Raw genomic sequence first — 72089 nt, 5'->3', positions numbered from 1 at the left:
GGAGATGCATGCTGAAAGTAGACTATAGACCGAACATGATTGCCACCCAATGCCTCTTCTGCAAACCACAGCACCCAAAAGGAGAGAGAGAACAAAAGGGAGTGCCCTGCCACAGAGGCAGGGTGGGATGAGGGATGGGGGGTGGGTGGGAGGGATACTGGGATTGGTGGGGGTGGAGAATGGGCACTGGTGGTGGGATGGGTACTTGATCATTGTATAACTGAAACCCAAGCACAAAAACTTGTAAGTCTACAACTGTACCTCAGGGTGTTTCACTAATAATAAAAAAAAAGGGAAAAAAAAGTTCTTTTTACAAAAAGTAAAAAGATTAGGAGTAGAATTTTGTGGAAGGAGGTTATGTTTATATAAGTGAAGAGAATGAACACAAGAGTTAAGATGTGAGGATACAAAAAAAGAGAGCATTAAGTTTTTGTGAGGAACAACAACAATAACAGAACAAGTCCAAGACTTTGAATGATGGGTAAGGAGTCGAGAAGGGGACTCTCAATGAGAGGGGGAAAAACAGAGAAGTATCACTCCTTAGCCACTAGTCAAGCATAATATAACAGGATGGAAAGGAAAAACTTTACCTGTCCAAGCAATGCTCCATATCACAGCCATGAAATGGGATTATTCTGGACAGGGGCTGCTAACCATGAAAAAATGGTAGCCAGGTTCTGTCTCCTGAGAAAGAAAAGTGGAAGTCACTTCTCAGAAGGGATCTATGGGGAACCAAAGAGAGGAGTTACTTGTAAGGAATAGACACATATAAAGGATATAATAGGAAGTGTTTCTCAAAAAGAATGAGAATGAGGGGGTATGGTGCCACCATTAGGTCAACCTGTACCTGAGAGGTGAGTGCATCAGCATCCTGATGGTGCCTTCAGGCTTTCTGATACATCAAAATTGCTGCTGTGCCTTTGGCCAGACCCCAATAACTTGGGACCAAATTTACCAAGAAAGTAAATGGTCAAAAGCTAGGTATATGGGAGCCACACCCACACCCACAGGCTCAGCTATACAAGCTCATTTCTTGGCCTTATTTCAGAGACCCATAGATAAATCTCAAAAGAGATCAAAAACCACAGTTAATCTCAGATCCAAGCATGGCTGAACAGACGGGTAAATTGGAGGGGGGTGGGTTGGCCTGGTGGCCTGCCCGAGCAGAGCCCCTTAGCAGACACTTGCTTCCACAATCCAAAATCGCCGCCATACCCCCAGCCTGACTCCAGTTCTTTCTCAGGACGGACCTCACCAAGATATAATCTGCTAAAAATTCTGGTATGCGGGTTTTGCGACTGAAATCTCCAGGCTTTCTCAGAGTTGAGGTGGGCTACCTTCCCCCACTTCCCAATACACATGGAAACACTGGAAGTCACCCCCATGAACCTACTCCAGTGCCACCCTGTAATCTGCTGAAATTTTTGTAGTATGGCTCTTAGCACACCAACAGCTCTGGGCCAGAGACACAGCAGCGAGTCCCAGAAGACATCACAGCGCAGGAGATCTCTCCAGGCCCCATACCGAACCAGTTTCACCATGGCATCCTAGATGGAGCAGGCGCAGTCTCCCTGTCTGCTCCAGATGGAGTCCCAGTGACCAAGAGCTTCCACAAGCAAGGCCCAGGTATGCGGACTCCAGGACTGTTTGCCTCTGGGAGCCATCTTAGCACACCAACAGCCCTGACCCATAGACACAGCAGCAAGTCCCTGAAGACACCACAGTGCTGGAGATCTCTCCGGGCCCCGTCACTGTGTCACTGTCATCTTGTTGGTCTTCGGATTACTCAAGCGGGCGCGAGTAACGTCTCTATTCCTCCCAGTCCTGAGATTTTAAAGCCTCTTCTTACTCGTCTTTTCCCAATAATTGGAGGCTCTTTCAGGGTCAGGGGAATGAGAACTATTGTCGTTACTGTATTTGGCATATCAGATACACCATGTGGAGCTTGCTAGGTTCTGCCCATGTGGGAGGGATACTCTCGGTAGCTTGTCGGGCTCTCTGAGAGGTGTAAATGGGTAGGAAGTGTCTTATAATGTGTCACACAGCCACAAAGCAGCTGTGAGGTCCGGAAAGTGGCCTGGAGCATGGTGGTGGTTGGGCAGTGGAGATCGGCTGCTGGGGCTGGGTGCCTTGGGGTGGGGAGGGCTCTCACCCATCCCACAGACTGGCGCGGAGTCCGGTGACATGGTTGTGGGAGCCTCCTTTTATACTCCCATCTGGGAGGAGCAATTGTGAGTTCTGGAGGGTGGCTGATGAGGAGATTGTCTGGTGCTGGCAGAGTGTGGCTTATGGGTGTGATCCCTGAGTCACCCATATTGAGCTAATTTCACCAGGGCACCCCATATGGAGCAGGTGCATTGTCCCTGCCTACCCCAGATGAAATCCCGGTGACCAAGAGCTTCCACAAGCAAGGTCCCTGGTATGTGGGTTCCAGGACTAAATCTTCAGGCTGCATGGTGGCAGAGGACCCGAGATGTCCCTCCCCAGGTCCATGCCCACTCAGCACACTGGCTGTCATGCCCACAATTTGCCTCCAGGTACCATCTTAGCACACCAATAGCCCTGGCTCAGAGACTCCCAAATGAATCCCAAAATGAATTAATGCCATACAGAGATGTCTCTGGAACCCAACCATTTACAATTTAGAAATTTACATTTACAATCCTGGCCTCGCAAGGTCTCATGATATTCAAAATGAGCAATGGAAAATAAATTATCTAGCATCTGCTCCTGGCATGTAGGCTTAAATGGTGGTGGGAAAATTTGAGCAAAACATAATTCCCAAAATTAGACAGAGCATATTGAGTGCACAACGGATAGCTTGCCAGGCTCTGCTATGCGAGCGGAATACTCTCGGTAGCTTGCCAGTCTTTCCGAGAGGGATAGAGGCTTTGGGGGCGACCTCTAATCGCCCTGGTAGGTGTTACCATATTTGAACCCTATCAAATATGGTACGGCAATCCCGGAAGATGGGTATTTAGTGTCTTATGATGTGTCGCGTGGCTGCTTTGCGGCCGCATGGGTCCAGAAAGTGTCCTGGAGTGTGGCGGCAGCTGGGTAGTGGAGGTAGTGTTGGTAGTGGAGGTCTGCCAGTGGAGTATTTATCTGGTCCCAGTAGGGGTAGGGTGGGTCTTCTGTAATGTGGTTTAGCTCATGCCTCAGGCAACTGCAAGCTAACGTCCGAGCTCGCAAAGCAGTGCAGAGATGCGATCAAGGAAGACCTCAAAGAGAGAAGAGCAGAAGTACTGGTAGAAGCGGCAGAAGCAGGGAAAAGTATTCGTAATGCCTGCCTGTCCTTCGCCAACTACAAGACCAAGATGACTGCCCTCCGACGTCCTGATGGATCTATCACGTCCTCCAGAATGACAATGGAGAAGATTATCCATGACTTCTACTCAAATCTCTTCAATAGCCATGTCCACTTGCCAACATACCAAATTCCACAGGATGGATATGTCGTTCCCAACGTTGTCCCTTCCGAAATCCGACACACCATTTCATCAGTAAAGAAACGAACATCACCCGGCCCAGACAAGGTCAGACCTGAACACCTGAAGAACCTGCCGTCAGTACTCATCAGTACACTGGCTCGGCTCTTCACTCGCTACCTGTCTGAATGCAAGGTTCCGTCCCAATGGAAAACCAGCAGGACCGTACTACTGTTCAAGAAGGGAGACATCCATGACATTGGCAACTATCGCCCAATCTGCCTATTGTCTGTCATCTACAAGTTGTTCACTCGAGTCATCCTAAATAGGATTGGCAGAACACTAGATGAAGGACAACCATGCGAGCAAGCTGGGTTTTGCAAAGGATTCAGCACCATCGACCATATCCACACGATAACCAAGCTCGTTGAGGTTTCTCGGGAGTTCAAGTTGCTGCTCTGTATAACGTTCATTGATTTAAAGAAGGCCTTTGATTCTGTTGAGACGGAAGCGGTCATTGAAGCCCTAGCCAATCAGGGCATTCAAGCCCAATACATCAAGATCCTCCGTGAGCTGTATTGTGGATTCACTACCAGGATCTCACCATTCTACAAAGAAGTAACCCTTGATGTCAAGAGAGGGGTTCGGCAGGGTGATACCATTTCACCAAAACTCTTCAGTGCCTCCCTTGAGAACATCATGCGACGACTGGAATGGGAAGGAATGGGAGTGAAGATAGATGGTCGGCAACTACACCACCTCCGCTTTGCTGATGACATTGTTTTAATAACACCAAACATCAGCCAAGCGGCACAAATGCTGGCCAACTTTGACCGTGAGTGTGGAAAGGTAGGACTACAGCTGAATCTTACGAAAACAATGTTTATGAGAAACAGCCTCGTTGCTGATGCCCCATTCGCTCTCAACGGAACGACCATCTCCGAATGCAACAGCTATGTGTACCTAGGTCGAGAAGTCAACATGACAAATGACCTGGCACCCGAGCTGCGCAGGAGGAAGAGAGCAGCTTGGAACGCCTTCAAGAACGTCGAAGAAATAGCTAAGAGGACGAAGAACCTCTGGCTCCAGGCACATCTCTTTGATTCCACTGTTCTTCCTGCATTAACATATGCCTCAGAGACCTGGGCCCTATGCAAACAGGATGAGAATGCTATTCAGATCTCCCAAAGAAGAATTGAAAGAGCTATGCTTGGAATATCACGTTTCACTCAAATGAGAGAAAGAATCCGGAGTTCCAACATCTGTCGACGATCAAGAATAAGGAATGCTGTCTCGTTTGCCAAGGTGTCAAAAATCAGATGGGCTGGTCACGTAATGAGATTTAAAGACGACCGCTGAACTAGAGCTGTTACTGACTGGATTCCACGGGATGTCAAAAGACTGCGTGGCCGCCCACCTACCAGATGGTCAGACTTCTTCATCAAGATCATGAACGATCGGTTTGAGGCTCTTCATGTTCCTAGAGCGAACAGACGCCATTGGGCTACAGTAGCACGTGACAGGGACAAATGGAGACATTACTGGTGCCCGCTCGAGCAAATCAACGATTAACGGGAAGTTAAGTGATTAAGTGAAGACAGAGCATATTGGGGAAATTGTCTTTCATAGAGGAAGGGGGATGATTGGGTGTCAGGGGAGGTGAGGATATTGGTGGTGGAAAACATGCACTGGTGAAGGGATGGGTGTTCCATTGTTATATGGCTGAGTCTCAAACATGGAAGCTTTGTAACTTTATCTCATGGTGTTAAATTTTTTTTTAAAAGTAATGTGGAGTTCATGCCCAATTCAATTAGCTTAATCAATGGCTAAACTAATAGTATTACTCCTATATTATTATTTAAAAAATAAGAATGAGAATTAAAATAAAGATGAGGAAGTCTTTGATTCCTTAGACCTTGTCTGAATGTCATGGGATTTTAGGAGGGATTGTAATAGCCTTGTATCCAGGTATATCATGGGACTGGATATGTGGCTCTGGAAAATCAATGGCCATTTATTAAGAAATAAAATTCTATGGGACCATTTATATGGCTCTAGGAGAGGAACTTCCATTACACCTTATCTTAGAGCTGTTATCCTCTCTTGACTGGCTTGCAACAAAGATGTTGCAGCAGTTCTGGCTAGTTTCAGGTTCTTTTGAATAGTAAGATTGACATGTGGCCACTGGATGTTTTCAGTGTTACTGCTCCTTATTTACCATATATAAGTACATTCTCAAATGGAACCAATTGCAGCAGTTTCAGTAGCAGTCCCCTCAACAGCAACAACCGCAATAGCTCCCTCTCCACAGTGACCTGAGCTTATCTGTATTATTGCATTCCTGCCCCTTAACTGTTCTATTGTATGACTGACGACAACCTATATAAATAAAAATTTGTGGGACTGACCAATTGAAAAAAGTATCTGATCTCTCCCTCCTCAACATCTGCCTAACAGTTATCCATCAGCTGTTGCACCAGCTGGGTTTGGTCCTTAAGTGGAGGAATGTCTCTCAGTCTCTGGAAGGCTGGGTGTTTTGTTCATGTATGTGCAGGTAACTGGCAGTGATAAAAGAAAGACTGTGGAAGCCCAGGAGTGACCCTCACTGGCAACTCTTAACATCAAGTGGTCGGCACTTTTCAGAATGTGGCTACCACCCCAAGTGAAGCTGAATAGAACACCATATTTGGAGTGTGGTAGACTTACAGCTCCATGAATATACTTCTAACAGGTTGCTTTATCTGACTAACTCCAGTGTCAGACTGGAGATATTCCTTTTTAACTCCTAGAAAGAATAAGCACCTTAGAATCAGTTTAGCCACATGGAACAAGCCTTTTAATGTCTTTCTAACCACTCAGTCTGCTGTCATCCTGAAGGAATAAAACCATGGGAAAACCATATGAAAATCAGGATTTAAGTCCAGGATTTCTTTCTGGACAAACACTCCCCTAACTCACTCCCTCTTCCAAAATATACTATGAACCTCTGTAAAATTTGAACTTGATGTTTTGGAAATCACTATCAATCACTATCACTATCACTATTGGTCATCTACTTGTTCCCTACCCTTTTTCTGATTCCCTCCTTTAGTGATTTTTTTTGGGTGTGGGGGTAGGTGTTTGGGACATACCTAGTTGTGCACAGAGACTATTCCTGCCTCTGGGCTCTGGAGTGAACCCTGGTGATTCTCAGGGGTCCATAAGTAGTACCAAGGATTTTAACTGGGCAAATACAAGAAGGCAAGTACTTTACGATCTGTACTATTTCTTGGCCCAAGGGAAATGTCTTTTCACAATGGGCACAGACTAAAAATAGGTTACTTGCTGAATTTATGCCTTAATGCCTTTACCCAGTATTTAAATTATTTCTTGATGGATTTTCCCCTTTCCAGGTACAAGATGGATTGGTGCAAGAATGGGGATGTAGCTCAGAAGTGGAACACTTACCTTGCATGCCTTGTATGTGTGAGGTCTTGGGTTTGATCCCCAACACCAAAAAATTAAACCAAACAAAAACAGAAAACCTGGTGCTGCAAGAAAATTTAAGTCATTTTAGAAAGCTTACTCAAGAAAGTTGTCAGGTACATCTGTAATTTTAATCAAATTCTCCAAGATAGCCACTATATATATTTCTCATTATTTCCAGTCTTACCAGTATTATAGCTATAACTTTTGCTAGACCTCCCCATATAAAAACATACAGAGGCCATTCCTGGTGAGGTATGGCCTACTGGAATAGACCGCATAGTTTAGCACTTGAGCCTGATGGTACTTAGGGGCCACAGGGCCACCTTAGTGTTGCTCAGGGAAGGCACGTATTGCTGGAGATCGAACTTGGCATTGTACATGCTAGACATGTGCCTTACTACTCAAGCTATCTCCCCAGGTGATTTTAATAATAATAATGATAATGATAATATAATAATAAACTGCCACTGGGCCAGAGTGATAGTATAGCGGGTAGTGCACTTGCCTTCTACACAACTGACCTAGTTTTGCTCCCCTACACCCCATGTTCCCCTGAGTCCACCAGCAGTGATACCTGAGTGCAGAACCAGGAGTAATCCCTGAGCACAGCCAGTTGTGCCCTTCCAAACAAAATACAACAAAACAAAAGCAAAAAACCAAACCACCACATCTAGCAAGACCATAGTTACAAAGTATTATAGCATGATTTCATCTAACCCCCAAATGCCCTTTAGTGTTAGAGCAAAGAAATTATACTAAAGATACGCTCCCTAAGGTGGGTGTCAGGGAGTGCAGGACAGAGAAGGGACCACTATGACAATGATAGTTGAAAACAATCACTTGGAAAAGAACTGAAAGGAGACAAAGTGATATGCATGATAACCCTTCAGTAACAGTATTGTGCACACACAATGCCTAAAAGACTGAAAGGGGGAGAAACAGAGAGAGAGAGAGACAGAGAGACAGAGAGGGAAACACAGAGAGAGAGACAGAGGGAGAGGGAGAGATCTCCAGTCTAAATAATGAGAGAGCAAGAGAAAGAGACGGGGAGGGAGGGAGGGAGGGAGGGAGGGAAGAGAAATATCTGTTATAGAGGAAGGCTGGGGTGGGGGGGCAGTGGGAGGGAAACTGGGGATATTGGTGGCGGGAAATGTACACTGAAGAATGAATGGGTGTTGGAACATTTTATGACTGAAACTCAATCATGAACAACTTTGTAACTGTATCTCACAGTGATTAATTTAAAAAATAAGATTTTCTCCCCAGTAACATAAGGCACTTGATTACCATGAGAAAAATATAGCAGTGACCTTAAGGGTTACCAGTTGGTTTAGGTCTGTCTTCTATAAGCAGGTTTTTATTTGGTGGCCCTAACACAACACACTAGATTGGCATAATCAATCTATGGCCTTGGCTGCTTATTATTAGCAAGATGGTGAGGTAACTTCAGAGTGGGCTGGCTTTGCCTGGACTTAGGGCAGATATATCACTATACTTACTGATCCTACCAACTTTCTCATGTTTCTAGCCAGATGGGGCAGGTGTGTCTTCCAATGGTACAATTTGGGAGCCATTTTTGTTCCTAGAATATGTAATGCAGACATCATACTAATTTTTTAAAAAATTTGTAAGGAGATAAAGTGATATGCATGACAACCCTTCAGTAATAGTATTGTGCACACACAATGCCTAAAAGACTAAAGGGGGGAGAAACAGAGAGAGAGAGACAGAAAGACAAAAAGGAAAACACACAGAGAGAGACAGAGGGAGAGGGAGAGATCTTTATGATATAAAGGCTTTATGATAGAAAATGACAGGGCTTCTAGGACAGAAGATAGGAGCTATCATCAGTAAACAATAACATTATCTAGTGAGAGAAGTAGTTTTATAGAGATAAACATATCTTGACTTTCTTACTGCTGTCCAAGGGGAACTTACATCATTCTCAGAACTGATTGCAGGTAGGGCAATTTCTTTGCATGCGGCCAACCCAGGTTCGATCTCCAGAATCCCATGTGGTCCCCTGAGCACCACCAGGAGTAATTCCTGAGTGCAGAGCCAGGAGTCCCTGAGTGTAACCCAAAAAAACAAATTGAAAAAGAATTGATTGCCATGTCTATAATCCCATGACTCTCACAGAATTTCCTTACTAATTCAGGATCTGTCTTCTCATATCCCATCTAATGTATTATTCTTTTCTGATGTATTATCAGATGATTGGGACTATGGGGATCTTGATGAGAAAATTATTATATTCGGACATAATGTTCTCCAAATTCCTTATTGTTCTTATATTTAAACTTTTTATGATAATGGTAATTTTTATAGGGACCATATCTGACACTGCTGGAGATGAGATGAGTATGAAATGCTGGGAATTGAACCCAGGGATTTATATATGATGGGCATGTTCTCTACCATTTGATTCATATCTCTAGACTGTGCTTAGTCTCTTTTTTTCCAACCAGTAGACCTAAACAAATAAATAAATGGTTTATTAAAAAAACCACTCCTGGGGGCTGGAGAGATAATATAAAAGATAAGAAGCTTACTTTGCATTTAGTCAACCCCAGTTTGAATCCCTGGCACTATATATCGTCCGCAGAGCACTACCAGGGGTTGCTTCTGACCACAGAGCCGGGAGTGGCCCCTGAGATCCCCACCTCTCAAAATTAAAAACAAAACACCGCCCCCCCCAAAAAAACAACTGCCCTGAAACTTTCGACCTTTGATTAAAACAATTTTATTTCTCACTTTCCCCTATTTTCCCCATTTCCAGAAGAAAGTAAAGCCATCATCATCCTTAAATCTGAAGGTTGAGGAATGATAAAATAAATAAATAAATAAATAAATAAATAAATAAATAAATAACAATGGGAAGTTTTTTTGTTTCTTTTGGCCACATATGGTGCTTTTCAGGACTTACTTCTGTCTCTGTGCCTCAGGGGTCACTCCTGCTGAGGTGATAATGGAGGGTTGGTTGCAAGACAAGCACCCTGTACTCTCTCTCAGTAGTGGAGAGAGATTCTCCTAGTAGTGTAGAATTTTAAGGAAATCCCCCAATCTAAATGATGATAAAAAAAAAAACACCATCCTTTAGATTGTTAACTAACATTGGCCTTCTTAGGTCCAGGTCCAGTTGATATAACCTAGTTTTCTACCCTCTTTTCATAATTATAGTTTAACTTGGATCTTTTGCTGGCTGAAGAAATTATCAGTATAACATTATTTATGGGCTAGAGCGATAGGGGTTTGCCTTGCATGCAGCTGATCCAGCCAACCCGGGTTCAATTCCTCTGCCCCTCTTGGAGAGCCCAGCAAGCTACCAAGAGTATCTCGCCCGCATGGCAAAGCCTGGCAAGCTACCTGTGACATATTTGATATGCCAAGCACAGTAACAACAAATCTCACAGTGGAGATGTTACTGGGCCTGCTCGAGCAAATTGATGAGCAATGGGAGGACAGTGGACAATGGAAGATTATTTATAAGCCTGTTTTGCAGTAAAAGAAGTAATCATTTGACCATTGGATGAGGAATAAAGATAACCTTCAGTGATTCAAAGTCTGCTTAGAAGATTTTATCAAGCCTGGGAGATTCCAGGCTTTCCCCTTGAGTCCCCCTATTCTCTCTTTGCTTATATAAAGTAAAACCTCACTAGCTAGGAGGAAGATGGAATCATGATATAGTTGCCATCTTCCATAAGGCATCATCTGCATGGAATTAATTTTCTTACTTTGAGCCTTGATGTCTCAATGTTTGACTTCTTATAGTGTATGAATCAGATTTGAATTCATAACAAGATTAAAATGTGTTTCTGCAGAGAAAGGTAGGAAAAGTAAAGGAAAAGAATCATATTTACATTGTTTGGTGAGATCATTGGACAATTTATTTTTTATTTTTCCAGGCTTTATGTACCATTGTTACATTGTGTGTGTGTGTGTGAAACAAAAGAAATTAACAGATGAAAGTAACCAAAGTAATGGACCTGAGGCCATTTTCAGAATTAACAATTCTCTGTGACGTTCATCTCCACTCCCACGCAAACTGAGGCCTTTACCCAACTGTCTGGATGACCTCACATTGCTTAGCAACCACCTGCAGTTCCTACAGTTGCTAGGAAACCAAGGACAGTGCCTGAATCATATTGCTGCCAGTAGCTTAAATTTTTTCCCCAGTGGCTTGCTACCATCTATTCCTCCTTCTTTCCCTCTCCGTGTTTCCTACCTAGAGTAATCTACCAGCAGCATCTCTGGGTCTCCACCAACATAGAGTCCATCATAGCAGAGAAAATAACTGTTTCTTTCCCTGCATTACAGAATTAGTGTTTGCATCAGAGTATGTAAGTAGTTTAAAGCTGAAGTCCGTAGTTACTCTACACTTAGATTAAGTATTGCCTACAGCCCTTCTTCACTGATTCCTAGGCCTGATAACCCTTCTTTCAGTGGGGAGTGATTCTCTCAGGAAAGATATTGAAATCAGTCCAAAGTTCTCACTATCTCAACAGAGTACCTAACTCAACAGGACCATTAAATCCATGGCCCTTGAATGAATTCTGTAACAGGATATTACCATGTTCTCTGTTAAAAAATTAAAAAAAAAACCTTGGTCAGTCTTGGGACCACACCCAGTGGTGCTTGGGGAATACTTATGACTCTGTGTTATGGGGGTCTGCCTGTGGCACTTGGGGAGGGCATTCAGGGTCCTAGGATCAGTGCCATGTAAGACAAGCACCTTAACCTATGTTTCAACTGGTGGATGCCAGGGTGATAAAAAATTCCATTGTAGACTAGCCTTCTGAGCACACTACAATGTACCTGTAAATCTAAAGAAAGATTTCTAGGGGCTAGAGCAATAGCACAGCAGGTAGGGTGTTTGCTTTGCACGTGGTTGACCTTTGATTTCCAAAATCCCATATGATCCCCTGAGCACTGCCAGGGGTAATTCCCAAGTGCAGAGCCAGGAGTAACCCCTGTGCATTGCCAGGTGTGACCCCCCTCCAAAAAAAAGGTTTTCCAGGGCTGGAAAGATAAGTGAATGGACTTGAGTGCATGCATTGTATATAGGGGCCCGGGTCTATTTCTGGTATTCATAGTCCTCTGAGTCTTACTGGGAGCAATCCCTGAGCACTGACCCAGGAATAACTTTGAACACCATTGGGTAAAAGTTCAGCCAATATTTTATTTTCCTTTTATAGCAGAGGTACCCTCTGGCGTATTTGATATGCCCAAAACAGTAAATACAATGGGTCTCATTCCCCATGACCCTGAAAAGCCACCAATATGGCAGCGTTAAAAAGGTTAGAGGCTGATAAAACCTCAAGGCCGAACTAGACTTCCAAAACAAAGAAGGACAAAAATGACTGTGTATTTTCAATGCACATAGGCTGGCATCAGATGCATCCATCGAGGACCTGATGGCACAAGCATGAAAGATCAAGTATGACATAATTGGTCTGACCGAGACGAGAAGGCATCACTCACATCACGCAGTTTTCAACACCGGAGAAGAACTTTTCCTCAGAACTTGTGACAAAAGAGGCGTCAGTGGTGTCAGTGTTCTTGTCAATACAAACTTGGCCATAAACATTGATTCATTCAAATGCCTAACAACCCGAATTGGATGATTACACTTGAATAGATGTGACTCACTGCCAGCAGTTTCTATCTTCATCATCTACGCACCAACATCCAATTATGATGAAGGAGAAATTGAGAAGTTCTACATGGAGCTGGAGAAGTTCTATAAGGAAGACCACACCTTCTACAAGATCATTGTTGATGATTTTAATGCCAAGATAGAACTGAGAAGATCAGCCAAAGAACTCCACATCAGGACCCATGGCCTAGAATGGAACGAACAGGGTGAGAAACCCTCTAAGTTCATCTTAATTGACCAAGACCATCCATAGTAACTCACAATTCCTGAAGGCCGAATCTTAAACGTTGGACATGGGAGTCTCCCAGTAGACAGTTCCACAACGAAATTGACCACATTATATTCAATTGACGGTTTTGCCTAAAAACAACACAAATGTCGCTGTTGTCCCAAAATTCCAAATAGGATGGGACCACTGTCTCCTTCGTGCAAAATTCTACTTCACAGACTGGGGAGAAAGGGCCGCAAAGTTTAAGAAGAAGTTTAAGTTTAAGAGAACTCCTAGAATGACCACCAACTGGGAGCTCTTTGGGACTATTGTGGCAACATGGGAAGATGCCATCGTTGACAACATTGACGAGGAATACGGTTGACTGGTTCATCACCTCCATGATTGTGTGAGGAACACTGAGAGAGAGAGAGAGAGAGAGAGAGAGAGAGTGAGAGAGGAGAGAGAGATGGCCACAAAAAGATGCCTGTCTTCGAAAACTCTCGAGATCATTCACCAACGTGGCTTGGAGCAAGCCTCAGGCAACCACAAACGAACATCAAGCTTACAAAGCAGTGCAGAGAAGTGATAAAGGAAGACCTCAAAGAGAGAAGAGCAGCAGTGCTGACAGATGTGGCAGAAGCCAAGAAAAGCATTCCTAACACTGCCCGTCCTTCTCCAACTACAAGACCAAGATTACTGCCCTCCGACATCTCGATGGATCTATCACATCTTCCAGAAGGGCAATGGAGAAGATTATCCATGACTTCTACTCAGATCTCTTTGATAGCAATGTCCACCTGCCCACATACCAAATTCTGTAGGATGGATACGTCATTCGCAATGTTCTCCCTTCCAAAATCCAACATGCCATTTCGTTGGTAAAAAAGCAAACAGCACCCAGCCCAGACAAGGTCAGACCTGAATACCTGAAGAACCTGCCATCAGTACTCATCAATACACTGGCTTGGCTCTTCACACACTACCTGTCTGAATGCCAGGTTCCATCCCAATAGAAAACCAGCAGGACTGTACTACTGTACAAGAAGGGAGACATCCACAACATTGGCAACTATCGCCCAATCTGCCTATTGTCTGTCATCTACAAGCTGTTCACTTGAGTCATCCTGAATAGGATTGGCAGAACACTAGATGAAGGACAACCATGTGAGCAAGCCAGGTTCCAAAAAGGATTCAGCACCATCGACCTTATCCACACGATAACCAAGCTCACTGATGTTTCTCGGGAGTTCAAGATGCTGCTCTGTCTAATGTTCATTGATTTAAAGAAGGCCTTTGATTCTGTTGAGACAGAAGTGGTCATCGAAGCCCTAGCCAAACAGGGCATTCAAACTCAATACATCAGGATCCTCCGTGAGCTTTATTGCGGATTCACTACCAGGATCTCGCCATTCTATAAGGAAATGATCATTCATGTCAAGAGAGGGGTTCAGCAGGGTGAGACTATTTCACCAAAACTCTTCAGTGCCACCCTCAAGAACGTCATGCGATGACTGGAATGGGAAAGAATGGGAGCGAAGATAGATGGTCAGTAACTACATCACCTCCACTTTGCTGATGACATCATTCTAATAACACCAAAAATTAGCCAAGTGGCACAAATGCTGGCTGACTTCGACCATGAGTGTGGAAAGGTCAAACTACAGCTGAATCTCACGAAGACAATCACGATCACAATCACGACCATCTGTTGTTCGTCGATTGCCTCAGGCAGGCCCCAGTAACGTCTCCTTCATCCTAGCCCTGAGATTTTTTTAAAATGTGCCATATTCAAGGTTCTTTCAGGGTTAGGAGAATGAGACCCATCATTGTTACTGGTATTTGGCATATTGGGTACGCCACGGGGAGTTTGCCAGACTCTGCTGTGTGGGCAGGTTACATTTGGTAGCCTGCCAGTTTGTCCAAAGTAAGAAGGAGATAATAAGATGTTGCGCAAATGCGGCCGCGTTTCTGGGATCTGGGTTTTATAGTCTCTGGGTCTTGGCCGTTGATGGGATTACACGGCGCCAGGGGCCAAGTTGGTGGGTGTGACCCCTGCCTACTGGAATATGGAGGATCTGGGTGGAGGATGTTCAGCCCCGATCCAAGCAGGCTTGAAGATCTCAGCCCCGGAACCCGCATGCCTTTGTTCCTCTGCCGGTACCTTCATGCATGTGGAGAGTGTTTATGAGAAACGAAGACAATGTTTATGAGAAACAATCACATTCCTGACTTCCCATTCGCTCTCAAAGGAACAAACATCTTTGAATGCAACAGTTATGTGTGCCTAGGTCGAGAAGTCAACATGACGAATGTCCTGGCACCTGAGTTGTGAAGGAGGAAGAGAATGGCTTGGAACACCTTCAAGAGTGTTGAAGATATAGGTAAGAGGATGAAGAACCTCCAGATCCAGGCACATCTCTTCAATTCCACTGTTCTTCCTGCATTAACATACACTTCAGGGACCAGGGCCCTATGAAAACAAGATGAGAATGCTATTTGGGTCTCCCAAAGAGGAATCGAAAGAGCTACACTTGGAATATCACGCTTTACTCAAGAGAGAGAAGAATCCGGAGTTCCAACCTCCATTGATGGTCAAGAATCAGGGACACTGTCTCATTTGTCAAGGCATCAAAAGTCAGATGGGCTTGACACGTAATGAGATTTGGAGATGACTGCTGGACTAGAGTCATTACCAACTGGATTCCACGGATGTCAAAAATTGTGTAGCCACTCACCTATGAAGTGGTCAGACTTCTTCGTCAAGACCCTGAAAGATTGTTTTAAGGCTCTTTTTGTTCCTGGAACGAGCAGACGCCATTGGGCTACTCTAGCACAGGACAGGGACAAATGAAGATGTTACTGGTGCCCGCTCGAGCAAATCGATGAATAACGATGTCAAGTGATCAGATAAAGCAGACGTTTCCAATTTGCAACCTCTTTTTTAAAAATTATTTATTTTTGCTTTTTGGGGTCAGACCTGGTAATGATCAGGGCTTACTGCTGGCTCTGCATTCAGGAATTACTCCTGGTGGTACTCAGGAGACCATGTGGGATGCTGGGAATCAAACCCAGGTTGGCTGCATGCATGGCAAAAGCCCTACTCATTCTTTTGTTCTGGGCCTGCAACCTCTTTTTAAGAAAAGACTGAAAATGTGAGAGCCAAACTACAACAATCAAACTTTAAAAAATGTGTCTTTCAAGGAAGCAGGCTAAAAGGTCGGAGGGACACTGGTTGATACTCATGATAAGATTGGTATTGGAACATTGTAAGTCTGAAATTTGGCTATGATTAATTTTGCAAATCATGGTGCCTTAACAAAAAAATTTATAACAATTTAAAAATAATAAATACAGTTAAACTTAAAAAATAAAAAGGAGTGCACACAAAAAATAAATTTATATTTAAAACTTTACATGTCTTCATGGGTGGAGCAATAGCACAGCGGTAGGGCATTTGCCTTGAGCACAGCTGACCTCCCCGAGCCGGGATCGATTCCTCCACCCCTCTTGGAGAGCCCGGCAAGCTACCGAGAGCACCTCGCCTGCATGGCAGAGCCTGGCAAGCTACCGTTGGCATATTCGATATGCCAAACACAGTAACAAGTGTCACAGTGGAGATGTTACTGGGCCTGCTTGAGCAAATTGATGAACAACAGGATAGTGCTACAGTGCTACATGTCTTCATAAACCTAACAGCCAGAAATCTTTCTACTTCATTGATATCCAACAAATCAAAAACCCTTTTTTAAATTTTTCTAACACATACACAGTTCACTCACCATAAAACAAATAAAAGGAAAAAATCAAAACATTAATAGTTTTTTGCTAAGCCTTGGGTCTTGTAGAGTCAGAATGACAATCAAACCTGTATTTGCCCTTTTAACTTTCCTTCCTAGTAGCAGAAAAGACAGAATTTAAATCCTATAACACAGAGTTAAATGAGAAACATGAAAATAAAAACTTTTCCAAACTCAGATGCAGGCAAACCCCAAAATCATAGCATATAACATATAATCCAAACCACACACAACATATGAATAAAGCACCCAACTGGCCTCTCTAAAGGCACGAAGTCATGGAGTGTTTAAATTAATTTTGACTTTTCTAACAAAGGGACAATTATTTATATAAGGAATAACCAGAGTCAAGGATTAAGGAGGGAATTAATTAAGGAGGGAAACATTTTTGTCCTAAAGAAAAAAATGAAATGTTGGGCCTGATAGCACAAATGTCCAACTGAAATCCATCTTAGCCTGATAACACAAATGTCCAGCTGAAATCCATCTTAACCTTCTGCCTGCCTCTGTCTTGATATTAGGTTAGAGGGACAGAGAGACCTTGAGAATAAGAGACTGACTGCTTTTAGGCTTCATGAGAAGTTTTTTAAAAAAAGTGTTTCCCACTTCCCCAGTTAGAAAGGTAGCACTGTAGCACTGTCCTCCTGTTGTTCATTGATTTGCTCGAGAGGGCCCAGTAACGTCTCCATTTTGAGACTTGTTGTTACTGTGTTTGGCATATCGAATACATCATGGATAGCTTGCTAGGCTTTGCCGTGCAGGCGATATACTCTTGGTAGCTTGCTAGGCTCTCTGAGAGGGGCAGAGGAATCGAACTCAGCTCAGCCGGGCTGGCTGTGCTCAAGGCAAATGCCCTACCGCTGTGCTATCACTCCAGACAAGGTAATCATTCCCTCCTCTGGTATCCTATTCTGGTATCCCCTCCCATCTGGAAGCTTTCATTTCTTAATAAATATGCTTGGTGCTTTTTCCTCTTCACCCCCCAGGTTGCGCTGATCTTCTCCCAAACCCAGGTCAGTTCATCTGCTGGTACTGGAGCCCGGGACTTGGATTTCTCCCTGCAAGCCTCCCACGCATCCTCTCGGACAAGCTGTGCTGGTCTTCTCTCCTACCTCTCGGACAAGCTGTGCTGGTCTTCTCTCCTACCCAGTCTTTACTCCCCCCACGCACACCAGGTACCTGTGGGGCGTGGCCTTTTCAGAAGTGGGCGTGGATTCTGTAGAAGTGGGCGTGGCCTGCCAGTGCTCACGTGGCCGAAGGCAGTTAGGCATACCAAGGAACCTAGTCCCCAAACCTACATACCAACATGAAGAAACAACACAAATCCTCACCACATGGGGAGGACAATGAAAAGAATCCAGAAGCCTCTGTAGATACTGCTCAACTAAGGGACCTCTCTGACAAGGAATTCAGATATGAAGTCATGAAGATGTTCAATCAACTCAATGAACCAGTCAGACAGATACCTAGTAACATGACAAAAAATCGACCAATTACGGGAAGAAATGAGAGCAGAAATGTCACAAAAAAAGATGAAATGAAAAACTCAGTCTGTGCTCTTAACAGTAGAATGACTGCAGCTGAAGAGAGAATCAGTGATCTGGAAGATCAGCTGCACCAAGCCAACAGGCAACAACAAACAGTGGCAAGGCACCTCAAAATAGCTCAAGAGAGAATCAGAGTCCTAGGAGATGATTCCAAGAGGAACAACATTAGAATCACTGGAGTACCAGAAGCTCAGGGAAACAATCCCAATGAAAAAAACACGGTTAAAGAAATCATTGCTGAAAAATTCCCAGAGCTCAACAATGCAGCCATTCAGGTTCAAGGAGCCTGAAGGGTGCCAGCTAAAAGAGAACCTAACAAAAACACTCCAAGACATATCATAGTTAGAATGAGTGATGCTGCCGATAGAAATACAATACTGTAAGCAGCAAGGTCAAAGAAGGAAATCAAATACAAAGGAGCACCACTTAGATTCACAGCAGACCTATCAGAGGAAACCCTCCAAGACCGAAGGCAATGGCGGGATATAGGGAAAAAACTCACCGAAATGAATGCTTCACCAAGAATACTCTATCTGGTTAAACTCTCACTCAAAATCAAAGGAACGGTACACTATTTTCTATATAAACAGCAGCTCAGGAACTTCATAGATTCAAAACCCAATCTAAAACAAGGGATAAAGGGGCTACTATAAGACAAGACAAAACCTACAACCACAACAGACCCTTAGAGAAAGATGACACAAAACCCCATAACAATAATCTCTCTCAATTTCAACGGTCTAAATTCACCAAGTAAGAGACACAGAGTGGCAAAATGGATTCAGAGACAGAACCCAACATTCTGCTGCCTATAAAAAACTCATCTCAACAGTCGGAGCAAAAACAGACTCAAAGTGAAAGGATGGAAAACAATCCTGCAAGCAAACAGCTCCCTCAAAAAAGCTGGGGTGGCCATACTAGTATCTGACAACATTAACTTTAGGTTGAAAAAGATTAGAAGGGACAGTGAATACTATTTTCTCTTCCTCAAGGTATACGTACAACAAGAAGAAATCACACTCTTAAATGTAAAGTAAAAGTAAGTACTTTACTTTACTCTTAAATGTATATGCACCTAATGAAGGAACAACTAAATACTTAAAACAACTGCTAACATTTTAAGGAAGACATTGCTAGCAACACAATAGTAGCTGGAGATTTCAACATCGACTTATCACCTCTGGATAGATCAACAAGAACAAAACTCAGCAAGGAAACTTTGGCTGTGAAAGAAGAAATAGAAGAGAAAGGGCTTATAGACCTATACAGGGCTTTACACCCCCCCCGCCCCAAAAAGAATACACATTCTTCTCCAGTGTGCACGGAACATTTTCCAAAATAGACCATGTGCTAGGCCACAAAACATACCTCGATAGAATCAGGAAGATAGAAATAGTATCTACAATCTTTTCAGACCATGATGCACTGAGAATAGATGTGAATCACACAAAGACACAGAGAACCAATCAAACACCTGGAAATTAAACAACTCAATGCTGAACAACGAGTGGATCAGGAAGGAAGTCAAGGACAAAATCAAAAGATACTTGGAAACAAATGAGAATGAAGACACAAGCTACCAGAACTTATGGGATGCAGCTAAAGCCATATTAAGGGGAAAATTTATAGCTCTGCAAGCATATCTCAGGACGGAAGAAAGGATGTACATGAACAACTTGACTTCACAGCTCAAGATCTTAGAATAGGATCAACAAAAGGAGCCCAAATCAGGCAGAAGGAAAGAGATCATAAAACTTAGAGCAGAAATCAACATGGAAACCAAAGAAATAATCCGAAAGATCAATGAAACCAAGACCTGGCTCTTCGAGAAAATAAATAAGATAGATAAACCACTAGCAACACTTACAAAGAAACAGAGAGAGAGAACCCTAATAAACCGAAATAGAAATAAGATTGGGGATATCACAACAGAAACCAAAGAAATTCAAAAGATCATCAGAGACTACTTTGAAAGTCTGTATGCCACGAAACAAGAGCACCTAGATGAAATGGATAGATTCCTGGATTCCTATAATCTCCCAAAGCTGAATCAAGAAGATCTAGGGTACCTGAATAGACCTATTAACACCTGGTATTGGCAGAGGAACAAAGGCATGCGGGTCCCGGGGCTGAGATCTCCAAGCCAACTCGGATCAGTCCTGAGCCTCCTCCACCCAGATCCTCCAAATTCCAGTAGGCGGGGGTCACACCCACCAACTGGCCCCCTGGCGCCGTGTAATCCCATCAACGGACAAGACTCAGAGACTATAAAACCCAGCTCCCGGAAGAGAAGAGTGCAGAGTCTCCTGCCCCCGCGCCTGGCTGTCCTCGCTGGGGTCCTTTGGAGGGGAGCGGGTTGAGTTTTCCTCCCCGCCCCGACCAGGGCTCCGGCAGCTGAAGACCTCCAGAACCAGCCACCACCATGCTGAGACCACTCTCAGCACACATGAAGGTACTGGCAGAGGAACAAAGGCTTGTGGATCCCGGGGCTGAGATCTCCAAGCCTACTCGGATTGGGGCTGAGCATCCTCCACCCAGATCCTCCAAATTCCAGTAGGCGGGGTCACACCCACCAACTGGCCCCCGGGGCACTGTGTAATCCCATCAACGGCCAAGACCTAGAGACTATAAAACCCAGATCCTGGAGCCGCACTACATTTTATTATCTCATTCCTACTTTGGACAAACTGGCAGGCTACCGAATGTAACCTGCCCACACGGCAGAGTCTGGCAAACTCCCCGTGGCGTACCCAATATGCCAAATACCAGTGACAATGATGGGTCTCATTATCCTAAAGAGCCTTGAATATGGCACTTTCTTAAAAATCTCAGGGCTAGGACGAAGACTTTACTGGGGCCTGCTCGAAGCAATCGACGAATAACAGGATGGTCGTTATCGTGATCACGAATCAAAAGTCTTCCCAAAAACAAAAGCCCAGAATCGATGGATTCACTAACTAATTTTTCCAAACATTTAAAGAGGACCTATTGCCAATTCTTCTCAAGCTTTTCCAGGAAATTGAAGAAACAGAAACTCTGCCAAACAGTTTCTACGAAGCCCATATCTCTCTAATACCAAAAGGAAACAAAGACACCACAAGAAAAGAAAACTATAGCCTAATATCCCTAATGAACATGGACGTGAAGATTCTCAACAAAATACTAGTGAATAGAATTTAACAACTCATCAAAAAGATCATACACCATGACCAAGTGGGATTCATCCTGGGGATGCAAGGATGGTTTAACATTCGGAAATCAATCAACACAATCCATCATATCAACAAAAGAAAAGATAAAAATCATATGATAATATCAATAGAAGCAGAGAAAGCATTTGACAAGATCCAGCACCCGTTTATGATGAAAATGCTCACCAAAATGGGGATAGAGGGGACTTTCCTCAATATAGTTAAAGCCATCTACCACAAGCCTACAGCAAGCATCATCCTCAATGGGAAAAACTGAGAGCCTTTCCCCTAAGATCAGGGACGAGACAAGATTGCCCACTCTCTCCAACACTGTTCAATAAAGTACTGGAAGTACTTGCAATAGCGATCAGGCAAGAAAAAGATATTAAGGGCATCCAGGTAGGAAAGGAAGAAATCAAGCTCTCACTATTCGCAGATGATATGATACTATACTTAGAGAACCCTAAAACCTCTACCATAAAACTCCTAGAAACAATACACTTGTATAGTAAAGTGGCAGGCTATAAATCAATACCCAAAAGTCTATGGCTTTCCTATATGCAAATAGTGAAAGAGAAGAAAGTGACATGATGAATACAATCCCGTTCACAATTGTGCCCCAGAAAATCAAATACCTAGGAATCAGCTTAACTAAGGAAGTAAAGGACCTGTACAAAGAAAACTACAAAACGCTGCTTCAGGAAATAAAAGAGGACACGAGGAAATGGAAAAAATATCCCCCGTTCATGGAGTGGGAGAATTAACATTGTCAAAATGGCAATACTTCCCAAAGCACTGTACAAATTCAATGCGAACCCTATTACGATACCCATGACATTCTTCAAAGAAATGGAGCAAACACTCCTGAAATTTATATGAAACAATAAGCACCCACGAATAGCTAAAGAAATTCTTGGGAAAAAGATAATGGGAGGAATCAACCTCCCTAACTTCAAACTCTACTACAAAGCAGTAATAATTAAAACAGCATGGTACTGGAACAAAGGCAGAGCTGTATACCAGTGGAAAAGGGTTGAATATACTCACATCTTCCCCCAAGCATATGATCATCTAATCTTCAATAAGGGAGCCAGCAAAGTGAAGTGGAGCAAGGAAAACCTCTTTAACAAATTGTGCTGAAAAACTGGATGGCTACATGCAAAAAAGTGGGCTCAGATCTGTGCCTAATGCCATGTACAAAAGTAAGATCAAAATGGATTGAAGACCTCAACATCAGACTGGAATTCATAAAGTTCATTGAAGACAAAGTTGGCAAAACCCTCCATGACATTGAAGCTAATGGTATCTTCAAAGTTGTCACACCACTGGCCAAGCAAGTGAAAACAGAGATAGACAAATGGGACTATCTTAAACTAAGAAGCTTCTTCACCTCAAAAGAAACAGTGACCAAACTACAAAGACATTCTACAGAATGGGAAAGTATATTCACATCCGACAATGGGTTGATATCAAGGATGTACAAAGTGCTGGTTGAACTCCACAAGAAGAAAACATCCAACCCCATCAAAAAATTGGGCGATGAAATGAACAGAAACTTTCTCAAAGAAAAAATCCGAATGGCAATAAGGCATATGAGAAAATGCTCTACATCATTAATCATCAGGGAAATGCAGATCAAATCAACAATGAGATATCATTTCACACCACAGAGACTGGCCCACATCCAAAAGAACAAAAGCAACTGGTGCTCGCGCAGATGTGGCGGGAAAGGGACCCTCCTTCAATGCTGGTGGGAATGCTGACTGGTTCAGCCCTTTTGGAAAACAGTATGGACGATTCTCAAAAAGTTAGAAATTGAGCTCTCATTTGACCAGCAATACCATTCCTGGGAATATATCCCAGAGAGGCAAAAAAGTATAGTCGAAGTGACATCTGCACTTGTTTGTTCACTGCAGCACCCTTTACAATAGCCAGAATCTGGAAAAAACCTGAGTGCCTGAGAACAGATGACTGATTAAAGAAACTTTGGTACATTTACATAATGGAGTACTATGTAGCTGTTAGAAAAGATGAAGTCATGAAATTTACATACAAGTGGTACTACATGGAAAGTATCATGTTAAGTGAAATGAGTCATAAAAGAGGGATAGACATATAAATATTTCATTCATCTGGGGAACATAAGGTAACAAAATAGGAGACTAACACCCAAGAGTGGCCGAGATTAGTACCAGGAGGTTTGCTCCATGGCTTGGAGGCAAGCCACACATGCTAGGGTAAAACGGAGCTCAGATAGAGAAGGGAGCACCAAATAAAGGGTGTTGGGAGGATCCTCCCAGGATGGGAGAAGTATGCTGAAAGTAGACTATATACCAAACATGATAGCCACTCAATGCCTCTTTTGCAAACCACAACACCCAAAAGGAGAGAGAGAACATAAGGTAATGCCCTGCCACAGAGGCAGGGTGGGATGTGGGGAATGGGGGTGGGAGGGATACTGGGACCCGTGGTGGTGAAAAATGGGCACTGGTGGAGGGATGGGTACTTGATCATTGTATAACTGAGACCCAAGCACAAAAATTTGTAAGTCTACAACTGTACCTCATGTTGTTTCACTAATAAAATTTTTTTTAAAAGTAAGTACGCTTTGTTCACTATCAGTGTCCCCCTCTCACTGAGAGAGAAGATTCTGAATGAGCTCAGTTAATGGAGGTTCCCTTTTTACTCCTCAAGAATACTAATTTCCTCTTTGGTTCTCCTCTGTGACTTATGTGGGGCCTCTAGTGCAGCTTCAGCGGATGTGTTCTTTTACATTAGGCTCGTTCAGATTCTTTTGTTCACCATTATATTGTTGAGTTTGGGGAGTATTTTGATTGGAACAGTCAGTGAACTATAGGCCTAATGTGCTTGGGATAGCAAGGCCGTCCTCATAAGAATTAGGTAATGGAGGTTGAGATATGAATCCAAAGCACTGTGAAAGGGGAAACCGCCGCCCTAGAGGTTTCACCCCCTGCCACTGCTGTACCTGTGGGGGTGGCGTTTGGTTCCAGTCCTGTATTAGAGTTCCATTTCTGGTGCACTTCTAAAATTGCAGGAATCCCCTCTGGCCTAGGTGTTTATGTGAGCACCTTAGCTGAGGAGAGTTTCCAGTTCCCTGTGGCTGCTTGCTCAGCACCCAAAGGGTATTTACTTTTTTGTTGGGGAACTGTTATCTCCAAATGCCCAGGCTGTGGAGTTCATACCCAATTCAATCAGCTTAATCAATGGTTGAATAAATAGCAGTACTCACACATTAAATTTAAAAAATGACCAAACACGTTGCATACCAGGTTCGAGCAGAAACCTGTTTGTGGGGCAAATGATGGCAGGCACACAGAGAAACACCTCCGGGATCAATTCCAGTGATTATATCTCAACTTTATTGCCAAATACACACATTCTTATAGAGTGTTGGTTTATAGGAGGTTCAATCACATTAGAGATTAACACTATTGGGTTAACACTTTTATCTCTCTGCTTTTTCCCCGGTCCAATGCCCTTCAAGGATATATGTTGCAGTTAGAATGATTTACTTAATGTGTATGTAACGGTTTCTGTGTTTTAGGCATATGTGACTAGGTGGTCGAGTGAGGCTCAAAGCCGGACACAAGATGCAGGCACCCTGTTTTGCTAACTCTGTCTCTCCAGTTATTCCCCCTTGCAAGGTTTCACTTCAGGGCTATTTTGCAAAGTTGGGTTTTCCTGCTCCAGTGCCCATCACCGTGTGCCACTCTTTTCTTTTCTTTTCTTTTCTTTTCTTTTCTTTTCTTTTCTTTTCTTTTCTTTTCTTTTCTTTTCTTTTCTTTCTTCTGTCTTCTCCTTCCTTCCTTCCTTCCTTCCTTCCTTCCTTCCTTCCTTCCTTCCTTCCTTCCTTCCTTCCTTCCTTTCTTTGCCTTTTGGGTCACACCTGGAGATGCTCAGGGATTACTCCTGGCCCTACACTCAGGAATTACTCCTAAACGTATATGCACCTAATCAGGAACCAGCAAAATACTTAAATGACTGCTCATAGACTTGAAGAAAGACATTGATAGCAACACAATAATAGTTGGAGATTTTAACACCGCTTTATCACTTCTTGATAGATCAACCAGACTCAAGCTCAGCAAAGACATGCTTTATCTAAGGGAAGAAATGGAAGACATGGCCTTAGCGCATATATATATATATATATATATATATATATATATATATATATATATTTGTTGCACTGCACTGTCCTCCCATTGTTCATCAATTTGCTCAAGCAGGCACTAGTAATGTCTCCATTGTGAGACATTTTGTTACTGTGTTTGGCATATTGAATACATCACAGGTAGCTTGCCAGGCTTTACTGTGCAGGTGAGATACTCTCAGTATCTGTAGCACTGCACTGTCCTCCCATTGTTCATCAATTTTCTCAAGCGGGCACCAGTAACGTCTCCATTGTGAGACATTTTGTTATGGTGTTTGGCATATTGAATAAGTCACGGGTAACTTGCTAGGCTTTACTGTGCAGGTGAGATACTCTCAGTAGCTTGCCAGGCTCTCCAAGAGGGGTGGAGGAATCAACCCGGGTCAGCAGGACCAGCCGCGTACTAGGCAAACGCCCTACCGCTGTGCTATCTATCTATCTATCTATCTATCTATCTATCTATCTATCTATCTATGACATTTCATCCCCCAAAAGCTGAATACACATTCTTCTCAAGTGCACATTGGTCATTCTCCAAAATAGACCACACGCTGGACCACAAAAAAGTAAAGTAAAGTAAAGGCCCTCCCGTTGATCATCGATTTGCTCGAGTGGGCCCAGTAACGTCTCCATTGGAGACTTTGTTGTTACTGTGTCTGGCATATCCCAGACCACAAAAAATACCTCCATAAAATTAGGAGGATAGAAATTGTATCAACAATCTTTTCAGACCATGCACTGTAGCACTGTCTTCCCATTGTTCATAGATTTGCTCGAGTGGGTACCAGTAACGTCCCCATTGTGGGACTTGTAACTGTTTTTGGCATACGAATACACCACTGGTAGTTTGCCAAGCTCTGCCGTGTAGGCGGGATACTGTTGGTAGCTTGCCGGGCTCTGAGAGGGATGGAGGAATTGAACCCGGGTCGGCCGCATGCAAGGCAAATGCCCTATCCGCTGTGCTATCGCTCCAGTCCATGATGCTCTGAAAATAGAAATGAATCACGCACAGAAACAGAAGATCAAATTGGACACCTGGAAATTAAATAACTCACTACTGAACAATGAGTGGCTTAGAAAGGAAATCAAAGAGGAAATCAAAAAATTCCTGGAAATGAACGAGAATGAAGACATGAGTTACCAGAGCCTATGGGACATGGCAAAAGCAGTGTTAGGAAAGTTTATAGCTCAACAAACATTCCTCAGGAAGAAACAGTGAGCCCACATAAATAACTTAACCTCACAGCTTAAGATCTTGGAGAATCACCAACAAAGAGAAAGAGAGACCCCCAATAAACAAAATCAGAAAACAAAAAGGGGGACATCACAATAGAATCCAAAGAAATTCAAAGGATAATCAGAGATTATTTTGAGAAGCTTTATGCCACAAAACAAGACAACCTTGAAGAAATGGATAAATCCCTGGACTTCTATAGTCTCCCAAAACTGACCCAAGAAGACTTGGAATACCTGAACAGACCTATGAATATCAAAGAAACTGAAATAGTTATCAAAATTATCCCGAAAAACAAAAGCCCTGTCCCAGATGTATTCATTAGTGAATTCCTCCAAAACCTTCAAAGAGGGCCTACTACCAATCCTGTTCAAGTAATTTTTCCAAAAAAAATTGAATTGAAGAAATAGTTTCTATGAGGCAAATATCACCCTTTTACCAAAAAAACAGATAGAGACACCACCAAAAAAGAGAATTACAGGTCAATATCCCTGATGAATAAGATGCAAAGATCCTCAACAAATAGAATCCAGTGACTCATCAAAAGGATCATACATCACGACCAAGTAGGATTCATCCTGGGAATGCAAGGATGGCTAAACATCCGCAAGTCAATCAACATTATACATCATATCAATAAAAGGAATACAAAAACCATATAATCATATCAATAGATGCAGAGAAGGCATTTGACAAGATCCAGGACGCATTTATGATTAAAAAAACTCTCAGCAAAATGGGAATTGAAGGAACTTTCCTCAATATAGTCAAAGCCATCTACCACAAGCCCAAAACAAACATTATTCTCCACAGGGAAAAACTAAGAGACTTCCCTCAAAGATCAGGAACAAGATAAGGTTGCCCACTCTTGTCACTTCTATTCAATATAGTACTGGAAGTACTTGCTATAGCACTTAGACAAGAAAAGGATACCAAGGGCATCCAGATAGAAAAGAAAGTAGTCAAGTTATCACTATTTGCAGATGACATGATACTATACTTAGAGACCCCTAACGGCTCTACAGAAAAGCTCCGAGAAATAATAGTTCTGTATAGCATAGTGACAGGCTACAAAATCAATACCCCAAAGTCCATGGTTTTCCTATATACAAATAATGAAAAAGAAGAAAGAGATATTTAAAAAACAATTCTATTCACAATAGTGCCTCAGAAAATCAAGTACCTTGGAATCAACTTAACTAAAGAGGTGAAGGAAAACTACAATACACCACTTCAAGAAATAAAAGAGGACTCTAGGAAATGGAAACACATCCCCTGCTCATGGATTGGGAGGATTAACATCGTGAAAATGGAAATACTCCCCAAAGCATTGTACAGATTCAATGCAGTCCCTATAAGGATACCCATGACATTTTTGAAAAAAAAAATAGACAAAACACTCGTGAAATTCAAACGGAGTAATAAACCCCACGAATAACCAAAGCAATCCTTGGGAAAAAGAAGATGGGTGGCATCACCTTCCCCAAACTCAAACCATACTATAAAGCGATAGTAATTGAAACAGCTTGGTATTGGAATAGAAACAGACCCAAAGACCAATGGAACAGAGTTGAATATTCTGACACAGCCTCTCAAGTATACGATCACTTAATCTTTGATAAAGGAGAAAGAAATGTGAAGTGGAGCAAGAAAAGCTCTTCAACAAGTGGTGCTGGGAAAACTGGACAGCTACATGCAAAAGGATGAACTTAGATAGCTGTCTAACACCAAGCACAAAAGTCAGATCCAAATGGTTAAAGATCTCAATATCAGACTTGAATCCATAAGGTACGTGGAGGAAAATGTAGGCAGAACCCTCCCTGATATTGAAGCTAAAGGCATCTTCAAGGATGAAACACCACTGAACCAGCAAGTGGAAACAAATATAAACAAACTAAGAAGCTTCTGCACTTCAAAAGAAATAGTGACTAAAATACTGAAAGAGCCCACGAATTGGGAAAAAATATTTACCCAATACCCATCAGGTAGGGGCGTATTATCCACGATATATAAGACACTGGTAGAACTTTACAAGAAAAAAACTCTAACTCTACCAAAAAATGGCGAGAAGAAATGAAGAGAAACGTCCACAAAAAAGAAATTCAAATGGCCAAAGGCACATGAAAATATGCTCTACATCACTAATCATCAGGGAGATGAAAATCAAAACAACAATGAGATATCATCTTACACCACAGAAACTGGACACATCAATTCATTAAGAACAGCCACGGATGTAGGGAGAAAGGGACACTCATTCTTTGGTGGGAATGCTGACTGGTCAAGCCTTCTTGAAAAACAATATGAATGTTCCTTCAAAAACTAGAAATTGAGCTTCCATATGAGCCTGCAATACCACTTCTGGGAATATATTCTGGAGATGCAAAAGAACACAGTAGAAATGACATCTTCACTTGTATGTTTATTGCAGCACTGTTTGCCATACCCCAAATCTGGAAAATAACCGAGTGCCCGAGAACAGATGACTGGTTAAAGAAACTCTGGTAGATCTACACAGTTGAATACTATGCACCTATTAGAAGAGAAGAAATCACGAAATTTGCATATAAGTGGATGGACATGGAGAGTATCATACTAAGCGAAATTAGTCAAAAAGAGAGGGACAGACATAGAATGACTGCACTCATTTGAAGAATATAAAGTATATAATATAATATGAGACTAACACCTAAGGACAGTAGAGATAAGGGTCAGGAGGAACACGACACGGTTTGGAAACCAGTTCCACGTGCTGGGGGAAAAGGCAGTTGTGATGGAAAAGCGACCACTAAGTAAATAATGATTGGAAGGATCGCCCGGGATGGGAGATATGTTTTGAAATTAGACTAAGGATAAACATGATGGCCTCTTAGTATCTGTACTGCAAATCATAACACCCAAAATTAAAGAGAGAGAATAAGGACTGTACCTGTCACAGAGGCAACTAGTGGGATGGGGTGGGGGTGGCGGAAGAAACACTGGGATCAATTATGGTGGAAAATGTGCACTGGTGAAGCGATGGGTGCTCAAGCATTGTATGACTGAAATGTAATCATGAAAGTTTGTAACTGTATCTCACGGTGATCCAGTAAAATTTATTTGGAGGGATGGTTATTTGATCATTGTATAATTGAAACCCAAGCACAAAAATTTATAAGTCTACAACTGTACCTCATGGTGTCTCACTAACAAAAAAAAATCAACATTAAAAAAAGGCCTGGAAACAGAAAACAAAGAATGAGGTTGTAAAATCAATCTTTGTAACCACCCCATATGCTCAATGAGAGCTTGCTTCCATTGCCATTTGGATTCCTGACAATTTTCTGGGCGCCTCAATCAAACGTGTGAAAGTCCTCCACTCACTGCAGCAACTGTAACAATGAAAAGTGAAAAACATAGAATATTTTCTGTATCAGACATTTTGATCTCTTGGGTCACTATATGCATTTTCTTGGGGTCAGAGAGATAGTACAGCAGACAAGGTGCTTGCATACAGCTGATTCTAGCTCAAATCTCTGAACATAAGGTCCCCCCCAAGCACTTCCATGAGTTAACACAGAGCACAGAGCACATTACTGAGCACAGAGTCCTTGAGCACTATTGAGTGTGCCCCACTACAAAATGCATTTTCTTGTTGAATCAGGATTGTTGGTTTTTAACCCAAGTATTTTAGGCTTCATCAGTGAATTGTCCTTCCTCCCCTCCTCTCACACTCCCAGAGAAACTTCGAGTGTTCTTTTGAGTACTCCTGATGCCCTGAATTTATCTTTAACCTTTCCTTCGTGCTTTACAATTCCCCAAGTTAGGCTCGGTTACTTAGGTGTCTCTGGACTTTGTATTTGAAATTAATTACTTCTTTGTCTATTTCCACTGTTGCCTTTTCATATTTAGCCATAGAGCATTGTTCTTTGCTTAAACATAGAAAGACCATTAATGCTGTGCTTGTAATATTTGAAAGTTGATTGACTCAAACATATTTACTCCTGGGCATCTGTCATAATTACTTGATCAGACTTTGGTTACTGTAGTTACTAACAATCCACAAAGGGAGGTCCCGGCGTGGGACTGGGATGGACCTGGGATGAGCAATGAAGCTACCTCGGCATTGAAATTAGACAGTCTAGGAAGCATAAAAGCATGGTCTTGATGCAAGCTGTTATGACTTAAAAGACAACCCTGGGGAAGGACAAGCTGAATCAGCTTGAGGACTTAATCTGGGATTTACAGAAAAGCTTTGCTTGCCCTCAGAGCCCAGAGAACTAAGTTTTGGAATTTATATCTCTTACTGTGTTTATCCAAATAACTGCAAGTATTAATAAGAATTAAGCTTACTTGTTTATCATGCACAACAAAAGGGAAAGAGAAAAACAATAATGATATCCTTGGGAGATAGAGTCTCCTTGAGTTAGTCTTCCCAAGAGAATTGCCTCCATTGAAATGCTTTACCTCTGTAAATGATCAATCACATCTATGTGCAGTCCTATACCTTTAACTCCTTCATATATTCTATAAGTATGCCAGCAGTTATGCATTAAATGGATCATTTTTACCCTCTATCCATGAGTCCCCCGTCTCTTTGTTCCTCTGCTGTAGAGGCCTGGGGAGGCAATTCTCAGCCACTGAATGCATCTTGAACTTACACAGGAAGTTAGGGATCACCACATATCTGTCAAAGAAAAATATTTCTCAGTAGCCTGGCAAGCTACCGAGAGTATCCTGTCCTCACGGCAGAGCCTGGCAAGCTCCCTGTGGCATATTTGATATGCTAAAAACAGTAACAACAAGTTTCACAATGGAGACGTTACTGGTGCCTGCTCGAGCAAATCGATGAACAATGGAAGGACAGTGCTACAGTGTTACTTTAAATTATGAACTAACATAAAATTTACCTATATTGAAAATAGTCCACTTTTTCCAACTGTGAATGTGAGTTGCTTTGGACCCTGTAGTGATGGGAAGGGTGAGGGGTAGGTGTAGGATGACATTGCTTTGTCCTTTCTCCCTTTCTCCACAAGGAGCTTAGGTTTATCAGGTTACACCCATCACAGTGCTCCTGAGGCACTTCCATTCATTCCATTGTGTTTATCTGTAAATTCTTCCCCATGCTCTCCTCCCCAATCAGTTAATCAGCTTCCCCTCCCCTCATAATGAGTATCTGTTCATTTGTAAGGTCAGATCCTTCTAGGACACTGAAATTTATTGTAAGTTAATATTGCTTTTCTCCTCTCCTTATGTCTTTTGAATAGTTTATTTTAAAGGAATGCCCTTTTTGTATAGATACAGGAAGACTGTTAACATTATGCTTTGTAACTAAGGATTTAATTGGCTCTGAATATTATTCACTCCCAGGCATCTGCTTTCTCAACTTAAGCTTCAGTTGCCCTTAGTTCCTAACACCCCAAAAGCAGGGTCCCGACGAGGGACTGAATGGACCCAGGGCAAGTGGTGAGCTACTGTGGCATCGAAATGGGCCAGGCCAAAGTGCCACGATATTTAACTATAAGTTAAGAGTTTGATCATAGACAAATGCTGTCATGATCCAAAAGTAACGACAAGACTAGGATCCTGCTAGGGGTAGGAAAGACTATCTGGCCTGAGTACTGTAGTCTGAGACTGAGATGGCCCTAGGAGGGCAATTCTATAAGTTTAAGGTATTTCTTACTGTATCCATACAAAATGATTTATATCATATATGCTTATATGTTTGTTGGACAAGGAGAGGAGAAACACACCCATGGGATTCTGCTCTAGGTTGGGTCGTCCTGCTGAGAGAGGATCTTTCCTAGGAGTGACTTTCCTTAAGGGAAAGAATTCTACCCCTATTGATTGTGACCGCACTTATGTGTAATTGTTACCTCAACCCCTCATGCTTTGGGATTTAACTGTACTGTAAGAGTGGGCTGGGGGATCAGTATCCATATTCCAGAGTAAGAGGAGAAAGGGGATCAGGATCAGAATCAAGACTCCAGAGAAGGAGGATGAAGGGAGATCGAGGAGAATGAAGTAGCATGGGGGAGGAAGAAGCAGGAGGAAAATCAGAGGAGAATGGAGATGGGAATGGAATAAACTGCAACTAAGACCAACCAGCCTGTCCCTCATTCCTTCCCTTGCCTGCCCATTGCCATCGACCTCCCCAGGGTGGGGGAAGCAGGGTGAGATTACCGAACGCGGGCGGCGGGAGAGACAGAGCCGCCGCTGCTACTGTGTGCCCTTTTTTGAGTTTACACAGGTATGCAGTAGGGGAGAAGCTAGCCAGAACTCTATTGGCTAATTAATTCTTCAGGTCATCCCTCCGTAGAAACTGAAAATTTTATTTTCTTTCCATGCTACAGCGATTATTTTACTTGGTCAATAATTTGTGGTTTGGGAACATTGTCAACTCTCTGTACCTGCTTGTTCTTCATTCCCCCAAAGGAATAGATGACTGACAACTCCCATTTCTAGAATAAGGGAAGTTTTTACAAGGATGTCATTTATATCCCTTTTGGGTGTCTGTTTTTGTGTCTTTAGTGTAGGCAAGTGTTTTATTATTTAATGAGACATCCCAGAATCATTCTGCAAGCCCAATATGTTTAGAGATCTGTCTAGAAAAGGATGTCTGGGAATGGGACCAAAACTCTCTAGTGACTAAACTTTCAGGAGGTGTTGATGTTGAAGCTTGGAGGCAACCTCTTTCCACTTGGCCCCTTTGATAGTGGGCAAAAGCAGTGAGCTTAGGGACATTGGAAAGCAGAGGTCCTTGGTGCCCCTCTTTCTGCTGTAGTAATGAGTTTTCCTTTCTGGTTTTAGCAATGCCTATTAATCGGCTAAGATGTATTAGGGCCAGATCAGGTCTGAGTCTTTCAGAAATGTTCCCTTACTCCAAAAAAGGGAGGGGCAGAGCCCTGGTTAGGCAGAACTGTGGTGCTGCATCACCACTGAAGATCCCGCTGTGCCCAGAGCTGGCATCCTAAGCTTGCAGCAGACACTGCGAGAGATGAGGGGTGTTTGGGCCAGGGCTGATTATGCACGTTCCCTGACTCAGACTTTCCTTTTTGCTTTTGGGCCACAGCAGTGCTCAGGGTCTACTTCCTGTTCTGTGCTTAGGGATTGCTCATAGACATGCTTGGGGAGCATGCAGTGCTGGGGATGGATCCTGGGCCTCCTGCATGCAAAGTAGGTACTCAGCCCATTGAGTTCTCTCTTGCCTTTGATTTTGACTTTGATGCTGCTGGATTACCAATAGAACATAATTTCTTTTATGGTATTCTTCTCTCTTCTCTCTCCTACTCACAAGTAAAACCATCTTGCTTTGATGATTTAATCTTTTCCTGCCATTCCTTTCTGTAAGAATAAATAATGAAAAAAGAATAAATAAAAATAAAAACCCAGATACAATAATAAATTAAATATATATTTGTTTGAAATAAATTAAAAATAAATAAAAATAAAAATAAATAACAGCATCAGCAATAAAAGAACATACAAAGCCTGGGTGGAAATTAGGACTGATTTTTCCTTCTCCTGCAAAGTATATAATATTCTTTTTTTATTTCTAACTTTATTTGATTTAAAAGATTGTTCATAATACAGTTGTTATGGACACTTAGTATTTCAATATCAATTTCACAGCTAGTGTGACCTTCCCTCCACCACTGTCCTCAGTTTCTTACCTACCTCCAAAGCCTACCACAAAATAATTTATTTCATATTGCTTATGACAACAAAATGGTGAGTAGAATTATTAAAAGAAATTTCAGTAAAGAAAATTTGTGAAAACTGATATCTTTGACGATGTTGTCTGAGCATTTACCAAGCTATTTGTTTCTAGTTGAGCCTTCCATGTTGTTTTCACTTATTGAGTTTAGTGGGCTTCTATGTTACTTTCCCACCTAATTTGCTGTAATCCTAGTAGATTATCAGTATTGTGTAATTCGGAGATGTTTCACAGCTCATGCTTCAGGAACTCTAGGATCAGTCTGACTGGGATAGCTTTCAGCTTGTTTGCATTCTGAGGAGACCCAGAATTTTCAACACGAAGACCCATATATCTGTGGTTTCACAAGCTTAGCATCTCCTGAGATTTGTCCCAGAGTCTAATCTTTGGTTGTTTATTTTGGTTGAAGAAAGAAAGAATATAGTATAACAAATTAAGCTTTTTTTTTTTACTTAGATGATAAAAGAGTTCCAAAAGAATTCAGCACCATCGACCATATCCACGTGATAACCAAGCTCATTGAGGTTTCTCGGGAGTTCAAGATGCTGCTCTGTCTAATGTTCATTGATTTAAAGAAGGCCTTTGATTCTGTTGAGACAGAAGTGGTCATCGAAGTCCTAGCCAATCAGGGCGTTCAAACTCAATACATCAGGATCCTCCAGATTATAACAGAGACTATAACACCAAGCTCCCAGAATAAGACTTTTTATTCTCTAATTCTCGCTCTCAGAGAACCCATCAGGCTACTGAGAGTATCATACCAACACATCTGCCTGAATAGGAACACCTGTAAAGTTTATTTGTGTTTTCAGGCTACCGAGAATATCCCACCCACACAGCAGAGCCTGGCAAGCTATTCGTGGTGTATTCGATATGCCAAATCCAGTAAATACAATGGGTCTCATTCCCCTGACCCTGAATATGGCAGAGTTGAGAAAGATGTGGAAGGAGAGGCTGAAAAAAATCTCAAGGCCGAACTAGGCTGCCAAAACGAAGAAAGGCAAAAATGACTGTCTGTACTTCCAATGCATGTACACTGGCATCTGATGCATCCATTGAGGACCTGATGGTACAAACGTGAAAGATCAAGTACGACATCATTGGTCTGACCGAAACGAGAAGGAATCAATCACATCATGCTGTTTTTGACTCTGGAGAAGAACTGTTCCTTGGAACATGCGACAAAAGAAGCATCGGTGGTGTCGGTGTCCTTGTCAACACAAACTTAGCCATGAGCATTGATTCATTCGAATGCCTAACAACATGAATTGGACAATTACACTTCAATAGATGTGGCTCACTGCAAGCAGTTTCTTTGTTGTCTATGCACCAACATCCAATTGTGGTGAAGGAGAAATTTAGAAGTTCTACATGGAGCTGGAGAAGTTCTACAAAGACCACACCTTTTACAAGATCATTGTCGGTGATTTTAATGCCAAGATAGGACCGAGAAGATCAGCCGAAGAGCTCCACATCAGGACCCATGGCCTAGAATGAAACGAACAGGGTGAGAGACAGTCTGAGTTCATCATGTCGACCGAGAACATCCATGGTAACTCACAGTTCCAGAAGATCGAATCTAAACGTTGGACATGGGAGTCTCCCAGTGGACGGTTCCACAATGAAATTGACCACATCATATTCAATCGATGGTTTTGCCTGACTGATGTCGCTGTTATCCCAAAATTCCATATGGGATCAGACCACCATCTCCTTCATGCAAAATTCTACTTCACAGAGTGGGAAGAAAGGAATGCAAAGTTTAAGAAGAGAACTCCTAGAACGACCACCAACTGGGAGCTCTTCAGCTCTGTTGCGGCAACATGGGAAGATGCTGTCATTGAGAACATTGACGAGGAATACGATTGACTGGTTCAGCACCTCCGTGATTGTGTGAGGAGCGCCAAGAGAGAGAAAACCACACACACACACACACACACACACACACACACACACACACAAACCGCCTGTCTTCAAAAACTCTTGAGCTTATTACCAACATGGCTTGGCGCATGCCTCAGGCAACCACAAGCAAACATCCGAGCTCGCAAAGCAGTGCAGAGAAGCAATAAAGGAAGACCTCAAAGAGAGAAGAGCAGCAGTGCTGGTAGATGCGGCAGAAGCCGGGAAAAGAATTTGTAACACCTCCTATACTTCACCAACTACAAGACCAAGATGACTGCCCTCCGACGTCCTGATGGATCTATTACATCTTCCAGAAGGGCAATAGAGAAGATTATTCATGACTTCTACTCAGATCTCTTTAATAGCCACGTCCACTTGCCCACATACCAAATTCTGCAGGATGGATATGTTGTTTCCACTGTTCTTCCTTCCGAAATCCGACACGCCATCTCGTCGGTAAAGAAACAAAGAGCACCTGGCCCAGACAAGGTCAGACCTGAACACCTGAAGGACCTACCATCAGTACTCATCAATACACTGGCTCGGCTCTTCACATGCTACCTGTCTAAATGCAAGCTTCCATCCCAATGGAAAACCAGCAGGACTGTACTACTATAAAAGGAGACATCCACGACATTGGCAACTACCGCCCAATCTGCCTATTGTCTGTCATCTACAAGCTGTTCACTCCAGTCATCCTGAATAGGATTGGCAGAACACTAGATGAAGGACAACCATGCGGGCAAGCCGGGTTCTGAAAAGGATTCAGCACCATCAACCATATCCAGACGATAACCAAGCTCATTGACATTTCTCGGGAGTTCAAGATGCTTCTCTGTCTAACATTCATTGATTTAAAGAAGGCCTTTGATTCTGTTGAGACAGAAGTGGTCATCAAAGCCCTAGCCAATCAGGGTGTTCAAACTCAATACATCAGGATCCTCCGTGAGCAGATTCACTACCAGGATCTCACCGTTCTACAAGGAAGTGATCATAGATGTCAAGAGAGGGGTTTGGCAGGGTGATACTATTTCACAGAAACTCTTCAGTGCCACCCTTGAGAACGACTGGTATGGGAAGAAATGGGAGTGAAGATAGATGGTCGGCAACTACACCACCTCCACCTTGCTGATGACATCATTCTAATAACACCAAACATCAGCCAAGCGGCACAAATGCTGACTGACTTCGACCATGAGTATGGAAAGGTCAGATTACAGCTGAATCTCACAAAGACAATGTTCATGAGAAACAATCTTGTTCCTGACGTTCCATTAACTCTCAACGGAACGACCATCTCTGAATGCAACAGTTATGTGTACCTAGGTCGAGAAGTCAACATGACAAATGACCTGGCATCTGAGTTGTGCAGAAGGAAGAAAGCAACTTGAAACGCCTTCAAGACCATGAAAGAAATAACTGAGAGGATGAATAACCTCCAGCTCTGAGCACATCTCTTTGATTCCACTGTTCTTCCTGGATTAACATATGTCTCAAAGATCTGGGCCCTAGGAAAACAGGATGAGAATGCTATTCGGGTCTCTCAAAGAGGAATCTAAAGAGCTATGCTTGGAGTATGACACTTCACTCAAATGAGAGAAAGAATCCGGAGTTCCAACCTCCATCAACACTTAAGGATCAGGGAAGCTGTCTCGTTTGCCAAGGCATCGAAAATCAGATGGACACATAATGAGATTTAGAGACGACTGCTGGACTAGAGCCATTACCAACTGGATTCCATGGGACGTCAAAAGATCGCGTGGCCGCCACCTACGAGATGGTCAGACTTCTTCGTCAAGACCCTGAACGATTGGTTTGAGGCTCTTTGTGTTCCTAGAACAAGCAGATGCCATTGGGTTACACTAGCATGCAATAGGGATGAATGGAGGCGTTACTGGCGCCTGCTCGAGCAAATCTATGAGTAACGGGATATCAAGTGATCAAGTGATAAAAGTCAAGGTCAGAATGGGCAAAACAAAGAGATTTAAGGGATTGGTTCACCAGGCACTGGAAGATGTGGTCCAAGATTCTTTCCAAGCTGAAGAATTCCCACTCAAAGTGTGTTCCTACACACGGAACATTCCTTCTTAAATTTGCCTTCTTCTTATCATTCTCACCTTGACCATTAAGATGACAATATTGAGGGCCAGAGCGATAGCACAGCTGTAGGGCATTTGCCTTGCACCCACCCAATCTGGATTGAACCCCCGGCATCCCATATGGTCCCCTGAGTACCGCCAGGAGTAATTCCTGAGTGCAGAGCCTGGAGTAACCCCTGAGCATCGCCAGGTGTGACCCAAAAAGCAAAATAAATAGTTCTTTCTTGTTTGAAATGAGTATCTCAGGAGCCAGAAAGATAGCTTGATGGGCAGGAGGTCATGTTTTGCATTCAGGAAGCCCAGAATTGATCCCTAGTATCTGAAGTGACCCTCAAGCACAGAGCTGGGAGTGTCGCCTGAGCACTTGTGGTGAGACCTAAAAGGAAAACAAATAAATGTCCCATATAAATGATACATAATTGGCCAGTGACCAAACTTTGATAAAATATTACTCAGTGTGTGTGTGTGTGTGTGTGTACAGGACCATGGTGGAAGGAGCATGAAATACCAAAGTCCAAAACCAGATAGACAGGCACATATATATACACACATATATATATGTATATGTATAGTATAGCAGTGCACTGTCCTCCCATTGTTCATTGATTACCTCAAGCAGGCCCAGTAACATCTCCATTGTGAGACTTGTTGTTACTGTGTTTGGCATATTGAATACATAACGGGGAGCTTGTCAGTCTTTTCGTGTGAGCGAGATACTCTCGGTAGCTTGCCAGGAACTCTAAGAGTGGCAGAGGAATTGAACCCGGGCATATTCTGAGTGTAGGAACACACTTTGATTGGGAAATCTTCAGCTTGGAAAGAATCTGAGCCTGGACCACATCCTCCATTCCCTGTTGACCCAGTCCCTGAAATCCATTTGTTTTAGCTATTCTGACCCTGATTTTTATCATCTAAGTAAAAAAAAAATAAGCTTAATTTGTTATGCTATCTTCTTTCTCTCAAAGATAGTATAACAAATTAAGCTTCTTTTTTTCTTTTAAGCTTAATTACACAGGGCTGGAGCGATAGTCCAGAGGGTAGGGCGTTTGCCTTGCACGCAGTCAACCTGGCAGACTCAAGTTCAATTCCTCTGCCTCTCTTGAGAGCCTCGTAAGCTACCAAGAGTATCTCACCTGCACAACAAAGCCTGGCAAGCTACCAGTTATGTATTCGAAATGCTAAACACAGTAACAACAAGTCTCACAATGGAGATGTTACAGGGCCTGCTTGAACTAATTGACGAGCAATGGGAGGACAGTGCAGTGCTATATTATACATATACATATACATATATATGTGTGTATGTATATATGCCTGTCTATCTGTTTTTGAACTTTGGCATTTCATTCTCTTTCCACCATGGTCCTGTACACACACACACACACACACACACACACACACACACAGAGTAATATTTTATCAAAGATTGGTCACTGGCCAATTATGTCTGATTTATTTGAGACACTCATTTGTTTTCTTTTGAGGCGTCACCAGTAGTGCTCAGGCGTCACTCCCAGCTCAGAGCTTGAGGGTCACTTCAAGTACTGTGCCCTGGCACATACTTGGGATCAATTCTGGGCTTCCTGGACGCAAAACATGTCTCCTGCCCAACAAGCTACCTTTCTGGCTCCTGAGATACTCATTTCAAACACAAAATAGAGAATTTTTTTTTTTTTTGCTTTTTGGGTCATGCCGGCCATATGGGATGCTGGGAGTTCAATCCAGGTTGGCTGCGTGCAAGGTAAATGCTCTACAGCTGTGCTATTGCTCTGAGCCTCAATATTGTCATCTTAATGGTCAAGGTGAGAATGAGAAGAAGGGAACTTTAAGAAGGCATGTTCTGAGTGTAGGAACACACTTTGAGTGAGAATTCTTCAGCTGGGGAAGAATCTGAGCCTGGACCACATTTTCCAGTCCCTGGTGATCCAGTCCATGAAATCTCTTTGTTTTATCCATTCTGATCCTGATTTTTATCGTCTAAGTAAAAAAAAATAAGCTTAATTTGTTATACTATATTCTCTCTCTCTAAGAATATCTGAGAATATCTAAGAATATCTTGGGAATTGAGAGGCAAACCAAAACTTGACTTGTGAGGCAATTCCTGGTGAAAAATTTGCAGGGTTTGTGTGTGTGTGTTTGTGTGTCCTTGGATGTATGTGTCTGTGTCTGTGTGTTTTTAAGGTGTGCATACACGTGGTATGTGTTGCTGTTAGATATGTCCATGCCTGGTATGTGTGTGCTGGTTGTGAAGTGTACATAATGTCTGTGTGTGTCTGTGTGTCTATCTGTGTGTGTCTGTAGGTGTATGTGTCTATGTCTGTGTCTGTTTGTTTTTAAGGTGTGCATATACATGGTATGTGTTGCTGTTAGGTATGCACATAACTGATATGTGTATGCTGGTTGCGAAGTGTACATATATCTCTGTGTGTGTGTGCGTGTGTGTGTGGCTGCGCGGTGTACACATACCTGGCAAGTGTTTGTGTTTGGTGGTTGAATAAGTGCATAGTTTATTTGTGTGTTTTTGTGTGTGGCTGTGAGGTGTGCCTATACCTGTGCACCTGTTTGAGAGGGGTGGAGACAGTCTTTGTGAGGATGTGAGCCTGGCAAGCTATGGGGGTTCATTGCAGTGCCCCCAAAGGGGAGCTTGTTCAGGACAGTTCAGGAGTTGGTCTTGGAGGAACGAAGCACAGGTCTGAGCATCCCCTCATGCACAGCATGGACCTGGGAGCCACACACAAGGCAGCTCTTAGCTTGGCCCCACTCTTCTCCCTCTGACCCTATGGGGCTCAGTGTTGGCCTTGGGCAGCCTGCTCTGTCTCTTGAAGAAAGTGCCCTCTTAACACCAGCGTGGGAGAGGGAAGCCTCCTGCTTCCTGAACAGAAACCCCAGACCTACCTGGGTCCCAGAAGCTCTCTTTCTGCCTCCAGATGTTGGGGCAGGAGCTGGGCAATTTGGTGAAGGCAGGTGGTGTGGCAGGTGGGGTGTGTGTGTGTGTGTGTGTGTGTGTGTGTGTGTGTGTGTGTGCGCGCGCGTGTGTACCAGTCAACTGTGTGTGGAATGCACAAAAGTGAGATGAGGTTTCATCACCCTCCTCTGACCTCACATTTGTCCCCACGGTTGTGTCCCAGCCAGGAGCACAGGGTACTGCCCCCACCTCGGACGGTGGCTGCCCTATTTCCTCTCATGACACACTTCTGACTCTAGAAGCCAGGTCTTCCTGGGCTCTGTCCTTCTCAAAAGAAGTCCTTTAAAAAAAAAAAAATTAACCCTTCAGCCTCACTGCCTGACGATATCAGTAGCGAGGCGGCGCTTAAGGAAGGCACAGCCACCCCCAACTTTTTCTGCTTCCTTTGGCTAGTGAAGCAAAATGGGTGGCCATCCTGTACCAGCTTCCAACTTAGTTTTTTGCTATCAAAAGGTCCACACCCCCTGTGCCCAGGTTCAGGAATGGCAGCTGACAGGCCCCCATGGGCAAGACTGGCCCTGCTTCCAGCAGAGGGCCCTCCAGGCACCAGACGTTCCCACCCAAAGCATCTCCCTTGGTTCTCTTTGGGGAACCCGTTGCACACGAACAGGGTTAAGCAAACACAGGCAGAAGCTCTGCAGAGGAGAAAGAACTCCAAAGTTCCCACTTTTGTCCCACATCTCACCATCGGGAACGACGTTGGACAGCCCGCACAGTCGCAGATGGGAGGGTGCACTGCAGAATCCCCTGGATATAAGCGTCTTCAGGTATTTCCCTGCGAGGAGACCGAGCAGGACGAGTGACTGGCCCGGGCCCATGCGCACTACCCGTGCAGGCGGGGCACATCCGGGCGCCGCCGCTACAAGGCTGGTCCCCGTCCTGGCAGCTGCATGAGCTCCTGCCGCCTCCAATTTCCCAATCCGCTGTCCAGTGCTGCCACGCAGCCGCCTTCCCGAAGCCGCAGGGGTTTGCAGAGCTCTGAAAGTCCAGATCTGGAGAGCACCCTCCCGCTCTGGGATAGCCCCCGCGGATTTGCGCCCCCTAAACTGAGCCCGAATGGGCTCTAAGCCTTTCCCTCCCGCCCCCCCCCCCCACGCTCCTCCCCCTCGCCTCTCCCCGGGGTCCCGGCAGGGCACCCGCCTCCAGCCTACCCTTCCGAGTCCTAGAAACTTCCCTAGCCGCAAGCCCGGGCGTCCCTCCAGACTCCTGGCGAGGGGGTGTCCCTCGGGCTCTCCCGGGAGCAGCGGCCACCGCCGGGCCGAAGGCGCCGTGGATGGGCCCCTGGCATGGACCGGGTGGACGCCCCGGCTGCCCGCCACCGCCTCCCTTCCCTTCCCCCTCCCCACAGGCTCGCCGATGTCCAGAAGCGAGGGATGGCCGGCGGGTCCCAGGCAGCGGACGGTGCGCGCGGCCTCCTGCGCGCTCAGGGAAGTGGGGCAGGGCAGCGCGGCCAGGCTCGGGTCCTAGGTGGCCAGAGCCGGGGCCAGCGCTTGGCGGCCAGGCGGCTCCTGGAGAGCCCCTGTCCCGCGGGGACGCTCTTGGGTCTGGAGGTGGGGCGCGGTGCCCGCGCTGATACCGACCCCCGACCGGCCAGCCTAGAGCCCCCGCACCGGGTCCCCAGCCGGCCGCGACCCCCCCATCGGTCAGCCAGGACGTCTTGCGCCCCGGGACCCGCGGGCCAGCCGCCGCCGCCGCCGCCACTTGGCCCCTTTAAATGGCCTGGCACCGGCTCCAACAGGGGGGCAGAAGGGCTGATGGCGAGGGCAACTCCTACTGCCTGGTCCAGGGGAGGAGTGCGGGGGAAGGGGCTGCTGTGAGCGAGCTGCATGGGATGTGCCTGCCGGGACTGCAATTAGGGGAGTCTTTATTTGGGTGTGAGTCCGGATCCCACATGTGGCAGTAGCGGATCTGGGGCTGGGTGGGCTCCGTGAGGAGGCAGGGACCACCCACCGCTGTCCCTCTGCAGGCCTGTGTGCATGAGGGTGAGAGGCTATGTCTGCGCCCTGTGCGGTTTGGGCCCAGGTGCCTGGCGAGTGTGCAGACTGCCCTGCTGCCTTGTGCTGTCGGCACACCTGCACCGTCTTGTCCATCATGTGGATGAGGAGCCGCCCCACAGAGAGGCCCTGCTGTTGATGGCACACACTGAGCATCTGGCTATTTGGTGCTCTGTGCTCAGGAACCATTCGTGGCAGGACATAAGGGATTATAGGTGGAGCCAGGGTTCAATACTTGCAAGGCAAGCATCCTACTTGCTATCCTGTCTCTCCAGCCCCTCACATTAGATTTGACACCATACTGGTATAATGATGAATGTAGGCCAATCTGATTTATGATTCAATAATAGTTACCATCCTTTTGGCCTTCTGATCTCATTCATTTTGTTTTTTTAGAACACACCTGGCTGTGACCATGGCTTACTCCAGGCTTTGCACTATAGGATCACTCCTGGTTTAGGGGATCACCTGGGTAACAGGGATTGAATAGATTGACTGTGAGCAAGGCAATCACCTTGACCTTCAAGTTACCACTCTGACCACTGCTTCTAATTAAAAAAAATTGTGGTCCCAGATGCCCAGTCTTCCTGGAGAACACGGATCTTGTGACCACCTACTTGTCTTCAGGACTCAGAGCATTATCCTCTTCCAACCAGGATTCCCAATGTCTTCCTCCACTGAAAGTCTGTCTGTGCCCCATACTCAGGGTGTGTCTTGGCCTCACAGGGGCCGGCAGAGCTGCCATGAACATGGGTGCCGAGACACTTAGCTGAACAGAGTTGAGGAACTGAGGAAGGGACTCAGAGACTCAGAGAGGGGCTGTGGGAGCTGCAAACATAAATGATTCATTTCTTATCACTCAGCCCACATCACTCGTGCTGCCCAGGGAGCACTGGTCCTGCTGCACACCTGGCCAGGCTTCCAGCAGTGGCTGTAGGTGGAGGCGCTGGGGGCATACCCGTTGTTCCCACCTCAGCCCCCAGAGACTGGACCCTGAGCTTGGATTGGGCTGGTGTGGAGGCTGATGGAGGAGCTTCACCTGTGTCCTGAGCCTCAGTTTCCTCTTCTGCACGTGAAGCTGAATCCTTGGAGAATGCAAAGCAATCTCTCAGCCCTGCCTGTTTTGAGGGGCCTGGGTTTGGGCCACGCCTGGCCTAGCTCCGGGTCTACAATTGGCTCTGCATTCAAGATCACTCTAGTTGGCTCAGGGAACTATACAGCACGTGGGGCCTTGGGTCTGGGGACAGAACTGTTTCAGCAGGGACCTATATCTTTGGCCCCAGGCTATGGTTTCTGTTCTCTCCCCACAAGTGACTTCTGAGCAATGTCTACCAGTCCCTGAATACCGCCCACTCCCCACCTAAGCAGCTCACAGGTGCACACACTCTCAAACTAAGACAGCCCCTTGCTCATCACTCTCACTTCCTGATCAATAACAGCTGTCTGACTTTCCTTTCTCATCTTTCTTCTGTGCCCAGTGAGGGGATTGGTTTGGTTTTTTTATAAGGTGATGTTGGTTCACTTGTCCCTCCTAGAGTTGCTGGTGTGTGTGTGTGTGTGTGTGTGTGTGTGTGTGTGTGTGTTTAGGCATTTGGTGCTGGGGATCAAACTCAAGGCCTTGAGTGTGTGAGGTATGTGTTTCATCCTTTGACCTGTTCCCCCTGGCCTATCTGCCTGGAGACATTTAGGATGCTCTAAACCTCAGATGCCTCAGAGGAGGTGCCAGGGTCAGGGCCTGGGAGTCCCCATTCCTGAAGCAAGGTGGTCTGCCCCTGGCTAGTCCTATCTTCAGGCCTCAAGGAGGGAGAGACCCTGCTCCCTGGAATGGCTAGTGTCATGCCTGTGGGGACACAGTGGTTTCCCTCCCTGATTCCTCCTACAGCAGTGAGTCAGCACTGGTGCCAGGCACAGTGGGGCATACCTGGGGGAACAGGAAAGCTCATGGTGCTTCACTGCTGTGTGGACGTCAGAGGAAGATCAGTTCAAGTCCAGAACAAGGCTGGAATCTTCTCCAGGCAGTGTGGTGATCCCTGCCCAGCTCCCTCATCTATCATCCTGAACTGCATTTCATGATATAATTGCTATCTTCAGCCAGTGATAGATGAAATAGGCCTCGAGGAGTCCACCTAGGATGGGGGTGGAGGGCCCCACTCAGGCTTCTGGGCCTGGATGAGGGAGCCTTGGTGAATCGTGCCTGAGCACTCGGCCTGACAGCAGGCCCGTGCTCTTGTGTGTGCTCTCATTGGAACGCTGCCAATGCATGTGATTCTGTATGCCTGTACACCCAGCCTGCCTGTCTGCCCTGCAGAGTGAGCTGGTTTGTGAACTGGGGGTTGAGAATGGGGGGGTCCAACTGCCTGCAGTCCTGCACAGTGTGGCAACTGGGCGGATGCTTGGCACGCTGACAGCCCCACTGGCCCTGGGTGGACAGTGGCGAGATAGCCCCTCTCGGGGCCACCTTGGGCAGAAGGTGGGGTGCCGGTGCTGGAGCGGAGCTGGCCCCAGGCAGCTGGGCAGCACATATCCCAGGCAATGCCTGCAGCCCCCAGTCCTATGCAGCAGTTAGTTGGATGGGACCCTGATAGGGGATCTTACCCAAACCGTGGACATCTGCTCAGGGTGACCTCAGCCGGGATGCCTGCACCTGGTGGGGGAAAACTCCCCTCTTCCTGCCCCAGTCCTGTCCCGGATTACACCTGCAGGGTACAGGAGTGGGAGACTTGGTCAGGGCCTTCTGCAGGGCACTGAGTACTGTCCACTCCCTGACCCAGCACCCTACGACTGTCAGGTTCTACACAGACCCTTTGCTCTCCTTCCTCCCATCAGAACTGGGATAACAAAATGCTCTGGATACCGTTTATCACTTAATCACTTAACTTCCCGTTAGTCGTCGATTTGCTCGAGTGGGCGCCAGTAACGTCTCCATTTGTCCCTGTCGCGTGCTAGTGTAGCCCAATGGCATCTGTTTGCTCCGGGAACATGAAGGGCCTCAAACCGATCGTTCATGATCTTGACGAAGAAGTCTGACCATCTGGTAGGTGGGCGGCCACGCGGTCTTTTGACATCCCGTGGAATCCAATCAGTAACAGCTCTAGTCCAGCGGTCGTCTTTAAATCTCATTACGTGACCAGCCCATCTGATTTTCGACATCTTGGCAAATGAGACAGCATCCCTGATCCTTGATCGTCGACGGATGTCAGAACTCCGGATTCTTTCTCTCATTTGAGTGAAACGTGATATTCCAAGCATAGCTCTTTCTATTCTTCTTTGGGAGAACTGAATAGCGTTCTCATCTTGTTTGCGTAGAGCCTAGGTCTCTGAGGCATATGTTAATGCAGGAAGAACAGTGGAATCAAAGAGATGTGCCCGGAGCCAGAGGTTCTTCATCCTCTTAGCTATTTCTTCGACGTTCTTGAAGGCGTTCCAAGCCACTCTCTTCCTCCTGCGCAGCTCGGGTGCCAGGTCATTTGTCATGTTGACTTCTCGACCTAGGTACACATAGCTGTTGCATTCAGAGATGGTCATTCCATTAAGAGCGAATGGGGCGTCAGGAACAAGGCTGTTTCTCATAAACATTGTCTTTGTAAGATTCAGCTGTAGTCCTACCTTTCCACACTCACGGTCAAAGTCGGCCAGCATTTGTGCCGCTTGGCTGATGTTTGGTGTTATTAAAACAATGTCATCAGCAAAGCGGAGGTGGTGTAGTTGCCGACCATCTATCTTCACTCCCATTCCTTCCCATTCCAGTCGTCGCATGATGTTCTCGAGGGTGGCACTGAAGAGTTTCGGTGAAATGGTATCACCCTACCACACCCCTCTCTTGACATCAACGATCACTTCTTTGTAGAATGGTGAGATCCTGGTAGTGAAACCGCAATACAGCTTACGGAGGATCCTGATGTATTGGGCTTGAATGCCCTGATTGGCTAGGGCTTCAATGACTGCTTCCGTCTCAACAGAATCAAAGACCTTCTTTAAATCAATGAACGTTAAACAGAGCGGCATCTTGAACTCCCGAGAAACCTCAATGAGCTTGGTTATTGTGTGGATATGGTCGATGGTGCTGAATCCTTTGCGGAACCTGGCTTGCTTGCATGGTTGTCCTTCATCTAGTGTTCTGCCAATCCTATTTAGGATGACTCGAGTGAACAACTTGTAGATGACAGACAATAGGCAGATGGGGCGATAGTTGCCAATGTCATGGATGTCTCCCTTCTTGAACAGTAGTACGGTTCTGCTGGTTTTCCATTGGGACGGAACCTTGCATTCAGACAGGTAGCGAGTGAAGAGCCGAGCCAGTGTATTGATGAGTACTGATGGCAGGTTTTTCAGGTGTTCAGGTCTGACCTTGTCTGGGCCGGGTGCTGTTTGTTTCTTTACCGACGAAATGGTGTGTCGGAGTTCGGAAGGGAGAACGTTGGGAACGACATATCCATCCTGTGGGATTTGGTATGTCGGCAAGTGGACATGGCTATCGAAGAAATTTGAGTAGAAGTCATGGATAATCTTCTCCATTGCCGTTCTGGAGGATGTGATGGATCCATCAGGACGTCAGAGGGCAGTCATCTTGGTCTTATAGTTGGCGAAGGACAGGCGGGCGTTACGAATACTTTTCCTGGCTTCTGCCGCATCTACCAGTACTTCTGCTCTTCTCTCTTTGAGGTCTTCCTTGATCGCATCTCTGCACTGCTTTGCGAGCTCGGACGTTAGCTTGCGGTTACCTGAGGCATGCGCCAAACAACGCTGGCGAATTAGCTCAAGAGTTTTCGAAGATAGGCGATTTTTTGTGGCTATCTCTCTCTTGGCGTTCCCCGCACATTCATGGAGGTGCTGAACCAGTCAACCGTATTCCTCGTCAATGTTGTCAACAATGGCATCTTCCCATGTTGCCGCAATAGTACCAAAGAGTTCCCAGTTGGTGGTCATTCTGGGAGTTCTCTTTTTGAACTTTGCAACCCTTTCTCCCCGCTCTGTGAAGTAGAATTTTGCACGAAGGAGACGGTGGTCCGATCTCGTTCGATATTTTGGAACAACAGCGACATCAGTCAGGCAAAACCGTCGATTGAATATGATGTGGTCTATTTCGTTGTGGAATCGTCCACCGGGAGACTCCCATGTCCATCATTTAGATACCGTTTATAGAAACCATTAACATCACACCCAGGCCGGCAATCACAGCCTCCCCTTCCCGCTCATGGGAACACCCAGACTCAGCCAAAGTCACTATAAGACCATTCCTTAGGACTACATACTACCTGTCCCCTCCTGTTACAGTCTCCTCCATTCCCTCCCTCTCCCACTCCTCCATCCATTCCCTCCATTCCTTCTATCCCCCTTCATCTTCCTCCATCCCACCTGCCTCCTGTCTCTCCCCTTCTCTTCCTTTCCTCCTCCCTCCCCTCCTTTCCTCCTTCTTTGTATTTGGACTCTTCTTCCTTTGAATTTGATTCATCCCGGTCTCATACACATTCTTGCCACTACATCACAGCATAGGTACCTCCATCCTTTAACTAAAACCTCTGTCTTCTGAGTTCAGAATTTAGCACAACATCTGAAGAATTGTTTCTATACTCATATCTTTACTCTGTGTCTTGGTACTCCAAGAGTACCCTGTCAGCCAGGAAACTGCTTCGTCAGATGTTCCAGAACCCTGAGAAACCCTCCCTGCTTGCAAAACATTGTGAACCATCCACTGCTCTCCACCTGTCTCATGGAGCTATTGTTGGTTTTTGTTAGGGTCCATGATCCGAGGAATGAGACAGATAAAAAATTTTGAGCAAAGATGTCCTTTATTCACTCCAAGCATATGTGACTGGTTGACCGGGGTCCCCAGCACAGAGGGCAACCCTGTCTCACTGTAAGCTTCCCTTTTTATGCCCTCTCTTGGGTTCGCTCCTGCCTGCCTTGGACTGGTTCCCTCCCAGGACCCTAGGGTTGTGTTTTTTTCTGATTTGCTTATTCCTTCCTTGCAACCCTGACCTGTCAACTCAGGTTATTCTGCCTGACTTCCTTTCCCCACTGTTGGGTGCTTTGCCTTTTATGGTTTTGGACTGTTGCTTATTCTTCTGCTTTTCCATGTCTTCCCAAGACTGATGCCAGTGATTGTCTCAGGTTGGTTAAAGATAAACTCGGATATCCTGTTCAATATGCCTGTTCAATGTGGAGCCATTACTAACATGGAGTTCCTAATGTCAGTTGCTGCAGCCTTTCAGTTTTGTTTAGCTTTGTTTTCTTTATTTGTTTTGGTTTGGAGGTCACACACTGCAGTGCTCAGGGACTACTCACCACTGGCGCTGTGTGGGTGTGGTGGTGTGGGGTGTGGGGGGTTGGGGAGGTGGGGGTATGGGTAAGTGGTCACCCCAGGCATTGCTCTGGGAACTTGCAGTGTCCAGCTTGCGGAGCGATCTCCCTATTCTGTGGTCATGTAGCTTTGATGGTGTTGTCTTCTGTCCCACAAAAATCCAGATCCCAGAAGTGCTGTGAGGAAGTCTTGCTACTCAGGCTTGAATGGGTTGGACAGTTTATTTTCATTCATTTAGGGTGGGGCACAGCCTCAGGCGCCCAGGGCTTACTGCATTTCATTCAAGGGTCACCCCTGGTGGGCTCAGGAGACCCTATGGGGTGCTGGGGATTGTACTTGGCTTGGCTGCATGCAAGAAAAGTGCCCACCCACTGTACTATCTCTTCGGTGGTTGTTGTTGTTGTTGTTGTTGTTGTTGTTGTTGTTCTTCTTCTTCTTCTTCTTCTTCTTCTTCCAAATTTTTTTTCCTTTTTGGGTCACACCCGGCGATACTCAGGGGTTACTCCTGGCTCATGCTCTCAGGAATTGCTCCTGGCGGTGCTCAGGAGACCATATGGGGTGCTGGGAATCAAACCTGTGTTGGCTATGTTGGCTGCATGCAAGGCAAACGCCCTACCAGCTGTGCTATCGCTCCAGCCCCTCTTCCCAATTTTTTTTTATGTATGAGTACTGCTATTTATTCAGACACTGATTGGCTGATTGAAATGGGCATGAACTCCATCTTAAATTTTTTAAAAATAATTTTATTTATTATTTTTTCTTCTTATATTTATTTATTGAATCACTGTGGGAAAAGTCACTAAACTTTCAGGTTTAAGCCTCGGTCACACAATGATCAAACACCTCTCCCTTCACCAGTACTCATTTTTCACCACCAAGAACCCCAATATACCCTCCTCCCAGCCCTCCCAATGCTTGTGAGGCAGATGATTGCCACTGAACTATTCTCTACATTGATTACATTCATTATTTCGACAAAAGATGCACCATTATTGTTTAGAATTTCCTCCCGAACAATCAGAATTGCTGAAAAGGCATTGTGAAATACTTTGTTTTCTATAGCTGGTTATGAGAATCATATAATCTCGCAAGGCCACAATAGTGGCCTCGCGATTTTGTATTTCTGCAAAGATCCAGATAATCACGAGATTGATTTCTTTGCGTCTGGTGTTATGGCTGTGCCGGAGAGCCAAGGAGTTGAGAGCTTTCTCTGACTATCTGGAAATAGAACATGGATCCCAACTCTGAGGATTCAGTTGAACTAGATTTTCCATATCTCCCCTGTCCATGCTGACCAGACCCTGGGGCCCTAACTCCAGAGAAGTGTCCTCCTTCCCACAGGCCTGGGATACCTCTCCCCTCTCCTGCTCCCTCCCCTCTGCAGAAGCAAATGTCACTGAGTGGTGGGACAGGCTGTCAGGCTCAGGGAGGCTGGGCCTGTGCATGAGACAAGGGCTACTGGTATCCCCCATAGCCCCCAAAACTCAGCCCCTTGTGAGGTCATGACTTCCTCACTCTCTTCATCCTGCAGTGGAGGCAACTGTGCGTCAGAGTGTCCAGGATCCCAGTGTCCTACTCATCTCTCCTCATTCTGCTCTAGATGTTTCCCACTAATTTCCATAGCACATGGGAACTGCCCTTCCCCCAAAATAAGACCATGATACTCGAGGAACTAGGCACAATTTGTGACTATGGCTGGGAATCACTTGGGGGACTGCATTCCCAGATGGGCTACAGGCACAAGGGTCTCCAGATTCCCACTCAGAGGGTGAGATCCGAGGTCTGATTGTCCACTATTGTGATATGACTCGGCCATTCCCTCCTTCAGGGACACCAATCTCTCCTGCCCTCAAGCATCCTCCGTCCCTGCATCTTGCTTAGTCAGGAGCTTCTTCTTAGACTGAGACTCCCTGGGCCAAAGAGCAGGCCCTGTGAGGCCACCTGCTGGGAAGCTGTTGTGGAGTCATGGGTGAAGGGCGGGATCCCAGTGGGATACCATGTCTCTCACTTGCTAAATACATCCAAAATGGGAGCCATGTTCATTGCCATTGTAATGTTATCTGTGACAAAAGTCATGATCTGGAAGTAACCATTGGCTAGTGCCCAAGTCTATGTGAAGCTGAGGTACATACATAGTCATACCTGTCAGCTCAGAAAGAAAGAAGACTATCTACCTATCTCTAACTCTAACCCAAATCACACCCCTCCTCTACCTTACCCTATTTATAATCCTATCCGAACCCTACCCAAAACTTAAACCTAGACTAACCCTGTCCTCCCATTGTTCATATGTTTGCTCAAGTGGACCCAGTAACATCTCCATTGTGAGACTTGTTGCTACTGTGTTTGGCATATTGAATACGTCACGGGTGGCTTGCCAGGCTTTGCCGTGCAGGCGAGATACTCTCGGTAGCTTGCCGGGTTCTCCAAGAGGGGTGGAGGAATTGAACCCAGCTTGGTCGGGCTGGCTGAGTGCAAGGCAAACACCCCAAACCCAGTTCCTCAACTTATCCCTAATGCCCTAACCCTAACCTAACTCCAACCCCAACCTCAACTCTAACCCCTAACTCTAACCACAACTGCAACCCCTACCCTAAACCTAAACCCTAACCCTAAACACATTTCCAACCCTAACCTAACCAAACCATAACCCTAATCAAGCCCTACTCTAACCCAACCCTAACCTTAAACTGAAACCTAACCCTAGCCCTAACCTTACACCTAATTGTAACCGGAACCCTCCTCTTCCCCCTTAGCCCTAACCTTATACTAAGCCCTACCCCTACTCCGACACTGACTACATCCCTACTAATACTCCTGTTCCAACCCTAACCCACCCCGAACTAACCCTAACCCCAGCCAATCCTAACCCTTTATCCCTATGTCTACCCCTTCCCCTAACCCTAACACCCTAAACTAAACCAAATCTAACCCTAATCAACACTAACACACCCACAACCACAACCCAACTCTAACCCTAATCCTAAACACTAACCCTAACCAACTCTAACCTTTTTTTAAAATTTATTTTTATTTTTTAAATTTTATTGAATCACTGTGAGATAGTTACAACTTTAATGTTTGGATTACAATCACACAGTGATCAAACACCGTCCCTCAACCAGTGCACATTCCCCACCACCAATATCACCAGTATGCCCTCCATACCCCCCTTTTCCCACCCTCCCCCTGCCTCTGTGGCAGACAATATTCCCCATATACTCTCTCTACTTTTGGGAATTATGGTTTGCAATACAAACACTGAGAGGTAATCATTTTCGGTCCTTTATCTACTTTCAGTACACATCTCCAATCCCGAACGGTTCCTCAAAAGCATCATAATCTTACTGATCCCTTCCCAGAGACACAGCAGCAGGTCCCAGAAGATACTACAGAACCAGAGATCTCTCCAGGCCCCATATGGAGCCAATTTCACCAGGGCACCCAGATGGAGCAGGTGCAATCTCCCTATCTACTCCAAATGGAATGCTGGCAACCAAGAACTTCCACAAGCAATGCCCAGGTATGCAGTTTCCAGGATTAAATCTCCATGACACATGACAACAGAGGCCCATCCTAGACCCCAGGATTCCGACAGAGAGGCCTATGCTGCAGGTGCCTGTCCCTACCCCACATCCCCACTTTCTGGTGTTCACCTAACTGGTTTGGGACTTTGTTGCCACAGAGAAAGTGTAGCAGTTTCAACTGACATGAAACCAACCAATTCCCAGGACCCAACATTTTTCCAAATTCAGGAAAAAAGATAACAAAGAACTGGTCTTAGAATCAGCACATTCATTCCCCAAGAAGACGCTGCAAGTCCCAGATCCCTCTCTAAATGCCTTTTGTTGGAGAAAATTGTGCTTCCAGGACCAGTAGTCAGTTGTCAGGGGCCTATGTGTAGTTCTTGAGACAACTGCCCCCGTCACTTCCCCATCTATGGACACATTGCCACCTTTGGAAACCACTGATCTGTTGCTGAGAAAACAATATATGAGATAAACAAACCAGCTACTATTCCATGCCCAGCACGTTACTGAAACAAAAGCAGATCCACAGACCAGTGCAATAGGGTTGAATATCCTTACACACAACCTCAAATATATGATCATCTAATCTTTGATAAGGGATCAAGAAAGGTGTAGTGGAGCAAGGAAAGCCTCTTTAACAAATGGTGCTGGCCTTTATATTCATTGCAGCACTGTTCACAATAGCCAGAATCTGGAAACAACCCAAGTGTCCAAGAACAGACGATTGGTTAAAGAAACTTTGGAACATCTTAATCACTTAATCACTTAACTTCCCGTTAGTCATCAATTTGCTCGAGCGGGTGCCAGTAACGTCTCCATTCATCCCTGTCACGTGCCAGTGTAGCCCAATGGCATCTGTTCGCTCTGGGAACATGAAGAGCCTCAAACTGATCGTTCATGATCTTGATGAAGAAGTCTGACCATCTGGTAGGTGGGCGGCCACGCGGTCTTTTGACATCCCGTGGGATCCAGTAGGTAACAGCTCTAGTCCAGCGGTCATCTTTAAATCTCATTACATGACCAGCCCATCTGATTTTTGACACCTTGGCAAACGAGACAGCGTCCCTGATTCTTGATCGTCAACGGATTTTGGAACTCCAGATTCTTTCTCTCATTTCAGTGAAACATGATATTCCAAGCATAGCTCTTTCTATTCTTCTTTGGGAGACCTGAATAGCGTTCTCATCCTGTTTGCGTAGGGCCCAGGTCTCTGAGGCATATGTTAATGCCAGAAGAACAGTGGAATCAAAGAGATGTGCCTGGAGCCAGAAGTTCTTCGTCCTCTTAGCTATTTCTTTGACGTTCTTGAAGGCGTTCCAAGCCACTCTCTTCCTCCTGCACAGCTCGGGTGCCAGGTCATTTGTCATGTTGACTTCTCGACCTAGGTACACATAGCTGTTGCATTCGGAGATGGTCGTTCCGTTGAGAGCGAACGGGGCATCAGGAACGAGGCTGTTTCTCATAAACATTTTCTTCGTAAGATTCAGCTATAGTCCTACCTTTCCACACTCATGGTCAAAGTCGGCCAGCATTTGTGCTGCTTGGCTGATGTTTGGTGTTATTAAAACAATGTCATCAGCAAAGCGGAAGTGGTGTAGTTGCTGACCATCTATCTTCACTCCCATTCCTTCCCATTCCAGTCGTCGCATGATGTTCTCAAGGGTGGCACTGAAGAGTTTTGGTGAAATAGTATCACCCTGCCGAACCCCTCTCTTGACATCAAGGGTTACTTCTTTGTAGAATGGTGAGATCCTGGTAGTGAATCCACAATACAGCTCATGGAGGATCTTGATGTATTGGGCTTGAATGCCCTGATTGGCTAGGGCTTCAATGACTGCTTCCGTCTCAACAGAATCAAAGGCCTTCTTTAAATCAATGAACGTTAAACAGTGGGGGGTAATGACTCTAGTCCAACAGTCATCTCCAAATCTCATTACGTGTCCAGCCCATCTGATTTTTGATGCCTTGGCAAATGAGACAGTTTCCTTGGGTCTTGACTGTTGATGGAGGTCAGAACTCCAGATTTTTTCTCTCATTTGAGTGAAGCGTGAAACTCCAAGCATAGCTCTTTCTATTCCTCTTTGGGAGACTCGAAAAGCATTCTCATCCTGTTTTTGTAAGACCCAGGTCTCTGAGGCGTATGTTAATGCAGGAGGAATGGTGGAATTGAAGAGATGTGCCCGGAGGCAGAGGCTCTTCGTCCTCTTAGCTATTTCTTCCGCACTCTTGAAGGCATTCCAAGCCACTCTTTTCCTCCTGCACAACTCAGGTGCCAGGTCATTCGTCATGTTGACTTCTCAACCTAGGTATATATAACTGTTGCATTTGGAGATGTTCATTTTGTTGAGAGCAAATGGAACGTCAGGAATGAGACCATTTCTCATAAACATTGTCTTGGTGAGATTCAGCTGTTGTCTGACCTTTCCACACTTATGATCGAAGTTGGCCAGCATTTATGCCAATTGGCTAATGTTTCGTGTTATTAGAAAGATGTCATCAGCGAAGCAGAGGTGGTGTATTTGCTGACCGTCTATCTTCACTCCCAGTCCTTCCCATTGCAGTCGTCGCATGACATTCTCGAGGGTGGCACTGAAGAGTTTCAGTGAAATGGTACGATTTAAAGAAAAGATGAAATTTGCATGTAAGTGAATCAACATGGAGAGTATCATGCTAAGTCAAATGACTCAGAAAGAGAGAGACAGACATAGAAGGACTGCACTTATTTGTGGAATATAAACTAACATCATGGGAGACCAACACCCAAGGATAGTAGAGATAAGGGCCAAGAGGATTGCTCCATGGCTTGAAAGCTGATCTCGTGTGCTGGGGAAAAGGCAGGTGGGATGGAGAATAGAGCACTAAGTAAATGATGGTTTGAGGGATGCCATAATGGGAGAAGGCATTTGGTCAGATAGAAGAAATTCACAAGCTCGAAGAACCCTGGAAAGAGACCTCATTTCCCTAGTGACCATCCCCAACTGCCTTAGAACCCTGGTTCCCTAGTGGGCTCATTCTCGAGAAAGTGACCGTCTAGTTCACTTGCATTGAGAAGCAATCAACATGTTTTCATGTTGTCTTCCTGTGTTCAGGGACTCTGGGCTGAAGCGAGCCCAGAGTGAGGGTCATCCCTGTCCCTGCAGAGCATGGAGGAGGGCTCCTTTTCACCCACAACCCCTCTTCCAGTTTAGGAGGAGCTCAAGGGTAATCCGGGCCAACAGGGTCAATAGTTCACAGTTGTGATGCACCTCAGTGGACTTACACCCCTATTTGTGCGTGTGTGTGCATGTGTGTGTATGTGCATCTCTCTGTGTATGTGAGTTAAATGTGATTGTGTGAGTATGTGGGCTATGGGCCAAGAGAGACTGAGGAGAGTGAAGTTGTGTTCTTATGGGAAGGAGCAGCTGCCTCGTGATGGAAGGCTGGCTTGTGTATGAACTCTTCTTCACAAAACAGTTTTTAAAGTATTGAATCCTGGTGAGATACTCAGTTTCAAAGTTGTTCTTGATTGAGTTTCAGTCATACACATTCCAACACTTCTCTTTCATCAGTGTATATTTTCCACCACCAATGTTCTTAGCTTCCCACGCACCACCCTCACCTCACACCTACCTCTATGGCACATAATTTTCTTCTCTCTCTCTCTCTCTCTCTCGCTCTTTCTCCCTCTCTCTGTCTCTTTCTATCTGTTTCTCTCTATCTCCCCTTCTCTCTCCTATCTCCTGTCTCCTTTCGACCTTTATAGTTTGCAATACAGGTTATCATGTTAGTTTCTTTCCCTACTTTCAGCATGCAGTTCTTATTCACAGTCATCATTTCCAAATACTTTGTCATAGTGGTCCCTTATCTATCCTAACTGCCCTCCCTTTCTACCCCCAATCTTGTGGACCAGTCTTCCTGGTCCTTGTTTCTACTGTACTTGGAAACTAATTTTATAGTATTTTTTCTTATATATATACATATATATATATATATATATCCCAAAATGAGTGCAGTCATTGTATGCCAGTCCCTCCAACTCAGTTCACTCAGCACCATATTCTTCTTGTTCATCTATTTAAGCAAGATTTCATGACCTCTTTGTACTGATAGCTGTGTACTATTCTGTTGTATAGATGTACCATAATTTTCTTATTCAGTCCTCTGTTCTTGACACTCAGGCTATTTACATATTCAGGCTATTGTGAACAGTCTGCAATGCACATAGAAGTCCGTTGACATTTCAGCTTTGCTTTTAAGTCTGTGATATATTCCCAGAAGTGGCATTGCTGAGTCACATGGAAGCTCAGTTTCTAGTTTGTGGGGAATGGCCATATTGTTGTCCAAAAAGGCTGGATCAGTTGGTCTTCCTCCCCAACTATGACTGAGAGCCCCTTTCTCCTGCATCTGTGCCAGCACTGGTTGTTATTATTCCTTTTGCTGTGTGTAGTCTCTGTGGTTAGAGATGATATTTCAGTGTTGGAAGCTGTCCAAACAGATTCTTCAAGGGGTCCCTCATGTCAGGTCCCTCCTGGGATGACAGTCATTGTGTTGCAGAGCTCAGCTCGGGACATCCCTGTGGACCCGCTGGTGGGAAGCAGCTGTTCTACCTCCCAGGACAGGGGCCCGGGGCTGACCACCTGCAATGACACCCAGTGCCCAGAACAGGTGAGCACGTGACAGGGGTTCCCACACTCAGGGTCTGAGATGGGGAGGTGGGTGTAGAGCCTAGCCCCCAGCCCAAGGCACCGGCAACTCTTTCTTTGGGTCCACTTGGGTTGTCCTTACCACCTGCCTCGGGAACCTGAGCCTGTCCACGCAGGCGCAGATGCTGGAGTACTGGATACTGGTGGCCCAGGTATGTTGGGGGTGGAAGCCCCTGTGGAGTTGGGGGCACTGGATCCTGGTGGCCCGGGTGTGTTGGGGCGGGAGCCCCTTTGGAGTTGGGGGCACTGGGTCCTGGGGGCCGTCCCAGTAGGGGTCCATCGTCCTGCTTGCTTCTTCCTCAAGTCGTGCACACTGTCCCCCGAGTTTCCTTGGGGATCACTATGTCCCCCGTATGTCCTCCAGACTCTAAGTGTCCCCGGTGTACAGGCTCTGCACTTTTGTTCAGTGTACGGGTTTCCTTTTGTTCTCTCTCCTATTGGGTATTGTGGTTTGCAGTAGAGGTATTGAGTGGCAATCATGTTCGGTCTATAGTTTACTTTCAGCATGCATCTCCCATCCTGGGCAGATCCTCCCAACATCCTTTACTTGATGTTCCCTTCTCTATCTGAAATGTCTTTTCCCCCAGCATGTGTGGCTGTCCTTCAAGCCATGGAGAGAACCTCCTGATATTTATCTCAGCTATTCTTGGGTGTTATTCTCCTATTCTGTTACTTTATATTCCACAGATGAATGTAATCTTTCTATGTCTGTCCCTCTCTTTCTGACTCATTTCACTTAGCATGATACTTTCCAGGGGCTGGAGCGATAGCCCAGCAGGTAGCGCATTTGCTTTGCACGCAGCCGACTTGGCCGACCTGAGTTTGATTCCTCCGCCCCTCTTGGAGATCCCGGCAAGTTACCGAGAGTATCTCACCCGCATGACAAAGCCTGGCAAGCTACTCGTGACGTATTCGATATACCAAACACAGTAACAACAAGTCTCATAATGTTACTGGGCCCACTTGAGCAAATCGATGAACAACAGGAGGATAGTGACAGGAATACTTTCCGTGTAGAACCACTTGTATGTAAATTTTATGACTTCATCTTTTCTAACAGCTGCATCGTATCCCATGTGTAGATGTAGCAAAGTTTCTTTAACCAGTCATCTGTTCTCGAGCACTCGTTTTTTCCCACCAGATTCTGGCTATTGTAAACAGTGCTGCAATGAACAAACAAGTGCAGCTGTTCTTTTAGTATACTTTTTTGCATCTCTGGGATATATTCCCAGGAGTGGTATTGCTGGGTCAAATGAGAGCTCAATTTCTAATTTTTTGAGAAGCATCCATTCTGTTTTCCAGAAGGGATGAACCAGTCTGCATTCCCACCAGCGGTGTAGGAGGGTCCCTTTCTCCCCACATCCATGCCAACACCAGTTGCTTTTGTTCTTTTGGATGTTCACACTGTTTTTTATACGAACACTTTTTCGTAAACATGTTCAGCAGTTCTTCATAACAGACAATACAAAATATATTCTTATGGTTTGTTTTGGGACAGGCATTGGGGTTTGAGATGGAAATATCCCGAATTTGGTGGTGGGAAGGTGTAATGGTGGTGGGATTGGTGTTTGAATGTTAAAGGTAATCAAATATTGTGAAGTAACTTATAAAATAAAAAAAATTAAAAAAAAAAACAAAGCACTTGTAGAACTTAAAAGAAAAAAAAGAAAATCCTCGGTGACACAAAAAACCTCATTGGTAACGAGGACCTACAGAGGCTGAGAGGAAATGGTTCTGGTACCCACACCAATGTCAGTTTGACTTTTGTTAACTACCTTGGCACTGATGATCACATATGGGGCAGAAACAGATTCTCAAATTTCCCCTGCTATTACCAATGGATTATGACTCACTGGTTAAAGAAAATGAGAATTTCTTAGAATTTAGTCAGCGATATGTAAATTTAAGGCCCACAGAAATGAATAGAAACATATAATTTAGGGCTATTAAACTTTGTTTCACAGTAATAAATAGTGACCAAGTCACGAATTTTTCTTCTCAGGCTAATTTCTATAGTGAAAATAGTCCCAAGAATCTCTACACTGCATTTGCCTTTCTATATCTGGAATGACTGTGAGCCATTCATTAACAGAGACATGAATGGTTGAAGGGTGGGTTCTGGAGACAGCTTACTAGGGGTTGAATCTCAACTCTACCCCTTACTTTCTGTGAGACTGAATAATGTTACTTAACATCTCTTGCCTCAGTTTTCCTATAAAACAGAAATGATAGTGACAGGAGAGTTTTCACAAATGACATGATAGTATTTATGAAAATTAAACTTGAGTCAGTTGACTGAAACCCAGGGAACTCAAGCATTTGGTCAAATATTCTGGATGTTTCATGAGTGTGATTATATTTTTGACCACACCTAAAGGTGCTCAGGACTTACTCCTAGCACTGTGCTTAAGAATCATTCCTTACCGTTCTTGGGACCAAATCCAGGTTGACTGTATGCTATGCAAGCACGTTACTTACTGTGTTATCTCCTGGTACCATAAGGGTGATTTTGAGTGAGATTAATATTTAAAACAGTGGACTTTGCATAAAGAGGATTTTCTCCCACAATGTGGGTTACCTCATATTAGCAAATGAGAGACTCAGTAGAATAAGACAGACTACATGTAGCAAGAGGGAATTCTCCGGGCAGAATTGTCCAACATTAGTTCTTCCTCAGACTCCATCCTGCAGGTTCATTTTGCAGATTTTTAACTTGTCATCAGCAATAATCCTGCGAGCTAAATCCTTCAAATTGTGCTCTCTCTCTCTCTCTCTCTCTCTCTCTCTCTCTCTCTCTCTCTCTCCCTCTGTCTCTCAGTGTCTGTGTCTTTCTGTCTCTGTCTGCCTGTCTATCTGTCTGTGTCCCTCCCTCTCACACACACTAGCAGACTAAGTATGATTCAGTATTCACTTGGGACCAGCACACAAATCCCTGTGCTCTCTTGCTCTTTGAAAACATCCTTGGATTACTAAAAACACTCACACTCTCAGTAAGGGAGGCAAAGCTGGTGGCATCTCCTGATGGATCAAGACTCCCTCCTTAGAGATAGCATGGCAAAAAGTGGGAGGGGCTCCACCTCTCTGACTGCAGTGACTCCTACTGGGTCATTCTAATAATCTTACTTTCACGATTGGGGGAGAATACTTTGTGCAGGTTCTGAGCTATAATTCCTTGTGCAAAGGGTCAGAGTAAAGTAAAGTAAAGGCCCTCCCGTTGATCATCGATTTGCTCGAGCGGGCCCAGTAACGTCTCCATTGGAGATTTTTTGTTGTTACTGTGTTTGGCATATCGAATACGTCATGGGGAGCTTGCCAGGCTCTGCCGTGTGGGCGAGATACTCTCGGTAGCTTGCCGGGCTCTCTGAGAGGGGCGGAGGAATCAAACTCGGGTCGGCCATGTTGGCTGCGTGCAAGGCAAACACCCTACTGCTGTGCTATCGCTCCAGCCCCATGATCTGAATTTTACCTTGAAATTAGAATCAAGTAATATGCCATGTCCTGTGCACTATGCTTCCCAGTTCAAGGCAACTAAATCAAAAGTTTTGGATTGCAAGTATTTTTCATGTTTTTCAAGGGTGAACTTGAGGTTTCTGGCCATTTAGAGAAGCTTTTAAATAGATAGGACACATACACACATTTTCTCTTAAGATAACTAAAGGCATCAAATTCAACTTCAAGTTGCATACCTGCTGCATTCAGCAGAAAATTGTCAATAGAAGAAGGTGATCTGAAATATGTTTGAATCAGTAAATCATTGTGCACATTTTCTTTTCTTTTTAGGGGGGACACACATGACCATCTTCAGGGATTAATCCTGACTTTGTGCTTGGTGATCACTCCTGACAGGGCTTGAGAACCATGTAATTGCTCAGACTCGAACTCAAGTTAGCCCCTCATAAGGAAAGTTCCTAACCTGCTATAACTATCTCTCTGGCCCCTGTGCACATTTTCCTGTCTATGAAAATGAAGAACTAGAATCTTGGATGTAGAGTCCTAATAGTTTCATATCTTTTGCAAAGACTTATCCTACCAGACCCAGTTACGTTGTTCCAAGAAATAATCTTCTTTTTCGAAGAATGGGGTTTTGCTAGGTTTTCCACGTTCATAATAGGGAAGCAATAACAACGGATATAAAAAGGACTAGAGGATATCCAGACAGTCACTCACATGTCTGGAACCTGCTAGCAATATGCCTTGAACAAGAAGTCAATGGTTCCAAGGGTGATACTCTGTTCATGCTTCTGATCAACAGTATTAATGCCACAAGTATGCTCCTTCTCTTCTCAGTTATGTTCGTGTTTGTGCACTAACCCTATTGAATTCTCTTTGGGTGCTTGCAGGGATGTTGAGAATCACTGACATGTCTCATCTACACAGTGAGAATGGAACTAAGATGTACCTTCCACTTAGATGTACACTGAGTCTGAGCATATACATGTATAATTACTAACCTCGGGAACAATCCTCACAGTTTCTAAAGAACAGATCCCCAAAATCTGTGACAGAGGGTGAGAGAAGGAATGGGGGTCCCAAAAGGTTGTCCATAAATGACTCCGAGTGAAGAAGCTAACTTCCCTCAGAGTGAGAGCCAGACACAATCGGTTGTGCTGCTGTATCTCAGGAAGTAGTAACATGAAGTTTCACTCTAAGCAGTTGAAAACAACCTTGGTATAAGCGTTTTATCAATAGTGGATTAAGTGATAATATCACAGATACACCGCTGCAATGGGGGTGATTTTTAGGGAAGGAAGTGGTGTCATACCGGCAAAGATGTTAAAGGCTATGTCTGAGGAGAGTTACTCTACTACTTACCTGCTAGTAAATCCTCACATCCACCATATGCCAGGCACTGCAGTAGGTACTGGAAATTAACTGATGAGAAGATGGTTCCTTACCCTTTAGTGTGAACTTTATTATCTTGTGGGGAAGAAGGAGGGACAATGTTTTTTTAAATTTTTTATTAGTGAAACACCATGAGGTACAGTTGTAGACTTACAAATTTTTGTGCTTGGGTTTCAGTTATACAATGATCAAGTACCCATCCCTCCACCAGTGCCCATTCTCCACCCCCACCAATCCCAGTATCCCTCCCACCCTCCATTCCCCCATCTCACCCTGCCTCTGTGGCAGAGCATTCCCTTTTGTTCTCTCTCTCCTTTTGGGTGTTTGTGGTTTGCAGAAGAGGCATTGAGTGGCAATCATATTTGGTATATAATCTACTTTCAGCATGCTTCTGCCATCCTGGAAGGATCCTCCCAACACCCTTTATTTGGTGTTCCCTTCTCTCTCTGAGCTCCTTTTTACCCTAGCATGTGCAGCTGGCCTCCAAGCCATGGAGCAAAATTCCTGGTACTAATCTTGGCCACTCTTGGGTTTTAGTCTCCTATTTTGTTAATGTTCCCCAGATGAATGCGATCTTTCTATGTCTGTCCCTCTCTTTCTGGCTCATTTCACTTAGCATGAAACTTTCCATGTAGTACACCTTGTATGTAAATTTCATGACTTCATTTTTTCTAACAGCTACATAGTACTCCATTGTGTAGATTACCAAAGTTTCTTTAACCAGTCATCTGTTCTTGGGCACTCAGGTTTTTTCCATATTCTAGCTATTGTAAATGGTGCTGCAATGAACAAACAAGTGCAGATGTCACTTCGACTATACTTTTTTACCTCTCCAGGGTATATTCCCAGGAGTGGTATTGCTGGGTCAAATGGGAGCTCAATTTCTAGTGTTTTGAGAATCATCCATATTGTTTTCCAAAAGGGTTGAACCAGTCGGCATTTCCACCAGCAGTGAAAGAGGTTCCCTTTCTCGCCACATCTGTGCCAGCACCAGTTGCTTTTGTTCTTTTGGATGTGGGCCATCTCTGTGGTGTGAAATGATATCTCATTGTTGTTTTGATCTGCATCTCCCTGATGATTAATGATGTGGAGCATTTTCTCATGTACCTTTTAGCCATTCAGATTTCTTCTTTGAGAAAGTTTCTGTTCATTTTGTCTCCCCATTTTTTGATGGGGTTGGATGTTTTCTTCTTGTTGAGTTCAACCAGTACTTTGTATATCATTGATATCAACCCCTTGTCCGATGGGTAAAAGTAAAAAGTAAAGGCCCTCCCGTTGATCATCGATTTGCTCGAGCGGGCCCAGTAACGTCTCCATTGGAGACTTTGTTGTTACTGTGTCTAGCATATCGAATACTCTCGGTAGCTTGCCGGGCTCTCCGAGAGGGGCGGAGGAATCGAACTCGGGTTGGCCATGTTGGCTGCGTGCAAGGCAGATGCCCTACCCACTGTGCTATCGCAAATATCCTTTCCCATTCTGTAGACTATCTTTGTATTTTGGTCACCGTTTCTTTTGAGGTGCAGAAGCTTCTTAGTTTAAGATAGTCCTATTTGTCTATCTCTGTTTTCACTTGCTTGGCCTGTGGCTTGACATCTTTGAAGATACCATTAGCTTCAATGTCATGGAGGGTTTTGACAACTTTGTCTTCAATGTACCTTATGGATTCTGGTCTGATGTTGAGGTCTTTAATCCATTTTGATCTTACTTTTGTACACGGTGTTAGGCAGAAATCTGAGTCCAGTTTTTTGCATGTAGCCGTCCAGTTTTGCCAACACCATTTGTTAAAAAAGGCTTTCCTTACTCCACTTCACATTTCTTGCTCCTTTATTAAAGATTAGATGATCATATGTTTGAGGGGAGATGTCAGTATATTCAACCCTGTTTCATAGGTCTGCAGCTCTGCCTTTGTTCTAGTACCATGCTCTTTTAATTATTACTGCTTTATAGTAGGGGTTGAAGTTAGGGAGGTGGATTCAGGAGGGACAATGTTTTGTGCTGAGTTCTCTGATGGCGGTGGCACACGTTGCTGCAGGAGCACAGGAAGTGGAATCTAAGCTAGGTTTAAGGGCCTGGAGTCACATTCCACATAGGAGATGTCTAAGACCTCGACTAGTCTGCCTACAACTTCCTCCTTCATACCTCTTCTGGGTTTCTTGCTTGTTGAGGGGAGCCACCAGCTGTACTCAGGGCTTACTCTTGCTTCCCATACATGTTTAATCCTTTGTTGGTCAGACTGAAACCTTGATGGAGAACTAACTATAGTTAGTTATAGAATTAACCATGCTATATAATCACTTAATCACTTAACTTCCCGTTAGTCGTCGATTTGCTCGAGCGGGCGCCAGTAACGTCTCCATTTGTCCCTGTCGCGTGCTAGTGTAGCCCAATGGCATCTCTTCGCTCCGGGAACATGGAGGGCCTCAAACCGATCGTTCATGACCTTGACAAAGAAGTCTGACCATCTGGTAGGTGGGCGGCCACGCGGTCTCTTGACATCCCGTGGAATCCAATCAGTAACAGCTCTAGTCCAGCGGTCGTCTTTAAATCTCATTACGTGACCAGCCCATCTGATTTTCGACATCTTGGCAAATGAGACAGCGTCCCTGATCCTTGATCGTCGACGGATGTCAGAACTCCGGATTCGTTCTCTCATTTGAGTGAAACGTGATATTCCAAGCATAGCTCTTTCTATTCTTCTTTGGGAGACCTGAATGGCGTTCTCATCTTGTTTGCATAGGGCCCAGGTCTCTGAGGCATATGTTAATGCAGGAAGAACAGTGGAATCAAAGAGATGTGCCCGGAGCCGGAGGTTCTTCGTCCTCTTAGCTATTTCTTCGACGTTCTTGAAGGCGTTCCAAGCCGCTCTCTTCCTCCTGCGCAGCTCGGGTGCCAGGTCATTTGTCATGTTGACCTCTCGACCTAGGTACACATAGCTGTTGCATTCGGAGATGGTCATTCCATTGAGAGCGAATGGGGCGTCAGGAACAAGGCTGTTTCTCATAAACATTGTCTTCGTAAGATTCAGCTGTAGTCCTACCTTTCCACGCTCACGGTCAAAGTCGGCCAGCATTTGTGCCGCTTGGCTGATGTTTGGTGTTATTAAAACAATGTCATCAGCAAGGCAGAGGTGGTGTAGTTGCCGACCATCTATCTTCACTCCCATTCCTTCCCATTCCAGTCGTCGCATGATGTTCTCGAGGGTGGCACTGAAGAGTTTTGGTGAAATGGTATCACCCTGCCGCACCCCTCTCTTGACATCAACGATCACTTCTTTGTAGAATGGTGAGATCCTGGTAGTGAATCCGCAATACAGCTCACGGAGGATCCTGATGTATTGGGCTTGAATGCCCTGATTGGCTAGGGCTTCAATGACCGCTTCCGTCTCAACAGAATCAAAGGCCTTCTTTAAATCAATGAACGTTAAGCAGAGCGGCATCTTGAACTCCCGAGAAACCTCAATGAGTTTGGTTATCGTGTGGATATGGTCGATGGTGCTGAATCCTTTGCGGAACCCTGCTTGCTCACATGGTTGTCCTTCATCTAGTGTTCTGCCAATCCTATTCAGGATGACTCGAGTGAACAACTTGTAGATGACAGACAATAGGCAGATCGGGCGATAGTTGCCAATGTCATGGATGTCTCCCTTCTTGAACAGTAGTACGGTCCTGCTGGTTTTCCATTGAGATGGAACCTTGCATTCAGACAGGTAGCGAGTGAAGAGCCGAGCCAGTGCATTGATGAGTACTGACGGCAGGTTCTTCAGGTGTTCAGGTCTGACCTTGTCTGGGCCGGGTGCTGTTTGCTTCTTTACTGACGAAATGGCGTGTCGAATTTCGGAAGGGAGAACGTTGGGAACGACATACCCATCCTGTGGAATTTGGTATGTCGGCAAGTGGACATGGCTATCGAAGAGATTTGAGTAGAAGTCATGGATAATCTTCTCCATTGCCGTTCTGGAGGATGTGATGGATCCATCAGGACGTCAGAGGGCAGTCATCTTGGTCTTATAGTTGGCGAAGGACAGGCGGGCGTTACGAATACTTTTCCCGGCTTCTGCAGCATCTACCAGTACTTCTGCTCTTCTCTCTTTGAGGTCTTCCTTGATCGCATCTCTGCACTGCTTTGCAAGCTCGGACGTTAGCTTGCGGTTGCCTGAGGCATGCGCCAAACCACGCTGGCGAATTAGCTCAAGAGTTTTCGAAGATAGGCGACTTTTTGTGGCTATCTCTCTCTTGGCGTTCCTCGCACATTCATGGAGGTGCTGAACCAGTCGATCGTATTCCTCGTCAATGTTGTCAACAATGGCATCTTCCCATGTTGCCGCAATAGTACCAAAGAGTTCCCAGTTGGTGGTCGTTCTGGGAGTTCTCTTTTTGAACTTTGCAGCCCTTTCTCCCCGCTCTGTGAAGTAGAATTTTGCACGAAGGAGACGGTGGTCCGATCCCGTTCGAAATTTTGGGACAACAGCGACATCAGTCAGGCAAAACCGTCGATTGAATATGATGTGGTCTATTTCGTTGTGGAATCGTCCACCGGGAGACTCCCATGTCCATCGTTTAGATTCTGCCTTCTGGAACTGTGAGTTACCATGAATGGTCTTGGTCGACATGATGAACTCAGACAGTCTCTCACCCTGTTCGTTCCATTCTAGGCCATGGGTTCCGATGTGAAGTTCTTCAGCTGATCTTCTCGGTCCTATCTTGGCATTAAAATCACCCACAATGATCTTGTAGAAGGTGTGGTCTTCTTTATAGAACTTCTCTAGCTCCATGTAGAACTTCTCGATTTCTCTTTCATCATAATGAGATGTTGGTGCGTAGACAACGAAGATAGACAACCATGCTATATAGCTTAAACTAAATTATATATTTTTAAATAAATTTTAAAAAAACACAACATTTCTTGTAAATAAAGTCTGAGAGCTGACAAGCAGACAAGTTCAGTGTGACTGATTGCAGGAATTGTGCAAGGAGAAGGGCACCCGGGTGGTTGTCTTGGGAGCTCCTGGTTCATCTGGAGGGATGAAGGGGGAATGTCACATCCTTCATGGTTACTGGACAGTTTTCTGTCCTGACTCATCTGCATAGTAGATTGTCTACTGAGAAAGAAGACTGGGATGATCACTTGATCACTTGACATCCCATTACCATCAATTTGCTCAAATGGTTGGGTGCCAGTAACATTTCCATTTATCCCTGTCACATACTAGTGTAGCCCAATGGCGTCTGCTCGCTCCAGGAACATGAAGAGCCTCAAACGGATCGTTCAGGATCTTGACGAAGAAGTCTGACCATCTCATAGGTGGGCAGCCACACGATCTTTTGACGTCCCATGGAATCCAGTTGGTAATGGCTCTAGTCCAGAAGTCATCTCCAAATATTATTACGTGTCCAGCCCATCTGATTTTCAATGCCTTGGCAAATGAGACAGCATCTCTGATTCTCAGTTGTCGATGGAGGTTGAAACTCTGGATTCTTTTCTCTCACTTGAGTGAAGCATGATACTCCAAGTATAGATCTTTCTATTCCTCTTTGGGAGACCTGAATAGCATTCTCATCCTGTTTTTGTAGGGCCCAGGTCCCTGAGGCATATGTTAATGCAGGAATAATGGTGGAGTCAAAGAGAGGTGCCCAGAGTCAGAGGTTCTACGTTCTCTGAGCTATTTCTTTGATGCTCTTGAAGGTGTTCTAAGCCACTCTCTTTCTCCTGCACAACTCAGGTGCCAGGTCATTCATCATGTTGAGTTCTCAACCTAGGTGCACATATCTGTTTCTTTCAGAGATGTTCGTTCCTTTGAGAGCAAATGGAACATCAGGAACTAGTCCATTTCTCATAAACATTGTCTTCATGAGATTCAGCTGCAGTTCAACCTTTCCACACTCATAGTTGAAGTCGGCCAGCATTTGTGCTTCTTGGCTAATGTTTGGTGTTATTAGAATGATATCATCAGTGAAGCGGAGGTGGTGTAGTTGCCGACCATCTATCTTCACTCTCATTCTTTTCCATTTCAGTCATCACATGACATTTTTGAGGGTGGTACTGAAGAGTTTCGGTGAAATGGTATTGCCCTGCCGAAACCCCTCTCTTGACTTTGATGGTCACTTCCTTGTAGAATGGTGAGATCCTGGTAGTGAATCCATAATAGAGCTTACGGAGGACCCTGATGTACTGAGTTTGAACGCCCTGTTTGGCTAGGGCTTCGAAGACTGCTTCCATCTCAACAGAATCAAAGACCTTCTTTAAATCTCTGAACATTAGATGGAGCGGCATCTAGAACTCCTGAAAAACCTCAATGAGCTTGGTTATTGTGTGGATATGGTCAATCGTGCTGAATCCTTTTCAGAACCTGGCTTACTCGCATGGCTGTCCTTCATCTAGTGGTCTGCCAATCCTATTCAGGATGACTCGAGTGAACAGCTTGTAGACGACAGACAGCAGGTAGATTGGGTGATAGTTGCCAATGTCGTGGATGTCTCCCTTCTTGTACAGTAGAACAGTCCTGCTGGTTTTCTATTGGGATGGAACCTTGCATTCAGACAGGTAGTGTGTGAAGAGCCAAACCAGTGTATTGATGAGTACTGATGGCAGGTTCTTCAGGTGTTTGGGTCTGACCTTGTCTGGGCCTGGTGCTATTCACTTTTTTACCGACCAAGTGGCATGTTGGATTTCAGAAGGGAGAACGTTGGGAACGACATATCCATCCTGCAGAATTTGGTATGTGGGCAGGTGGATGTGGCTATCAAAGAGATCTGAATAGAAGTCATGGATAATTTTCTCTATTGCCCTTCTGGAAGATGTGATAGATCCATCAGGACGTTGGAGGACAGTCATCTTGGTCTTGTAGTTGGTGAAAAACAGGTGGGCATTGTAAATGCTTTTCCTGGCTTCTGCCGCATCTGCCAGCACTGCTGCTCTTCTCTCTTTAAGGTCTTCCTTTATTGCTTCTCTACACTGCTTTGTGAGCTTGGATGTTAGCTCGTGGTTGCCTGACACATGTGCCAAGATATGTTGGTGAATGAGCTCGAGAGTTTTTGAAGACACGTGTCTTTTTGTGGCTTTCTCTCTTTCGGCGTTCCTCATACAATCATAGAGGTGCTGAACCAGTCAATAGTATTTTTGTCAATATTGTCAATGACGGCATCTTCCCATGTTGCCGCAATAGTGCCAAAGAGCTCCCAGTTGGTGGTCATTCTGGGAGTTCTCTTCTTAAATTTTGCAGCCCTTTCTCTCCACTCCATGAAGTAGAATTTTGCATGAAGGAGACGATGGTCCGATCTCTGGGATGATAAATAATTAAAAATCAAAATCTAGTTGATGAAAGAAAACAGAGATCTTCAAGTTGTACAAGAGAAAATGTAAGAAAAATAGGCTCTGAAAAATATTTCTTGTCTGGCCCATCTTTCTCTTTTTCATAAGTTCATTAAGTTGTTTCACACTGGCCACCTTTTTTTCTGTTTGGTAACCTGGAGATATTAAGTATGCTTTATCTCTATGACTCAGTGCCTGAAGTTTGCCACAAATCTCCCTGACATGAACAGTTCTTGTCTTTTAGGTTTCACCTAAAATGTCACGTCTTAGGGATTATTGGTGATGGGATTGGTGTTGGAACATTGTGTGTATGAACCAACTATTATGAACAACTTTGTAAATCCTGGTGTCTCAATAAACATCCTGAAAAAAAAAAGTCACCTCCTTATAGACAAATCTCCTGACTACCCAATATAATGTAGCTCAACCCACTCACTTACATGGATTAGTTACATTTTCTTCATAGAAGTTTCATAACATAAGGGACTGAGATCATGCTTCACATCTACAGGAGGATCAGATTTGAGTTGAGGCAACGTGTTGTACCCTGAGCACTGTCAGGAGTGACCAAAGCACACAGAGGTCAGGACTATTCTCTAAGTAGTGGTGGTTATGGTCCAAACAATTAGACAAAAGAATTTTCTTAAAATAGTCTTTTTAAAAATTGTTGCTTTAGTAATTTAGATATACTTATTTCACAAGAATATCATCTTCCAGAGACTTTTCTGTATCGTTCATTGGATCATTTTTCTCAGAAAAGAGCATAGAATGGCACTGGATATCTCTGTATGTTTCACCCCTGAGCTCCTTTTCCCACCATGCAATCCTACAGGGAGTGTTTTTTTTAGTTCCGCTATGTTTAGTGTAGGAATAAGGTCAATGCTATGAATGAAGTTAAAGTGGGTGTAAGATTATATTCTGGTCATAGATTCATCATGGACCCATAAATTTTTTTATTCCTGTGAAGTTGATCCGAATCTGTGATAAACAGAAAACACATCTGGGAAGCTGTAGAGAATCAGAATTTCAGTCTATAACTTAATAAGGAAGGATTATCACCCATTTCGAGGCTCTACTTAGGTACTAGAGAGATAGTACATCATGGAGGCGCTTTTTGGGCAAAATCTAGTGGCTCTTAAGGCTTGCTCCTGACTCTATACTCAGGGATCACTCCTGATGAAACTTGGGGTACCATATGGGGTGCTTGGGATTGAACCTTCGTCAGCTGCATGCAAGCTAACTCTGTGCTGTCGCTGTACTATCACTCCAGCTCCAATTATGGCCTCCATCTTTAAAAAAAACTTGTTGCTTAATCTTTTGTTAAATCTATTTGCTACCCAGTAATCATGATACATATTATTTTCTGATTACATCAGCCAAAATAGATTTATTTGCAGCCAGGAACTCTGGCAAGGTTAGCAGGTGAAGATGTTAATAACACAAGAGGGGGCTTAGGGGATAAGGCTGGTAGTGGAGAGACATTGGCCTGAGGACAACAGTCCTGGCTCCATCTCTCTGTTGCTTAGCAACTGCTGCAGTGCAGGTAGTTTCTGGGCAAAGAGGGATATCAGCAAGCTGGAAAAGACCCTTCGTCTGTATAAACAGCAATCAAAACTAGTGATTTTTGATTCCAGAAGAGGCCATGGGGATCAATAACTTTTTTGTTTATTAAATTATTATTTTATGTGAAAAGTAATATGTCATCTGAAATAAATGTGAAAGTCATATTGGACTTCACCAAACAACACAACTATGATTACCATATTTTATTTTCTTCATTAATATTTTTCCATAGAGACACAGTTTCATACATATACAGTAATTCCTATAGCTTTGTCTCTTTTTGTCAAATCAATTTTATATTGTCACAAGTGTCTGCAGGACGTTTCAGTGACTGCAGCATGTGATCCTACTAGTATCCTATAATTCAGATGTTTTCTAGTTTCAGCACTGAGGATACTTCCTATTTTATCAAGTAAATAGTCCTAAAATGCACATATTTATGCAGGATTTTTCTGGTTCCCTAGAGTTCTTTCTTCCCTCCCCTCCCTTTTTTTTTTT

The sequence above is a fragment of the Sorex fumeus genome, unplaced genomic scaffold (genome assembly GCF_029834395.1).
Source record: "Sorex fumeus unplaced genomic scaffold, SorFum_2.1 ptg000028l, whole genome shotgun sequence".
Lineage (NCBI taxonomy): Eukaryota > Metazoa > Chordata > Mammalia > Eulipotyphla > Soricidae > Sorex > Sorex fumeus.
Note: the sequence above shows the minus strand (reverse complement) of the source record.